The sequence below is a fragment of the Colossoma macropomum genome, unplaced genomic scaffold (genome assembly GCF_904425465.1).
Source record: "Colossoma macropomum unplaced genomic scaffold, Colossoma_macropomum, whole genome shotgun sequence".
Classification (NCBI taxonomy): Eukaryota; Metazoa; Chordata; class Actinopteri; order Characiformes; family Serrasalmidae; genus Colossoma; species Colossoma macropomum.
The window spans coordinates 2,182,926-2,237,420 of record NW_023496020.1 but is presented as its reverse complement, the minus strand read 5'-3'; the positions used below and the strand labels follow the sequence as shown (position 1 = coordinate 2,237,420).

General features: G+C 40.4%; 1 protein-coding gene across 2 annotated transcripts; it reads right to left on the bottom strand.

Annotated features, from left to right (window-relative positions):
* Window positions 1-20,854: 20,854 nt before the first annotated feature.
* On the bottom strand, window positions 20,855-53,003 carry mapk6 (mitogen-activated protein kinase 6). 2 transcript variants are annotated; one of them, XM_036564622.1, is made up of 6 exons: window positions 52,797-53,003; window positions 38,753-40,080; window positions 25,571-25,715; window positions 24,364-24,528; window positions 23,135-23,336; window positions 20,855-22,581 (listed from the first exon to the last, which is right to left on the bottom strand). In XM_036564622.1, the coding sequence occupies exons 2-6, from the start codon at window positions 39,305-39,307 to the stop codon at window positions 21,462-21,464; spliced, it is 2,187 nt and encodes a 728-aa protein (XP_036420515.1). In that variant the 5' UTR covers window positions 39,308-40,080; window positions 52,797-53,003; the 3' UTR covers window positions 20,855-21,461. The 2 variants fall into 2 exon arrangements, with proteins under 2 accessions (XP_036420515.1, XP_036420514.1); XM_036564621.1 differs by lacking the exon at window positions 52,797-53,003 and adding an exon at window positions 42,754-42,865.
* Between the last annotated feature and the right edge of the window lie 1,492 nt (window positions 53,004-54,495).

Genomic DNA, 54,495 nt, shown 5'->3' with positions numbered 1-54,495 from the left:
CTGAAATATAAATTTACTTTTTTTTAATTTTTAGTGTTTTCTGCAACACTATATATTATTAATGTTTCCAACATGTTATTGACAATGTCCATTCCAGTGCATCTTCTGAATGGTAGTCCGAACATTATTGGTATGTTGTTGTTTTCTTGGTCCCCATGACAAAAAGTTTTAGCACCCCGGTTTTAGAGAAAGGCATCAAAATGTTAACTCGAAAAGCGAAACTCTCTCTCTCCCTGTCTCTCTCTCTCTCTCTCTCTCTCTCTCTCTCTCTCTCCTCTCTCTCTCTCCCTCTTCTCTCTTTCTCTCTGTCTCACACTTCCATCTTTTCCCCCTTTCTCTCTCGATTAAATTTTTCCATTTTAAGTAGCTTTATTGGCACAAATTCCATTTAATTGCATTTGATAAATATACATATATATTTATACGATAAATGGGCCAAAAGAAATGGCCCAAAAATCTGATTAATTTGATTTACATTAAAAGTAAAGTATGTTTTAGATAGATAGATAGATAGATAGATAGATAGATAGATAGATAGATAGATAGATAGATAGATAGATAAAACATCACATAAGTGCAGGAAAGAAAACAGAAAATCCTCATAAAATACAAAATAAGCAAACACAGGCTGGAGGTGGAGAGAGGAACACACCACAGAACCTGGAAGCCCAGAGAGGAGAGAACCTGCACACACTGCAGTCTGATACAGACAGAGGAGAAACACAGTTCCTATTTGCCTTCTCTGTCAGACTCTGATAAACTCTATGTTGTTCTGGAGAAGAAGCCGAGACGGCGGCAGCAGCAGCCGCTCTCTCATCAGCCAGTCTCTCTGTTTCTCCTCCTCTCCCTCCTGTGATGTTCAGGTTGGTCCACTAGATGGCGCTTAAACCTAAAGAAAGCTCCAGAATTAAAGCGTTAAATTCAGAGGGCTCTGAGCAGCAGTAGGCGACTCTTCTTTACCTGCTGTAGTTTAGTTGTCGTTTTTGTTGTAGCTCTTTTAAAGAGAAGATTGACCGCTTTCTCAGCGTTACTGAGTCTTTTGTTTAAGGACAGAAGTCCTCAGTGGTCAGAGATCCAGTACCGATACACGCTGAGGCGTTTATACATATTTAAGTTCTATTTTCGCTCAGATGCGAATAAAAGCTCCGTCAGTGGTTGAAGCATTTATCACTTAGCATTAGCATCGGAAAGTGTGAGTGTGAATGAGGGTCAGACTGGACAGACCGGGCACACGACAGGCTTGTGGGGGAGGGGGGTTAATGCAAATGCTGACCAGTATAACCTGCTGCACTGCTGAGGGTTAAATATAGCAGCCTTTAAGCACGTGCCAAATAGTGGTTTAATGACCCCCCCCACCACCACCTCTCTAGCTCTCCCTCTCCCTCAGTCTCTCTCTCTTCTTTATCTTGTCTATTTTTCACTGTTTTTTTTATTCTCCCCTCTTTTTTTATTCACCTCTTTCTGTAATCCTCTCTTTACACTCTCTATCTCTCTTTCTTCCTTCTCTCATTTCTGTCCCCTCTTTCTCTCCTCTCTCTTCTATTTTCTTTTTCTCTCCCTGTCTCCCCCTCTTTCCCTCCATCTCTCCTTTTTCTCTCCCTGTCTCTCTGTTTTTCCCTCCCCCCTCCTCTTTTCTCTTCCTGTCTCCCTCTCTTCTCCCCTGCTCCTTTTTCTCTCCTGGTCTCGCCCTTTTTCTCTCCCCCTCTCCTTTTTCTCTCCCTGTCTCAACCTCTCCTCCCTTGCTCCTTTTTCTCTCCTGGTCTCGCCCTTTTTCTTTCCCCCCTCTGCTTTTTCTCTCCCTGTCTTAACCTCTTTCTCCCCGCTCCTTTTTTCTCCCTGTCTCCCCCTTTTCTCTCCCTCCTCTCCCTTTTCTCTCCCTGTCTCCCCTTGTCTCTCCCCCTCTCCCTTTTCTCTCCCTGTCTCCTCCTTTTCTCTCCCCTCTCCCTTTTCTCTGCATCTTCCACTCTTTTTCCCTGCTTGTTTTTCTCTGTCTCTCCTTTCTTGTATTCACCTCTTTCTGTAATCCTCTTTCTCTTTACCCTCTCTCTTTCTTCCTTCTCTCATTTCTGTCCCCTCTTTCTCTCCTCTCTCTCCTATTTTCTCTCTCTTCTTTTTCTCCCTGTCTCCCCCTCTTTCTCCCTGCTCCTTTTTCTCTCCGTCTCCCCCTCTTTCCCTCCCCCTCTCCTTTTTCTCTCCCTGTCTCCCCTTTTTCTCTCCCTGTCTCCCCTTTTTCTCTCCCCCTCCCTTTTTCTCTCCCTGTCTCCCCTTTTTCTCTCCCCCTCTCCTTTTTCTCTCCCTGTCTCCCCTTTTTCTCTCCCCCTCTCCTTTTCTCTCCCTGTCTCTCTGTCCTTCCCTCCCCCCTTTCCTTTTTCTCTTCCTATCCTCTTCCTCTTCTCTCCTCTCCTTTTTCTCTCCCGGTCTCCCCCTTTTTCTTTTCCCCCTCTCCTTTTCTCTCCCTGTCTCTCCTTTTTCTCCTCCTATCCTCTCCCTTTTCTCTCCATCTCTCACTTTTTCCCCGCTCCTTTTTTCTCCCTATCTCCCCCTTTCTCTCCCCCTCTCCTTTTTCTCTCCGTCTCCCCCATTATTTCCCTCCTCTCCTTTTTCTCTCCCTGTCTCCCCCTTTTCTCTCCCCTCTCCCTTTTCTCTCCATCTCCCTCTTTTCTTTTTCCCTCTCCTTTTTCTCTGCATATTCCACTTTTTCCTCGCTCCTTTTTCTCTCCCCGTCTCCCCGCTTTCTCTCTATCTTTCTGTTCTTTCTCTCTCCTCTTTCTCATTCTTTCTTTCCCTGTCTTTCCCCCACTTTCCCTACTTCCCTCCCTCCCTCTTTCTCTCCCCCTCTTTCTCTCGCTCCCCCACTTCCCCCCTCTCCCCCCTCTTTTTCTCCTCTCCCCCCCTTTTTCTCCTCTCCCCCTCCTCTTTCTCTCCCTCTCCCACTCTTTCTCTCTTTCTTCTGTCTCTCCCTTCTCTCTCTCCCCCTCTTAGCCCTGTCTCTCTCTCTCCTGTTGCTATATCTTCTCTATGGTCTGCCTCACTGCTGAACTCAGGCTGGTTATAAATACTCTGTGTCCTTACATGTTAAGGAAAGCTGGCTGGTTTCCTCTCTGCTGGAGATTCGATCACGAGCAGCAGAGAGTGCGAAGCATTGCCCACCCACACACACCCCCTCTACATGCTGAGCATTGTGGGAAAAAGGGCTCCCACCTCCAGACCTGCAGCACTGCACTGCTCTCCCTGCTCACACGATTTAGTATCGCAAACAACACATTTACACTCCTTCCACACAATGTCTCTGCTTGTTCCTGTGAGCTGAGTCAGAAATAATTGGACACTGAGCTTCTGTGCTCCTTGGCAGTAACTGTGAGCTGTAAGGGTTAAATAGAATCCCTCAAACGCTGCAGTTCTCACAGCTTTATGAAATACAGAGGGTCTTGGTGGGTCCAGGAACCCCCAGTTAATCTCTTGGATCCCCTGAATGTCTCAAAATCAGAATTCTGGGGGGTACTGAAATTATTGTTGGTGTTTTTAACTAACAGAGCTGCAGCACTGCTCTGCCTCAGGATGGCGCTGTAGCAGACTGGTTCACCCAGTTGGTCCCTCAAAACCTAGAACCTGTAACTCTGCCTGGATTCCTCTGAAAAACTTTACAATGTGCTGCAGCAGATCTGTAAATCTGAATCAGTTTCCCAAGAGTTTGGTGTAAAGAGTGACTGTTCCTCATTTCTCACACTGAAGACAGAAGAGGAGATGAGGAAGATCTCAGTTAATGTGAGGAAGAGCGCATCACCACACTAGAACAGAGACTTTACAGAAGAACAAACATTTTGCTGCCACTGAAGCATCAGCACCGCTATGGCAAGTAAGTTAGCAGTTAGCTAATGCAGGAGTAGCCAATCAACATGGGACCCCCAAATACAACGGGGTAACACTGATCTTAACACGTAAGTGTTTAAATATCTAATATCTAGCGAGTGTGTGGACGGCACTGTCCTGTCCAGAGGTCAACAGAGGTCAACAGAGGTCAACTCAGTCTCCAGCCCAAGTGGAATGAATGTGTCTCACCTTTTAACCCCTTAAATGGCCAGGGCCCACCAGCAGGCCCAAAGCTTTATCACACACTTCTGTAATCTAAGAATAGCTCAGCCAGTTTACACTGAAGTCGCTGTAGTTACTAAAGCAAAAAGCCACGAAAGGCTGTGAGTTACTGCAATTTGATCATGGGGAAGGGTGTTCTTAGTCATGACGTGAAGCAAAGTGCCTAAACCTCCCTTCTCCGTGACAAAATCACACTAACGCACAGCCTAAAGTGGCTTATTCCTTTTCTGAAACATGAAACATGATAAAATGCACAATTTTTCAGAAAGTAATTTAAGTTACTATTAATAATGATCAACAAAAACAGATAATCAGCCAAGAAATGTAGTTCCTTTAGAGTGTGGTGTCGTTGCCAAGCCACCATGGACCGCTGAATGAGGAGAATGTTCAGTCGCCCATCACTGTATATTGCAGTCATTTCATGAATTTTTAAACTTTTTGTTGTATAACAATGAACATATGATAACACAGCACTGTTTAATGCAAAAACTTTCGCTTTCTAAGTACTTTTTGATCACCAAATTACCACTGCAAGTCTTATTTAGCACCAATCCAGAGACGCCCCTCTTCTCACGCTGTGGCTAAACCTCAAACGGCTCCCTGCTCCCTACATAGTGCACTACGTAGGAGTTTAAATACTGGATCCTGCAGCCCAACAGTGCAAAATACAGCTAAGAAATATTAATTTTGGATTCAGACACATCCACACTCGATAAATGATGCACTATTTGGCTGTAGAGGCTAGAATTATATATTTCTACACTTTAATAGTTAGCACACTATTTAAGGAGTACAGAGCTGTTTGGGCTTTTGACATCACTTCTGACCGAATATTTGAAGCGTGCAAGACATTTAAGGGACAGTTTTAGACTTTTATACTGCCGTTTTACAGTTAATCATACTGTAAGTACTTTAATTCAAGCCTGTGATATTAATGATGAAGTTGTTTAGGCTGTTAGCTATCTTTTAGCCTGTTAGCTAGCTGACCAGCCCTTCAGTTTAAACAAAAAACAGGTTCTTACTTCATCAATATACTCGGTGGTCGATGTGATCAGCATCAGATTATTCCATCAACAGCACAAGGATATTTCATGCCATAGCGCAGTAATACACAATTCAGTTGCTGTGAGGCGATCATAGGAGTGCATATATCATGGATTATACAACAGCTTCTAACGCAGCTCAGCCAATCAGATTTTAGGACTGGAACTATCCATTTTATAATGAATAATAGTATGAATTAGTATGAAATAAGCCTGGAGTTTTAAGGGGTTAAAGCCTACAGGTTGTGAGTTCTCAATGAAGGCTGAACTGCCCACACAGTTATAGGCGTGTCCTGCGCTAATATGAGCATTAACAGTGCTAATACACCATCACTAACGTGACCTTTAAAGGTGCAAATATAGGACTCAGTGTCTGACTGCGCTGCTGTGAAGCTCTGAATCTTCAAAAAGTTCTTTAAGGGTTCCTTAGTAACGAAAACGGTTCTACATAGAACCATGAGCACTAACAGAATCCTTTGCATGCTTAAATGGCTCTTTGCATGGTAAAATCATTCTTCAGATTGATTGAGAATGTGTTTTATATGGTTCTATCTAGCACCAAAAAGGGTCCTGCTATTGTGACGATGTCAAGCTTTCCAAAAAGGTACTATACAGAACCATATACAACACGTTCTCCATCAACCTGAAGAACCATTTCACCATGCTAAGAACTTAATGCATAAATGGTTCTTTTTATGGTGAAATGGTTCTTTAGATCGAACAATGGTTCTATGTAGAACCTTTTTAAAAAGTGTACCAAAAAGGGTTGTGATATTGTTACGATGTCATGCTTGCTACAATAGAAGAACCCTTTTTGGTGCTATATAGAACCATATACAACACATTCTCCATCAATCTGAAGAATTATTTCACGATGCAAAGAACCCTCAAATGGTTGCAAATGGTTCTTTGAGTGCTCATAGTTCTATATAGAGCCATTTTCTTTACTAAAGAACCCTTGAAGAACTTTTTTTTTAAGTGTGTAGCAATAAATACTACTCTAACTGATGCTGAAGTCTAATTCAAGTCTGGTATCTAGAACTTAAGAACGTTATTTGCATTAAAGGGACCATATCCTACACTGTTAAAAAAGATGGTTCTTCAAGGATTTAGTAAAGACAGTGGTGCTATACAGGACCTTTTTGAAAATGGTCCTGTATAGCACCGAAAAGGGTTCTTCTATTGTTACAAGCTTGACGTCTTAGCAATAGCAGAACCCTTTTTGGTGCTATATAGAACCATTTTCAAATAGGTTCTGTATAGAAACATATACAACACATTCTCCATCAATCAGCATGCAAATTTTGCTGTGTTCATAGTTCAATATAGGAACCACTGTATTTACTAAAGAACCCTTGAAGAACCATCTTTTGTTTTTTAGTTCCACTAATCATATGTTTTTTATGCACACAAACAATCATAATTCATTTTTACACAACCATTTTCAAACCTTGTATTATTCCTTACAAAGAAACAGGCCTTTTTTGTCACTGCGCCTTTCAGACTATGTAAATGAGCTCTGTTCTGATTGGCTGTCTCATTCAAAAAGTAGTCCAGGCTGAAACTCTACTTATCAACTCTCAGCGTGAATTAGCTAAAATGTAGGCCATACAGGTGGATATATAACCTACATATATAGTAAATGTATTGCTTTCAGTGACATCACAAAAACTGAATTTAAAACATCCAGTTTTTGCAGCTTTTTATTTATTTTTTTAATTTTACATAAATGTTTTGAAACTTTAACAATGTCTACATTCTACATTTTTATTTAAAAAATACTACAAAAATAGGAAAATTTGTTTTTTCCATGTTAAGGGCTCTTTAATTCATTAAAGCGCTTTAAAATAACTTGGATATCAAGTTTACTTTAGAAGCATATTTGAAAGTGCTGTAGATTAAATAAACAGTTTACAGATTAAATTGCATATTGCCTCAATTCCAATCATCTACTACAATGTTAGAGTACTGAAAAGATGTGAATTATTAAATTAGAGATGATATTTAGTGGACTGTTTGTACCGGTCACTGTCCAGACCCACTGCTGGGTTTATTGAGATGAAATATGTTTGTGTGGATGATAAAAGCGAAGCTAATCTAGTTAGAACAGGAATAAAACTCTTATCATACAGGCACTTTAATCTCCCGTCACATGCTGGGGTCAGTCAGGATGAGCAAATGTCCACGCTGCAGCTTAGCCTGACTGCAGCACATGAGTTTCACAGGAGTGTTTCACTCAGGAATGCTGTGTTTAAGGATTATACTGATTGATATAGAACTTGATTTGTTACATAATACAGCCGTTAACAGTGCTAATACACCATCACTAACGTGACCTTTAAAGGTGCAAATATAGGACTCAGTGTCCGACTGCGCTGCTGTGAAGTTCTGAAGTCAGAATCCTTCACTTAAAAAATCTTCAAAAAAGTTCTTTAAGGGTTCCTTAGTAACGAAAACGGTTCTACATAGAACCATGAGCACTAACAGAATCCTTTGCATGCTTAAATGGCTCTTTGCATGGTAAAATCATTCTTCAGATTGATTGAGAATGTGTTTTATATGGTTCTATCTAGCACCAAAAAGGGTCCTGCTATTGTGACGATGTCAAGCTTTCCAAAAAGGTACTATACAGAACCATATACAACATATGTATAGTTTAACATATGAACTTGATTTGTTACATAATACAGCTGTTAGGCTGGTACAGCATGCATTCAAATGAAATATGTGAATATTTAAATAGGTAGTTGTAACGAAATGAATGTATAATGAATAAACAAATGTATCTAAATAAATTGTGTATGATAATTAACTAATTAAATATATTGCAATACATAGCACATATTTATAGAAATAAAATAAAGAAATATGGAAAAAATAAATATTATTTAAAAATATGTATAATGAATAAATCATTTTCATATTATTATGCATTTTATATTTATCATTTACACCAAACAAAAACACACTTTCTCAACCATTCTACTGAATAAAATTAATTAAAAAAACAATGAAGCATTCAGAGCTTAGATATTTACAAGCATTCTGGTCTGATCTATTTAAACCCAAGACATTAATAGAGATATTAATAAGCTGAATACATACAAACTCATCATTTATAGGGTACTTTCTGTTGTGAGGTGTGTGTCCCAAACCCTAACCCCCAAATTTACACCTGCATTTTTTGTTTGTTTGTAAATTCCTTTTAAAGTGAAGTTCTTCATAGAGTTCATAGATTTTAGTTTAAAATAAACAAAAAACTTAATAAAAAATTTGCCGTCCAAGGTTTTCATGTCACCACCAGAAAACAATATAATATATATAGTTACATATACCCAACGTTCTGTATGTTGTTGTTTTTTGGCACACCACAAACATTATATATTGGGCCCCATGATAAAAAGTTTGGGCACCTCTTTATTAGAGAAAGGTGTCAAAATGTTAATTCCTCAAAAATGGACACACACTCTCTCTTCTCTTTTCTTTCTTTTCTCTCTGTCTCTCTCTGCCTTTTCCCTGTCTCTCTATCTCTCTCCCTTCCCCTTTTTCCTTTCTCTCTCTCCCCTCTCTCTCTCTCTCTTCTCTTTCTCTCAACCCCCCCTTTCTACCCCTTTCCTCTCACTCTCCCCTCTTACCTTCCCCTTTTTCCTGTCATTCTTCCCTCTTTATCTCCCCCCTTTTTCTCTCACCTCCCCTCTCTCTTTCTCTCTCTCTCTCTCTCTCTCTCTCTCTCTCTCTCATCTTTCTTTCACCTCTTCTCTCCTCTGCCCTCCTCTCCTCTCTCTCTCTCTCTCTCTCTCTACCCCCCTCTCTCTCATTATGTCACTGTGTTCTGCTGGCGGATGGAAAACTGAGAGTCTTTGCGGAGCTGCTCGTCTCTGGAGAATCTCCTGGTAAACAGTGTTCTGCTGAGCTGGTGAAGAGAACACACACCGGTTAGTTCATGATAAACCAGCACTCAGATCTCTGCTGTGGTGAGCAGATGTGCGTCTGTGGACTGCAGTGTACAGCGTGTGTTCACAGTGTTTCTGATTCTCTGCAGCTCTGCAGCTCACGGCCGCCACAGAGCTCATGCTGATGCTGTGCAGAGCTGTTAGAAACCCTGCTGTCGGTGTAGTGAACAGCAGCAGCGCTGATGTTTTGCAGCCCTGCAGCCATTTGTGCTTTAAATGCTTCAATCAGAAACACAAGGACTGTGTGTGTGTGTGTGTGTGTGTGTGTGTGTGTGTGTGTGTGAGGACTTTAGTACTAATTTGCCCAGGACACAGACCATTAACCACTGAACTGCTGAACAACAGTGCTCTCTCCATAGCGCACTAGCATTTTCAGGAATCTATTCCCAGACCATATCTAAACCATAAACTCAACCATTTTCTAACCGTTACCCCAGCCATATTCTCACTATAACCTCAGTCAGCATTTTAACCTCAACTATATCCTACAGTAACTCAAGCCATACCCATAACCTTAATCATATCCTAACTTCAATCATAACCTCAACCATATCCTAACTTCAACCATAACCTCAACCATATCCTAACTTCAACCATAACCTCAACCATTTTCTAACCATTACCCCAACCATATTCTCACTATAATACTATAATCTCAATCAGCGTTTTAACCTCAACACTACAACCACATCTTCACCATAACCTCAACCATATCCAAATTTCAACCCTAAACACAGCCACATTTTCACCATAACCTCAACCATATCCAAATTTCAACCCTAAACACAGCCATATTTTCACCATAACCTCAACCATATCCAAATTTCAACCCTAAACACAGCCACATTTTCACCATAACCTCAACCATATCCAAACTTCAACCCTAAACACAGCCACATCTTCACCATAACCTCAACCATATTCTAACCTCAACCCTCACCAAAACCACATCTTCACCATAACCTCAATCATATTCTAACCTCAACCCTCACCAAAACCACATCTTCGCCATAACCTCAACTATATCCTAACATCATCCATATCCTAACCTCAACTATAATCCCAACCATATCCTCACTATAACATCAACCGTATCCTAACCTCAACCCTAACCACAACCACATCTTCACCATAACCTCAACTATATCCTAACCTCAACCACATCATCACCATAACCTCAGCCATCAGCACAATCACAACCATAACCTAGGCATAGCCTCAACCATAACAATAACACCAGCCATATGCTAAGCACAATCTTACCATAACAATTATTCTACATATATCATAACAATAACCTAATCACTACCCAATTTATTTCATCCATAACCTCAATTACAACTGTAATCCAAACTCTACCCTGACCATCAGCACAATCACAACTATATCCTATCCAAAACAATATCCTCACCTTGAACCGTAACCGAACCATATCCTAAACAAAACTAACACTGACCAACTATAATCCCTCAATCAGCATTTTAACCTCAACTATATCCTACAGTAACTTAAGCCGTACCCATAACCTCAACCATATCCTAACTTCAACCATAACCTCAACCATATCCTAACTTCAACCATAACCTCAACCATATCCTAACTTCAACCATAACCTCAACCATTTTCTATGCTCAACCATTCCTAAACAAAACTAACACTTACCAACTATAATCCCAAAGCATATCCATAACAACTACAACCCCAACCATATCCTAGCCATAACCACAACTATATCCTAAACATAACCACAACTTTACCTATACCCATAACTCCAAACATATCCCCCATCATATTCTAGCCATAACCTCAACCTTGACCATAATCCCAACGATATCCTAACCATATCCCTGACTCCAACCATATTTTAACCATAACTCAACCACAGCCTCACCATAACTCAACCACAGCCTCTATCACATCCTAACCAATAACCACAGCCATAACCACAACCCCAACCACCTAATTATAACCACAACCATATCCTAACCATAACCGTAAGCATAACCTAACCAACTATATTCCCAACCATACCCATAACTATGACTACAACCCCAACTATATCCTAACCATAACTATAACCTCAACCATTTCCAAGCCCCAACCATATCCTTGGTATAATCACAATCATTGACATGTTGTAAACATATCCCAACACCCAGGCATAACAATAACCATAATTGTACCATAACCATAAACCTACCATATCATCATAACCCCAACCATATTCTTATCACAGCCACAGGGCCAACCCCAGCTAAATTATAACTCTAATCTTCACCTGTTACACTTTAACGTTTATCAGCTCGATCAGAAGTTTTAGAGTAAACTGCAGGATGGTGGCTGTGCAGGAGCAGTACTGGACAGTCCAGGGGTTTAGGAATAAATGCATGCCTGTGATAATAATATTTTAGAAGGTGTGCTAATTGCCGAATTGATGTCATCTTTGATTGCCATCTGTCCGCAGGCTGTTTTTTAATCTGAAGTGTTTGGATGGTGTGTTCTCATATCCTGCTAAAGGCCAGTGGGCCACAGTGTTGGAGAGTGCGCTGATTGAGTTCAGGGCTGATTGTTTGTGAGTGTGTTTTACTCCACTCATATCATGTAGCCTAATTGGTGAGTGTGGAAAAGGAACAAACAAAAGATCATATTGCTAACGCTCTCAACCTGCCACTTTACTTCTAATATCTGTTAACAGCGAACAATAGAGCATTAATCATGCACTCCAAAGCACACATACACAGTGCGAGGCGCTCGCTGAGAGGTGGACTGAGTGGTATCATTTGAGGCGCGTGTGAATCATAACTGTAGAGAATGGGGCATTATTCAGATAGGACAAGATGTTCTTTCCCATTCACAGTATGACAGAGAAAAAGTGTGAGAGGGAGAGTTTAGGCAGGAGACTCAGTTGAAAGCTGAACCTCAGTTCGAAGTAGGTTCCTCCCAAGGAACCTGAGCAAGGCCTCTTTACGCAAGTGTTAGGATCATTGCTCTCAACATTTGCAACTTAAGAGAAACCATGCCATGAAAGGGGCCATAGCTTGGCTAATATGGATATAAACGAACAATAAACAGAGAATTTTTGCTAAAAAGCAGTCTGAAGGTTTGGGAATTTCTGCAAAACTGCATAAAACGTGTACTGTACACCTAGCATGCTCTAGCAGTCTTCTACACAAAAAAACACAAAAGCTATCACAGTCTTTCTTGCTAGCTTCATTCTTCCTTTCTTGCTAGCTTGCTAGCTTCGTTTTAGTTAAACTGTTAAGTTTCAGTTGTGTATTTTGTAGATCATTGACTGAAATACTGAATGGGAAGCCTAGTTATATAGGCTAATCAGAGCTAGGCTAAGCTAAGACGTAATGACTTGCAACAAACTGCAGCATTGCTAGGTTAACATGTGAAAAATTGATCTTACCACAATCTTCTGTCAATTTTAAAGTCTTAACGTTTTGCTACACCAGGTTCAGTGAGAAGACTGCTGTTCTTCTTCTCCTTTTAGCTCAGCCATTCTGAGAAACAGAGACATTTTTAGCCTTGAAAGAAGCAACTTACTTTCTTGCTAACTTGCTAGCTAAACGTTCAGTTAATTTGGTTATATACACCTATCAGCCAATTAGGTAATGGACTCACTGTCCATTTTATCAGCTCCACTGACCATATAGGAGCACTTTGTAGTTCTGCAGTTACAGACTGTAGTCCGTCTGTTTGTTAGTGCCCTTTTTTACTCTGTTCTTTAATGGTCAGGAAAATATTGCTCCCCAACACATAAAAAATGTAATAATCAAAAGCGAACAGATAACAGTAACAATTATAACTGATGTACAGATGTATTCAACCATGTATCAGAGGTATGTATGATCTGTATTATGCACATACACTGATCAGGCATAACATTATGACCACCTCCTTGTTTCTACGCTCATTGTCCATTTTATCAGCTCCACTTACTATATAGGTGCACTTTGTAGTTCTACAGTTACAGACTGTAGTCCATCTGTTTCTCTGCATACTTTGTTAGCCCCCTTTTACCCTGTTCTTCAGTGGTCAGGACCCCCATGGACCCTCACAGAGCAGGTACTATTTGGCTGGTGGATCATTCTCAGCACTGCAGTAACACTGACGTGGTGCTGGTACGAGTGGATCAGACACAGCAGTGCTGCTGGAGTTTTAAACACTGTGTCCACTCACTGTCCACTCTGTTAGACACTCCTACCTTGTTAGTCCACCTTGTAGATGTAAAGTCAGAGACGATAGCTCATCTGCTGCTGCACAGTTTTTGCTGGTCATCTTCTAGTCCTTCATCAGTGGTCACAGGACGCTGCCCACAGGACGCTGTTGGCTGGATATTTTTGGTTGGTGGACTATTCTCAGTCCAGCAGTGACACTGAGGTGTTTAAAAACTCCAGCAGCACTGCTGTATCTGATCCACTCAGACCAGCACAACACACACTAACACACCACCACCACGTCAGCGTTACTGCAGTGCTGAGAATGATCCACCACCCAAATAGTACCTGCTCTGTGAGGGTCCATGGGGGTCCTGACCACTGAAGAACAGGGTAAAAGGGGGCTAACAAAGTATGCAGAGAAGCAGATGGACTACAGTCTGTAACTGTAGAACTACAAAGTGCACCTAGATAGTAAATGGAGCTGATAAAATGGACAATGAGTGTAGAAACAAGGAGGTGGTCATAATGTTATGCCTGATCGGTGTATCTGCATTTATACTTATATATATGTACAACATATGTGCACATATATTTCAAAATACATGTCTTACTCTTTATCCATATGTGACCATATATAAGCATACAAAACACTGAGCTGTTACTACTATAATGACCTGCAGCCAACTCTGTGGCCTTGTCTTGCAGCATCGCTAAATTAACGCACAAAAAAATCTTCAACTATTTTTGGTTTAGCTAGAGGAAATGCTATTCTTCCACGCAGCTTTCCTTTTAGCTCCGCTGTAATTGGCCTTCTGAGAAAGAGGAATGTTTATGGCCTTGAAAGACCTGGTGCACTGCTAAGCTGCCATTAGCTGAGCGCCATTGAAAGCAGCTTAGCCCTCTATTACCCTCAGCTGCTGCCACCTGATGCCACCCAACATAGGCTGGCACTGACAGCCAGGCTCAGCATGAGCCCAATGTGTGAACAGATGATATGACATTGGGCTTGGGTTCATGCACAAACCAGGTTTATGGTTTTACTGTTGGCACAGTTGATGTGGTGTCATGGAAACCACAAATGAGATGTGTTTCTGTGTATATATGTGATGTGTGTCAGTGTGCCCTGGATAAGCTGTTATGGATCCAGAGGACACTGAAACTGGCGACGCTGCTCTGCGGACTATGTTTACTCTCTGTTTGTGTTGATCTGGGAAACACGCAGAGAATTAGCGTAGCAGCTCTGAGGCTAACACAGTCAGTGCTTGCTTGTTTAAAGCAAAAATGCTTTAATAACTACAGACAGGATTGATTAGTGTTTAGCATTAGTATCTTTTTACCACAGTATGATGTACTGTTATCTATAAAAGTGGGCAAGGCTTTATGATGGCTACTTCGGTGAACAGTTTTATAGATAACAAGATACGAGCAAGTGTATTACAGGCTATTAAACAGTTTGGCACAGGATTGAGGCAAGTTTATGATCATTTAGACTAGGGCTGAATGATTTTGGCAAAATATCTGATTGTGATTATTCTGACCAATATTGAGATTACGATTTAAATTGCAATTGTTCAGAACTGAGGTATAAATTGAGGTATGGGCCTTTTTTTGGCTAAGAAGAACAGTGTAAACTTTTTCTGGCTTGATACTTCAACACAGTGCCTTAACACAGTGCCCTGGCCTGCCAGTTATTTGTGGCTGTGATGTCACAGCAGTTCTTAGAAAACTTGTGTTTTTCCAGTTTTGAAGTGGCCCACAGTCCACTTTAAACCAATTCCAGCCAATCATAGCCCACCTTAAAGCAAATCCAGCCAGTCACAATCTACTTTTAAACAAACCTAGCTAATCATAGCCCACTTTAAACCAACCCCAGCCAATCAGTCCACTTCAAACCAAACCCAGCCAATCATAGCCCACCTTAAAGCAAATCCAGCCAGTCACAGTCCACTTCAAACCAAACCCAGCCAATCATAGCCCACCTTAAAGCAAATCCAGCCAAAAACAGCCCACTTCAAACCAAACCCAGCCAATCAGTCCACTCCAAACCGAACCCAGCCTATCACAGTCCACTTTAAAGCAAATCCAGCCAATCACAGCCCAATTCAAACCAAACCCAGCCAATCACAGTCCACTTCAAACCAAACCCAGCCATTTACAGCTCTTGCAATTTGAAAATTGCACTCTTTCAAATTGCGATTTCGATATAACGATTCATCTTTCAGCCCTAATTTATACGCTACTGTACGATTGTTTCTACTTGTTAGCCTCACAGCTCCAGTGCAAAACTGAAAAAGACAGCTGGTTTATGCTGGTCTGTTGATGGTTTAGCTGGTCACCCAGCATGGTCATAATCACTGTCCCATGAAAACATCTATCTACATTTTTTGGAGTGTTTATTTTGCTGCATCATTTAAACACAGTAGCTGTTCTTTACATCATGTCATGATAAATAAACCAATAGAAAGGGTCCAAAAATACTTTGAAAGAAAATCATCATACTTTATTTACAATAAAGAATGTTTTTTGTCTTGTCCTGTCCAAAGATCCCATTTTTGAACAGCAACAATATGCTGATGATCAGCCATGCATAGACTATGCATGTTTTTCTAGCAGGGTGAGCAGCTAAGCATTCCTTAAATTAAGATCTTGCTGCTCTATATTTTAGTCAAAGATCAACATTTAAATATTTTCATTTCCACTTCGTTTTCTTTCCCTCGTCCTGAACAGCAGGTCGTCTCTCAGCCTCATCACTCCTTTCCCGGAAGAACGTAAGTGGAAAACTCTCGCATGGTTGCTGTGGTTGCCAAATCCACGCCGCTAATGAGGCCTGGAGTGAATTTGCAGAAACTCGGAGGATCATCCTCTGCTTTTTATTCTGACCTGCTTCCTGTTAAAGGACACTGACCTGGATTCCACCTGGCAGGGTCAGGCCGTCATTAGATTACCTGCTGGTGTAACCGCTTTATATGTGCTCTTTATATATCATCACTTCTATGCCAAAACTTTGTGATTGACTCACTTATTTATTTTTCATTCCTTACATTGTCTGAACATTTTATTAGGAATATTAGACCAATAGAAATTATCCAAAATTACATTACACTAATGTATATTAAAGGTAAAACATTTTATCTGACTTCGTTTCCATTTTTTTTAGAAATATGATTGTGTGACAAACTATTTTTTCACTATTTGAAAATTTTGATGAATAAACCAATAGAAACAGAAATACAAAACTATTCAGAGCACATAATTATTACATATGCTGAATGCATCAAGCAGTGCTTTATGCTTAAAGTAGTTATAGGTAGTATACAGCAGCTATGTGCTAATCCTTTGAGCATACTTCAACACTCGTATTCTTCAAACCCTGCTGAAAAAAACTGATTGGTTTATGCTGGTCCAGTGCTGGTTTAGCTGGTCACCTAGCATGGACATATGGCTGACCAGCATATCAGGAGCCAAAGGACAACATATGCTGGTTTTCCTGGAGACTAGCCATGCTAGCAGACTGGTTTGACTAGCAGGAACGTATCTTCCTTGGTGTGAAGAGGAGGTTTAAATAGTGATATGACAGTTTTCTTCTTCTAACTATTCTTAAAAGCAATTATTGAAACTTTTCTCCTAAAGGCTACGTTAGCCACAGTGAGCTAATCAGCTAACCACACAAGCACTAATGGTAATGAGATGTCTGAACATAATTCGCATACATTTTGTGAATAACTGCTTTGTCTACTGTTTTGAAGTATTATTGCTGTGGTTTATTAATAGCTTTGTCTGTTATTGTTTTCAGGTTTGAAAAGGGAAATGCGTCAGGTTGCAATGATTTCTGCTGCTTGAGTTGACACTTGTGTTAGCTAAAAATGGTACCGGAACGGATGGTAGGCCTTCTTGTTTGTTATTTAAGGGACGAAGGTCATTTGGCTTAGAGGTAAAAATGAAAATGGCCCTGTGTACAGATAACAGTGTGTCATGCAATGTCAGAAACCACATAATCAAGTCAACTGCAGACTACTTAAGCATGCAGGCATGCAGTTAGCCCCATGCTAACTCGTGAAGTATAGACTTTCATTACTTAGTAGCTACATTAGACTCATAGTGCCTGTGCTAAAACTATAATTATAATGTAATTTTGCACATTTTCTGCCAAACTATCACTTTAACAGCTCCATAGAGAGTGACCAGTTTTGCTTTTCATATAATATGAAATATGATGAGTCTCTGGAGTAAATGAGTCATTTGCGTGTGAATAATGAGTCAGATTTGTTCTGTTCTGTTCCACACACGTCTCAATCCCAGCACTGCTGACATTTTTCTTTCTCTTTTCTTCTGTCGCTCTTTTCCTGAAACACAACCCTACTGAGCACACAAAGCGGGGCACAATGGCACTCAGCTTATAGGGACAAAGAGGGATAAAATCAATGGCTCTGAAATAAACACCAGTTCATGTATTTGTGTTCTGCGACAGCACACCTAAAGGACTGGCCATTGTGCAGCTTTGTGCTGACGATGGCCCAGTTTTGAGGTGAATGAGTTTGGTGAGCTGACCTCGTCCACTCTGTTAAAGCACTTCTACTGGCGCTTCAGATAAATTACAGAGAAAATTCCACACTGTTCAGTAGAGGTAGGCGATATGGAAAAATGAAATATTGTGATACTTAAGTATGTTTTTTACGGTACACAGTGCGTCACAGTATTTATTTTTTCTGACATCAGATAAATCAGAAGACAAAATGATGCCCTATTTTAAAAATACTAGCAAAAACTATGAATCCAAGGAGTTCATTTCACACGCTGCGCTAAATCCAGTGCACCACAGTGTTTCTACACTCATTGTCCATTTTATCAGCTCCACTTACTATATAGGTGCACTTTGTAGTTCTGCAGTTACAGACTGTAGTCCATCTGTTTCTCTGCATACTGTGTTAGCCCCCTTTTACCCTGTTCTTCAGTGGTCAGGACCCCCATAGACCCTCACAGAGCAGGTACTATTTGGGTGGTGGATCATTCTCAGCACTGCAGTAACACTGACGTGGTGGTGGTGTGTTAGTGTGTGTTGTGCTGGTACGAGTGGATCAGACACAGCAGTGCTGCTGGAGTTTTTAAACACTGTGTCCACTCACCGTCCACTCTATTGGACACGCCTACCTTGTCAGTCCACCTTGTAGATGTAAAGTCAGAGACGATAGCTCATCTGCTGCTGCACAGTCTGTGTTGGTCGTCCTCTAGACCTTCATCAGTGGTCACAGGACGCTGCCCACAGGACGCTGTTGGCTGGATATTTTTGGTTGGTGGACTATTCTCGGTCCAGCAGTGACACTGAGGTGTTTAAAAACTCCAGCAGCACTGCTGTGTCTGATCCATTCAGACCAGCACAACAGACACTAACACACCACCACCACGTCAGTGTTACTGCAGTGCTGAGAATGATCCACCACCCAAAGGTGAGGGTCTGTGGGGGTCCTGACCACTGAAGAACAGGGTAAAAGGGGGCTAACACAGTATGCAGAGAAACAGATGGACTACAGTCTGTAACTGTAGAACTACAAAGTGCACCTATATAGTAAGTGGAGCTGATAAAATGGACGATGAGTATAGAAACAAGAATGTTATGCCCAATTGGTGTGTCTGTGACCTCACCAACATTGAATGCATCAAGAAAGTTATTTCGGCCAAAAGAATGAACACATGACTTCTCAACATATAATCAATATAATATGTAATATTTCAGAAGAAATGTAGTTGAATCTTCAGTATCATCAGGATACATCTGTGGGTGTGTGCACTTATTAGGAAAACAAGTGGGCTTAAAAGATGTCCACTTAAGCCAAGTCCAGACTTTTCATCTCTTCTGTTATTTTTACTATCTTCAAAATTAAACAGAAACTTCTGGATTAATCTTTCATTAAATCACAAAGAATTGAAAAATTCATATGAAAGTTTGTTCACTTTAGATTTAGGTGGGATTACTGGGTGCTTTCCCCCCAATATAACAGTTTAAATCAACCTAATTTAGTACTGTGAATGAAAAAAAATGCAGACAAAAGTTCAGTTTAGACAAACTAACAAACATTTCTCAAGATATTTTATGGAGCTCAGTTAAGGTAGAAGGGCAAACTTTAGACCAAAATTCACTTCAAGGGTCCATCTCAGCACCTTTAATCAGGGAACATATCTGTACCATAATCTATTGAAATATGTTCTAAGTTGTACTGACTCCACACACCCCGTCTCGTCTCCAGGCTGTTTATTTTACTGTTCTGTTTTAAAACATTTGGTTATGAAAAGGTACAAAAATTCCTTTGAGGGAACATTTACATTGTTTGTACCTTGATGAAGGAAAAATGTACCAGCACAGAACCTTTATTTCTTTATGACCATAGACCCTGATTAAGGCAGCTCTCAGCTGAAAGTGTAACTGAACCAGGCAAACCTGAAATTCAATTAAACTTCAGAAATTCTTCTCATTTTGAAAATGTTAGAACTAGAATTCAACAAAAGGCGATTTCAAAAAAGACAAAAGCAACAAAACAGGTGTATATTTTGCTGGCCATTTTATTAATAGTATCTTACAGGGGAACCAATGATAACAGAACTGAGTAAACTCAAAATAAAAATAAAAATTAAAGGAAGTACTCCTTAGATCTTCTACATGCTGAACCTATTTCAATCATGCTCATTTGGGAAGGGGAAGATAAAACACAATACTAAAAACATACAATTAAAATAAAAATTAATAATGAATAGACTTCACCATACACTTCGTTTTAAATGTACCTTCCATAGTTTTTCTTCCATGCACACAATTCTAATAATACATTTATATAAAAAAGAAAAACAAATTAAGACTTTTAGGTGCATCAGATAAAGCCAAATTTCCTCTCACACAGAGCACCTACAGGAAAAACAAACAGAACGAGAATGATTTCCTCAAAAGTAACTAATGCTGGAAATGGAGAGCATCTTTACAATGTAAAAAGGATGAGTAGCCTCCAGCCGTACACTCACTCACACAGGCGCTCATACAGTCACACGGTCATATATACAGTCACACGAACTCGCACAGTGCTGAAAAACGAAAGGATGGAAGTTCAATGCCTCAGTCGCCAGTCACATTGAAAATTACAATGGTTAAAATAAATATCTCACATCTGCTTAAAAATAAATAAATGATCTTAACACTTCACTATGGCAAATGCAAAATTTATTTTTCTAAAAAAGAAACGAAAGAAAAACGCCCAGTCACTGCGCACTGAATGGTGTTACAGGGTGAATGTCTTGCGTAAAGCACTACAGCTCCAATACGCTCCATCTGCTGTTACCTTTTGAGGTAGATAACACGTTTTTACGAACCTACATTTTAAAACGGCTGCTCTGCTGGCATCGCGATAAACTCAACACAAACGTTTACAGTATGTTCGGGTCACCTCGAGGGGGGCGGTGACCTTGTGGTTTCCGAAAAAGGAGGGAAGAAAAGGAATACTCACATAAATATGTTAGATATGTTAAGCATAAAAAATTAAAAATAACGATAATCAGAAGAGACGGAAAACAGCTTGTTTTGTTTCTGTCCTCTAGGCGGGTCAGCTGGAAGGCCACGTTTTTTCGTTTCTTGGCCAGAAAGACAGAAATGTCAGTGACAACGTCTCCCTCACGTTTAGTGCATTCTTCCTCCCTCACTTTCTCTCTGCTTGCATTAAATACCCCTGTTCTCTCTTTATTGTGTTCCTTATAAGCCTTTCTTGTCTTTTTCCTCTATATATGAATCTACAGTACGCCGTGTGCAAATGGCATGCCAGTTTTTTTTTATTAAGTATAATTATTTCTTTTCCTGTTTGTCTTTATTTAAATAGAACAGTTTTGAAAATTAAGCATGGGAGGGGGCCAAGAAGTGTCAACAGACACAGAGTGCCACTCTTAGGTCATGAGCTTTACTCATAATAATAATAATAATAATAATAATAATAATAATAATCATAATCATCATCATCATCATACATACAATTACCAAAAAAAAAAAAGAGAAATCATAAAAAGTAACCATACAGTAAAAGTTACAAAATAATTCAGGGAAAATAATGCACTAACCATGTAAAAAATAAGAGATCCTGCTTGACTTGCCACAGGTGGCATTTTTGGAAGGGGCGGGAGGGATTTCCGATGACCACTTTATTATTTCAATATTAATATTAATAAAATGGACTTGCTCAATTCAGATGTTTCAAAATGCTGCTGTAGGTTTTGTGGGCGATTTGTGGGGAGCATTTTACATGAGTGGTGGGCGTGAGCGTGGCCTGCAGCGACTTCAGCGGTAGATCGCCAGGGATGGCCAGCGTCTCAAGAACGATTTCTCCGTTTCGGGCGAGAAAACCAGGTGCGGTTTCCTCTTGGGTGCAGGAGAGTGGGATTTCTGCACCGGGGGAGAAATCTTCGGGCGATTCAGGAGGCGTGATCATTGCGCTTTCGTCCCGCTTGCTGAAGAGGCGGTCTAAGTAGCTGGTATATCCACCACCTCCTCCGACATTGCCTTCTTTTTGGGCGTCCCAGCACGCTTCATCGATTAGGCAGTAACTTTCATCCGGCCCTGGACTTCCGTAGCTGTCCCAAGGGCATGGCGGGCGGCCGCCCTGCTGAGCCAGGTTCACCTGGCACTTCTCGTCCTTTTCCTGACTGACGGATTTGGACAGCTGGGACACAGAAGTGTTGAGCTCATTCAAGAGGCCTACCTGACTGGGCTCGGGCTGAAGGCTTAGCCTGATGGTGCCGGCTATGAAGGAGTCGAAATCGAAGCCTTGGTTTTGATGTTTCTCCTGCTCGCGGTCCTTCTCCGGCGGGCTCTGGCTGAGGCCGTGGTTGTGGCTGGCCTCCTGCAGAGCGATCTGAGCTTTGACCAAGCCGTTTTTCTCACACTTACTCTTGCTCTTCTTGTCTCCTTTCTCTTTGCTTTGTTGCTCCTTCCAGTTGGACAGATCTATGATAAGCTTGGGCTCATAATAGTGGTTCACCTCACTCTCCCGCCAGATCAGGTTGTCCAGATAGGATGGAGAGACTGCCTTGTAGTTGCAGGTGTGGCTGCACTCCAGATCGCAGTATTTGTTCTCGTGATGGTCATCGTACTGAGGCCACGAGCGCTCCGGAGGGAAGTCGAAGGCCGCTGGGTCATCCAGGAACTTTTCGCTGTCGGCGTCCGCGTACTTGCGTGGGTCCACCTGCACCTCTTCGTCGTCTGTGACATCCGAGAGGGCGCGGGGGTCGCGCTGGACCTCCTCTGCCTCCACTGTGCTGTGTAGGTGCCAGTCTGGCTCCGATAGCTGGCTGTCATGGTACCTACAGGAGAGGAACAATAGAATGTTAACAATGCTGTGGGAAGATTATCTTCAAGTAGAAGAGTCAAGCCAGTCCAATAGGAGAGGAGGTAAGGTGCGTTCCTATTGGATAACTGTCACTTTCGTCTTAAATTAGCCAGTTTACTGAGAAATCTTTGTAAAATTCAAGTGGTTCCAAATCTTGCAGTACACCAGCAATGAACATTTTACATTACAGCTCAAGAAAGGCTGGTTAATCAGCTGATTAGCTGGAAGACGTGTTGGAAGAACAGGGAAAAAAAACAAAATTTGCCTGACAGAGGTTCTCCAAGACCAGAACTGAGAACCTCGAATGGCTTTAAGATGTAAGCTACCTTTAACGCTGGGAGTTATCAGGTAATTGACAGCCTTGTTCCGATTGCAAAAGAGTGGTGGTTTACATTCATTCACTTCTTCAGCCAGATGACCTCAAATCAATAAGACAGCCATATGCAGGCTAAAACAAATGCTTAATTAATGCGTTCTTATGCAACCAATGAGCTCTGCAGGCAAGGCTGCAGGGCTGAATGTCTGACCTGTCCCAGTTGTAGACGTGGCTGTGGCTCTCGTCCATAAGCAGGATGTCGTCCACCTCGTCCTCAATGTGGAAAGGATGAGAGGACACAGGCTCGTCCAGAGGAAATGAGTAGTCGCTCATGTAAGGGTGTGCCAGGGCCTCCTCTGCCGTCAGCCGATCCATGGGGTTAAAGGTCAGGATCTTCTCCAGGAAATCCAGAGCTGTTAAAATGAGAGGGAAAGGCAGATGATGAGTTTGGGTTCTTCATGGGGGTCCATTTTGCCATCTTTGTGGTGCTACTTTCTACTGGTACTGAACACTGTTGGGTCATTTTCCTGTGTCATCGGAAACATGACCAGAAACTAAGGCAAAGGCATTTTCCTACGTTTAATAGATTTTGTTTAATAGATCAAAAATCTACAAATTTTCTTAGATCAGGGGTGTGCCACCCTGGAGAGTTCAGCTCCAACACACCTGGCTCAGGTATTCTGATATACTCATGAAGGCCTTCACTACCTGGATCAGATGTGTTAAGATGTGTTAAAACTCTGCCAGATCTCTAGGACCAGGATTAGGCAACCCTGTCTTAGATCATGATTTTATGCATCAAAATGAGGCTTATAGTGTTGAGAAATCATGTTATTAAAGGATATTAAACACTTTGTATCAGCATTAAGGGGTTAAAGGAATAGCTGGATCAAACAAGCAAACGTGGGTAACAATGAATGGACATCACCAATTAGCATGATGTCATTTGCACACTGCTAACTGGTGGCTCTTCAGACTTGCACATTAATTTCATAGCTACTCAAAAAAATTGGTTGCATGCATCTCTTTCTTTCTAAAGTTTGGTTACGTGTCCTCCTGCCTTAATAACATCATGAGCCCTATCAGGTTTGGATTTAACTTGAATTCCTGTCATTTCTAGCCACAGAGGTCTGGTGATTCTGCTGGCCAGTCAAATTGCCCAAGTGCTCCATCATGTCTGTCAAACCAGACACCCTACTGTCGTCATCCTGGAGCATTGGAGTGCGAATACTGTGCTCTCCTCAGACATTAAATACAAAGTTTATGGATGAGTGGACTAAAATAGACAGGAAGTCTCTCAAAAGACTGGCGTAATCCTCAGTTTGAGAGAAAGAGATGATGCATGTGACTCATTTTTTTGGCCAGGGAACTTTCCGAAGTTACTGAATGAGGAAAAAAAAAAAAGGTTATAACCAATATGTGCGCATGCATGATACTGACCCTCAGCACTGACCCCTGGCAGCAGTTTGGCCAGCGGTGTGTGGGGTACAGACATGTCATTCTTGATGAATACGGGGATAACGCTCTGCAACTCCTGTCGGTCCTCCTCATGGATCACAGGAATGGACTCCAGGATCAACTGCATCTGTTCCAGCTCATGAGCACCTACACACAAGCACACAAACATTTAAACCTCTTGAACTGCAAGGACCCTTTCAGTTCCTCACACGCATAACTATGTTACAGAGGTTTTTAGTTACCACAGTTACTGAATAATAATGCAATTTAAAGAGGCTTAAAAAACTCTACAAAGGCTAAATGAACCTCATGAACTAATCATTTTCTCTACTTGTGTAGAACATTGCTGTTGCACCCTGGGGCCTATGAAGAATGATCTCAGAGCTTGAGACACTGCTCCAACCATACCACACACAGAAAGCAGATCCTCTTTAACCAGCATTCAAAGTTTACATGCTGGAACGTTTAAGGCAAAAACAGTTCTGACCTACTTTCCATTCAGTCTCAGTTTAGAGTTCACCTTAAAACTTGCATAAGGAAAAAGCTTTCCTTCCAGACAGAGGGGAAAATATCAGCCTGGCCTAGATTACTTTATTTTACTTGAGTATATATGCAGAGAGACAGAGGTAGAGAGAGTGAAGCACCCAGATAAAGATAGGTGTATGTCAGGGAAGCTCAAAATGATGCCCAGGAAGGTCAGAGTCCAGCAGAACTGGCTGCTTTCCCTGTTCAAATACACCTACAGTGGTAATTATCTGAGTTGGACAGGTGGCATTTGAACTGCCTCTAAAGTGGGAATGTCAGAATTGATTAAAATAGTAATCAATAAAGTATGCACTTAGATTGGCATTTAAAAACTCAAATACTGGATTGGCTTTGATAAAAATACACCCCTTTTCAAGTGCTGAAAATGATGTACTGTCTTTACTGACTATATTCCACTACTGTGTAAATATCTCCTCCAGTTACACTGGTGTATTCAATTTTTTTTTAAGTATACTGAAATGACCGAATCAAATCAAATTAGCATGAAATGTGAGGTCAAAATGTCTACGCTGCTAGTGCTGGACTCTGGCCTTCAGGACCAGAATCGCTGTAGAGAAAAACCTAGAAAGAGACACAGCTGGAGATATCAGACTGGGAAACACACAAATAAACAAAAGGCAAACAAACAAACAAAGTGTCTGACCTGCAAAGAGTGTTTTCCCTGTGAGCATTTCAGCAAAGATGCAGCCAGCTGCCCACATGTCAATGGCTTTAGTGTAGTTATTGGGGGAGAGCAGGAGACGAGGGGAACGATACCACTTAGTGACCAGACCTTCTGACAGGTGACCCTGTGAAAGAGAGAAAAAGAGAGAGAGAGGATGAGCACCTGCTGTCATTCCCTGAGCCTTATAAATAAATAAATCACACCACACAGCTTGGGCCAAAAGCACCACTCCTAAAAATGTTACCACAAAATTCAACAGTATCTGAGACTTTCAACAATACAAACAGTACAACCTATAAAATGTGCAGCAGTTTAGATCCTTCATGTTAGCCAGGAACATTTCAGTGCAAAATAATGATGGTACCGAACTCCAGAGGGAGTGACTCATGAATGAGGACATGCAATTTAATCCAAGTCACCATCCTGTAATACTCTATAATGTTCATATAATCCACACAGTCATTCTGACAGACTGTAATACACTACAGGAAGTGTAGGGGCGATATTGTTTCTATTGTTTCATTTAAACAGTGCTCTATAATATTCATATGATCCACACAGTCATTCTGATGTATACAACTGAATATTAAAAATGATAAATTAAAAAAAAAGAAAAAAAAAGGGCAATGCTAATGCAAGCTACATTAGCGCAAGATAAGTTAAATAAGGTAAATAAATTAAATAAGGTAGACAAAATTACAGTTAAAGTAATTGTTTGGCCACGTTTTCTTTCTGTGAGCAGCTTAACGTATTACGCACAGAACTTTATTGGTCACTTCAATGTTTAACTCGAGTAGTCCCTGCAATCTCTGCAACTTATAGATTTCTGATCCAGTGTGAATTGATCATAAATATAACAGACATCCCATGGTAAGATTACATTACCCCACTCACCCATGTAAAGCTGATCCCGTTTGAATAGCACTTAAGTCCAGAGAGCCCAGCTCCACTTTTGCACACTACAGTGTTTTCCTCAATAGACTCACAACACACTTCATTCAGCTCAAGAAGGCTTTGATCCTTAATGAAGCAGGTGAGTTTGAGTTCAGAAGATACTTCAAATCTGCAATGCAGTTATCAAACAGGACTGGAGTCCGGCACCCATTACCACTAGATTCAAACCCTGCTTCTTCAAATCCATCTTAATTAAGATCCATAATTACTACGAAAACAAACAGGCAATTACCATAACGCTAATTATACTGTTCTTAATAACACACTGTTACCTATAACAATGGAAAAAAGCACAGACAGAGTTCAGGCTTTAATTTGGCTGCTAGTGTTTCAGCCATGTGACACATTTTAGTCCATGTTTATAGATGACAGTGAGTCATTCAGTATCAGAAACCACATAGTCAAGACTAGTAGAGATACTGAACAACCCCACACAGTAGGCATGCAGTTAGCACTATGCTAATTAGCGTATAGAGGCTTGTTAGCCTGTAGCTCCAGTGGTAAAACTACAGAAGCAAACCTCAGTCATGTCTTGGTTGTTCAACGATATTTGGGATTAAATTTAAACTAAATTTTTTGCGCAGCTACTGCTTTAATACAATGACACACACAAAGAGTGAGAAAGGAAAGAAAGAAAAAAGGGAAAAAGAGAGTGAGAAAAAGAAGAGTGTAAAATAGAGGGACAGATGAGACAGAAGAAGAAAGAAAGCAAGCATGAAAAAGAGCAGAGGAAGAAAAAGACGGGGGGGGGGAACCCCCACCGCAGTTCCCTAACACCCCCCAACACACACACACAGCTGTTCTTTTATGCTCTTCAAAGACTTCCGAGTCGGCGCTGTGGATGCTGCGGAGGTGATTCAGAGTGAAGGCTATTTCAGTCTCCATCCATGTTCCTTTCCTTTGATGCTCTCGTTAAAAACACCGGACTGTTTCTAGAGCTCTTAGAAAGAACTGCTGCAGACACATCGTCCTCCAACGTCAAACACTGCGTCATTACAATCTAAAATACAATCTAAAATAAACTTCAGCATCCGTAATAAGCAGGGAAAACTAACAGCCTGCAGTTAGCATAATGCAAATTACACTGTTCTTAACAGGGGGGACTATCATCTGACTCATTAGGCGTGTTAATATTAGGGCTCAGCCATTTATATATACACATACATACATATATAGGTTACAGGTATTGTGGTAAATCATGTCACAATACCCTTTTTTTTGAGTATATGATGGGTATAATCAGTATTTCTAGAATACAGGACAACAACAATCGCAATAATATGTATAGCAACTGCATAAACTGCATGGTAACAAAACACTCAGCATAATTAAACAGTTAAGATGTAAACAGTCATTCAGAATAGTTTGGTGTGAAATGCTCTGTTCTAGAGAAACTTACCGAAGGTAGAATAAATACCTGTGTAGGTTCACTGGTGGTTTTGCATAGTAAAGAAAATGGCTATATTTGTGTTGTTGCCATGGCGGCCCCTGGTTCCTATCACCACCAACGTAAAGACATCAGAGTCTCTACAATCAATCATTTCACACCAAACCACTCTAAAGGACTTTGTTTACATCTCAACATCTGAATTGTACTAAAATTCTGAAAATCTGGTGCCATTCCCCTTTAAGCTTTAGACACTCATATATACACAGACTGGACTCATTTTCGCACGGCTAAAATCTGCCTTTTGCCCTCTACAATCTGTTCAGCCAACACATACAGACATACAGAGAAACTAAACCCCCCACTTTGGCAAAACACCAAACAGGACACGGAGAGACTGCTTACTCATTTTTTTTTAAAAAGTATTCCGTAGGTAGGAAGTAAAAGGCTTCGAACGTTGCGTAATGCTGAGAGTTACTCAGAACAGCTCTAAAACAGATTACCTGAGAAAGGGATTTAGCTACATTCCAACCAGGATCTTTTTTTTTCTTTTACAGCAACATTCCTGGGAACTAAGGCACGTTCACAGAGAGAGAGAGAAAGACTCCCGGAACTGCTGCCTAACTGGAGAAACTGCGATCAGATCTAGGACAGTGGTCTGCAAGCACGTTAAGGGGGGAGTTTTTTGCCAGACATGCTGGAATGTGGTCAAAATGAACTCATTTTTAAAAATAAGCAAGTAAAAATGAACAACTATTCGGTTTATATCTTAAAGAAAACCAAAACAGAATTCAGCCGGATATACCACAACAAATTAACACGCCCCTTCACGCACGGTGGCCTTTAAGGCCTTGAGGCTTAAGCTTCAGCATTAGCATAGCTAACTATAGCAGCCTTAACTGAAAGCAAATAGTATAAGTAGCTAATAAAAGAAGCACAAAATTAGGCCATCGCTGATAAACTTTTATTTTGCAGCTTTTTACAGAAATTCAGGCTTATAAACATGAGCAATGCAGATTCATTAAAAACAATGTTTTTAATGACTTAATGCCTTTAAATAGTGATTTTAATAATTTATAGGAATAATTAATAGGAACAGGCAGTTCAAAATAAAACATACTTCTAGCTCCATTTCTGGATGGTCCAAAGCAAATACAGAAGTTAAATTACGTCATGCATAACTTGAAAATCTGCCTCAAAATCAAATATTTGTAACATTGTAAGCTTATATTTAACATTTTAGGCCAGATCCCAATTTGGAGACTGCAATTAAGTCTGAGACTAGGCTTAATCTGCGAAAAGCACACTTGGAACTTGGTCAGTTTTAAACAGTATATGTCCAAATAGAAAATGGGACACTCTGGATCAGCCTAAGGTTTCCATACCCAATGGATGGGTTAGAGAGGTACAAAGCACCCCAGCACTGGGCTGTGGAGCAGTGAAACTGTGCTCTCTGGAGTGATGGAGCTCCATCCAATACCTTTGGGATGAGTTGGAGTGATCCAGAACTGACCATCCAACATCAGTACCTGACCTCACTAATGCTCAATCAAATCCTCACAGCAATGTTCCAACATAAAGCCCTCCCAGGAGAGTAGAGGCTACTCCTACATTAACCCCCTATTATTACCCTTCATTTCAGAAGAAACACTGGTGACTTAAAACCTTTGGACATATAGAGCTACAACAGGGCTCTTTAAGAGTGTTTATAAATATCACCCAAGGCTCTAGCTGATTTCCTGCCAGTCTGAACCCTCATGTTCCTTAAAAGAAGCTCTCAGACTCCAGCTGTGAGTCATTTTTGCATACGAACCACCACGGTCTGGTAATCTGTTTGCCTTGCACCTTGTTTTGGAGAGCAAAAACAAAGCCAGCAAAACAGCAGAACACATTCAAATTCGAATGACTCTTAAGTAGAGTAAGAAGTGCTCGAGTGGGCAGATTCTAGAGTTAAATTTGCCACCTCTCTGTGCGTTTCAGACAGTTTTGAAACTAAACTGTCTGACGGCTGTCTGGCTGTCTGACTGAGGAGATGACAAAACAAAAAACAAAGTGTCTGGTGTTGAGTGTTTTGGGTGGGGGTTGAAAATGTGAAAATAAGACAAGAACCAATCACAAAACAACATTTTCTCATTCAGGAAGTGATCTCAATGAGGTCTCACACCAAGTGTGGCTCAGAGGATGACTCACTAGCCTGCTAATGCTGAAAACCTGTGTGTGCGCATGTATGTATTTAGCTCTTTGCAAGGACCATATTTCTCATGATGGGAAAACAAATTCGCTGTTTCTCCTTTTAAAAAGGAACCCAAACCATTTTTTATTCATTAACCAAAGTTAAGGTTTGAGTCTGGGCATAGCATTACTCAGCTACCCTATGGCAGGCAATGGAAGTCCTCACAAATACTGTAATATCAACAACGTGTGTGTATGTCTAAGTGAAACCACAGTGTGACACATCAAGCAGTTTTCAGAAACCATTTGAGGACAAAGAAATCCACCCTCCTCTGCCAACTTGTGGTGTGTGATGAGACAAACAGGTCACACGTCAGCTGGGTAAACCCGACCGCAATGACCCGACAAAGCGCAAATGTCAAAAAGCTGCACAGAGCGCTGGTTGTGGGCGATATGACGATGTGTTTTCTTTATTGCGTTAAACCACATCACTATGGATTTTCTAAGTACATATGTATTGCCAATTATGATGAGACATTTGCCAAACTGAGGAAAAAACCCCACACAGTTAAAACTACCATGCAAAAAAAAAACACATCATGTAAACAGGATCCAGAAACGCTGCCGCCTTCTCTGGCCCTGACCTCATTTAAGATGAACTGAGGGAAAGTGAACAAGTGTCCCGTAGTCTGACGAATCAAAATTTTAATTCTTTTTGGATATCATGAATGCCACGTCCTCCATCCATCCACCTTGTTATCTGTGCAGAGTTCAAAAGCCAGCATTCGTGATGGCATGGGGGGGCATTAGGGCCCATGGCATGGGTGACTTGCACATCTGAGAAGGCCCCATTAATGATGAACGATATATACAGGTTTTGTAGCAACATATGCTGCCATCCAGATGACATCTTTGCTTATTTCAACAAGACAATATCAAACCACATTCTGCACATATTATGGCTCTCTAGTCAAAGAGTCCACATGCTAAACTGGCCTGCCTGCAGTCCAGACCTGTCACCCACTGAAAACATTTGGCACATTATGAAACGAAATAAGATAAATACAACAAAGGTGCCTCCGAACTGTTGAGCAGCTGAAATCCTATATTTAGCAAGAACGGGAAATCACTCCACTTTCAAAACTACAGCAATTTGTCTCCTCATTTCCCAAACACTGATGGTGTGTTAAAAGAAGAGGTCAGGCAATAGACTGGTAAACATACCCCATCCCAAAGTTTCTGGAATGTGTTGCTAGTATCAAATTTAAAATCGGCATACATTGTTGAAAAAAACAAAAACCATTCAACATTTTAACATTTGATATGTTGTCTGTATTATTTTCAATCAAATATAAGGTTTAAATGATTTGCACATCATTGCATTCTGTTTTTATTTACATATTGCACAGCGCCCCTCCTTTTTTGGAAACAAGTTGTATACATGTGAAGTTACTGAAGAAAAAAATAAACATGACACATAAAATATAAAATGTCATTACTTTTACACAGGCCACATTTCACGTTCATATGATAAAACATTACAGTCCGAATTAAAGATACAAACTAAAACAACATATACTAACAGCATAACCTGCATATAAACAAGTAGCTGAATATATGACCGCCCAATATGACATTTACTTTTATCACTTTTTTCCCTGTCCTTAAGTTTTCAGCTTTTTTAGTTTTAATTTGATTTACTGGTATACTGCATATGTTCCAGCTTGTTAGTAAATCTCAGAAAAACTAAATATGATGCATATTGTGAAAAAAATTGCTACAAGCGCCACGCTGAGCAACACAACACTGAATACATTAACAAGTGGATCAGCTTTCCAAACACACACTGTTCATTCAAACACTAACACAACACGGAATACATCAGCATGCTCTCAGAGCTCATTCTGTCACAAGTGCCAGACAGAGAACAGACAAAAATAGGGCTGAAACAATATGGAAACAATTTTATAACCTCACTTTCACATTTCGGCCTATATCTCCAACTCGCCTACTCACAGTCGGTTTGGCTTCATTACAGCTCTATTAAACAGGTTTATCATATCCTGTCCAATATTTCTCTGAGGTTTACCTAGCAGTAAAAACAACCAATAAGTGCTCACCTGGAATACAAGTACAGTTTTACCTACAAGTCTAATTACATAAGCACAACACAGTGTATACCAATATATATCAAGTTGGAGACTGTGCAGTAAGACTCACCTACATTCCTAAAAAGAGATGGTTCTTTAGGGGTTCTTTAGTAAAGCCAATGGTTCTATATAGAATCAGGAACACTCAAAGAACTATTTGCATGCTTAAATCGTCCTTTGCATGGTGAAATGCATCTTCAGCTTGATGGAGAATGTGTTGAATATGGTTCTATATAGCAACAAAACGGGTTCTTCAATTGTAAATGTCAAGCTTGTAACAACAGCAGAACCCTTTTCCAAAAAGATTCCATATACAACACATTGCACCAATCTGAAGAACCATAAACACTGTAAGCATGCAAGTAGTTCTTTTATGTTGTGTTTATGGCTCTATATAGAACCACTCTCTTGACTAAAGAACCCCAGAAGAGCTCTCTCAAGGTTTAATTAAAGGAACAGTTCCGACAGAAATGCTAACATTGCTAATGGAGGTGGCCATTGGCTTCTATTTAACATTAATCATATTGGAATTATCATATAATCATATTAGAGCAAATCATGAAACTCCACTGCAGCCATTTCACATGAACACTGGAGTTATTTAGTTGACAGACCGACAATAGCCACATTAAATAAATAGCATTTTATGTTGAGTTGCAAACTCTGTAAATGCTCCACTCTATTTAATTGGATAGGAACGTGTAGCATAATTCAATTAGGCCTATATGTCAATGTCAATATATCTAAACAGCTTTTTAACTAAAACAGTCCTCCAGCATCTGATAAAAGAGCAGAAGAATGGAACGTGGAAACTGAATCTAAACACAGACACAGAAATTTTCCCCAGCACAACCCTTCCTGTACTCTCATATGCTCCACAAGGAAGCAGTGGTCAATAATTAGCTTTTCACTCGGTGTGAACAAGGTGTTCATACATCAAGTTATGTTACATATTATTTTCTACAGGTGGGCATGTTCTGCACGTTCTCCACGCTGGTTTGGACCCCAGAGCTCAGGGGGGCGGCAGTAAACATTCGCTATGTGCTGCACGGAGGTGTAATTTTAGCAGGTCAATACTGGTCCCTTTATTACCCAGCACTTAAAACGTAGCGTTATTTCACCTCCTCACAGCCGTCACGAGTTTCCACAAAGGCATTTTGATCGGTTCCACTTTCAATCTGGAATCAATCCCGCCTGACAAGCTGTGTTGAAGGAAGGGAGCCAAGCCCGCCTCCTAGCGTCTCTGTAGTAATTTGATTTGCTAAAAGGAACGTCTGTCTTTTATTTGAAACATGCAGCCTTTCCAAAACTGCTGTGTCACTGCCCTCAGGACTCGTGTTAAAAGTTATACAGTACAGCAAAGCAGTCAGGTTCACCCAGCTACCCACTTCACTGCCACATGTAGGGCACATGTTTGGTGTCTCAAATTTTTGCACCAAAGTGGCTAATAAGTAAAGAAAGCTTACAGGCATCACAAATGAGCAAACTTTTCAAGCCGTGTGTTCTGAAACAGACTTGTTACATACATACAAACAACACTGTTATTAGGGATGCATATTCGTATTCAGCAGATTCAAAACAAATGAATTTGTTTTTTGTTTGCCCATTCTGTGCTGTAGCTTTACAAGGTAAATAAGGCGAGGCATGCACTCGCACTGCATTTGAATGCTGCTGCTACACCTCTACTAAAATGTCACAGTATATTTATATATGACTCATTGTGCTAAATAGCCAGATGCTTCTTACTTTTGATGAAGAACTTTATTTGGTTAAATTATTATTATTTGGATAGACAACTTCAGGGAAAAATGCAGGTTTGGCCCATGAAGAAGCAAAAGTTTTGTGAATAAACAGTACTTTGTGTTCGTTTACCCCACACAGTGTGAGCTTCGAACTTAAAAAGGCTAATAAGCATCAAATGAAAAACTCTCATAATTCGTGACTGGGGCATTGCTAACTGTTCTCTATAAACGAGGACAAAAGTACGAAGCAAAGAAAAAAAAAAAAAACTAAAAATAAATCAGACTTTGAGATAGATACCATTTTTACCTTTGCCAACATCCTTTTGTCCATGTTTACAGGTAACAGTTTGTCAGTGTACAATAACTTGTCGCTTTCTTTATCCTAGCTAGGTTTACCACTATTGCACAATAGCTGGGAGGGGGAAGGCTAGCATGTGCTTCATCAGCCTAACACGCTTGGAGGAGGACACTAACTGCTAATTCTGATACATCAGCTAAAAGCTGGCCAAAATTATGCTCTCTTGCACCCCTCATCATGCATCGTCAGGGATCGATAGGGCCACAGTTTCGCTACTCTGGTGCCCAACGACAAGGGTTGAAGCAAGAAGCAAGAAGCACCAAAGCTTTGTGGCTGACCAAATCTGGGGTATGTTGGAAAAGCAAAAGGTTTTATTTTTGCCAAACTATAACTGATCTGAAATCAGCTTACCTAAGCAGCGAGGAAAAAAAGCAGGAATCCACTAATCTTGCGCAGTCTGGCAATGGAAAGTTTTATCAGGCAGAAGACGACTTCCTGGAGGTGGCTTAGTAGTGCCAGCCAGAACGCAGAAAAGAGGGCGTGTGTGTAGGGGGCGGGGGGAGCTGTGTGCGTAGTCTCTGTGGCTATGAGAGTGGAGACAGACCGGGACTGTGGTTTGGTTCCCACGGAAACCACGGGCAATCGCCGCAGAAGTGCTGAGTGGTGAGAAGGACCGTTTTTAAAGTGGCCTTTCCACGCTCTCTCCGTCTCAGTAGAAAGAAAAGAGCGCTTATCCAGGCCAGCCGACGCAGACAAAGATCTCTGCAGCCGAGACACGAGGAAAGGGAGGGGTATCAGGGGGGTTGATTTGGGGCCATGGAGTACACACAGGGGATTTTTCTCCCCTCCCTCCCTTCAAATACCTCCGTTCACATGAAACCCAACTTCAAAAAGGCCGAGACGTGTAGCAAACCACCAGCAGCAGAGCTGAGCTTTATGAGGAGCAGGAAAAACCATCTGTTGCCTTCACAACATGCTTAAAATCGTAGCTAAGTTGGAAAAAAGAACTGAGAGGTTGCATATGCTAACTAGCATCGTGCAAAACTGCATGCCTATATCATCAGATACTTGCCTTAAACTGTGGCTTCTGACACCATATGACACATTATTATCTGTGAACATGGACAATTAGGTACATTAGCATGGCTAAAAGCAGTGTTAGTAGCCACTGATGCCTGAAGTTTGTCTGGACTTCAGTCTATGCTTAAAGTTAACGTCATACAGAAATCCATCATTTTTAGATTATTTATGTAATATTTGACATTAACTACCTGACATTGATTTAGCTGGGTGGTCTGCACAATGCCTATTAGCACAAGCTTCATTAGCCTCGTAGCTCCAATGCTAAAACTAAAGAGGCAAACTTTAGACACCTAACAGGTCTTGGCTGATCCACTACATTTGAGGTAAAGTTTTCCATATTCAGTTAAAGCAACAAGTATTTAACTGCACATTTGATTTAGCCTGCACGACTCAACAGCAGTCGTGCGCTTGTCTTGTTGGCAGGGCAACTATTCTTAGACGTGCAACATAAATAGCACCTCGCTGCATTCTGTGTCCCTATACATGGCCTCACTGCTCAGTTGGAGAGCGTAAGAAAGCTGCTGGAACAGCCTGAGCAGATCACGTGAGCAAATGAGAGAGCAGAGGCGATGACTAATCTAAGACACGTGTGAGCGTCTCGCAGAAACAGTCGGTGGAATTACCTTCGCTTGTGGCATTGTCAGGAAAAACCTCCAGCAACCTACTTTCCTAAGCTTAGTCACGTCACGCTGAATGAAAAACAGCAGAAAAAAGAAAAAAAAAATTTAATAAACACGCAATGCTGAGAAGCACACACAGATTATAGAGACAGAAGCAGTATTCAAAGAGTGAATGAAGTCTGGGAGGATTTCTGAGCGGACAAACTCCAACATTCTTCAACCTAATCTCTATAGGCTGCATCTGTAGACAGTCATTTCCTTGAACACAGAAGAGAACAGAAAGCTAGCAAACTTAAATCACACTTAAAATGGAAGCCAGTGGGTAGGTGCTGAAATAAATGCAGCTGTGCTAAAGTACTTCTATTATGTTTTTAGTCATTAAGTTTCACAAAACCAACTACATTTTATAAACTGTTGAGAAAACTAATCTAACTCGCACAAATGACATCACATCACATCTCAGGATAAGGAGAAAGGACACCTCATAGACCATGCATACATACGAATATGCATACAGCACAAATATATTCACAGACATTAGCAACCACCTGGGATACCATAGCAACGGCCTAGCATCACCATCACAACCAGCTGGGATAACATAGCACGTCTTATCAGCCATTTAACACTCAACACCTTTGTTTACACATTTTCCCTTCTAGCTATGTTTACTATTCTTTAAGTACAAGGATGCAGCAATACACATCTTAAAGATGCACTAAACCAATTTTTCAAAATTTTCTGCATAATTAATTCATTCAGAGTGGTTTTGTGTGAAATGGTTCAGATTTCTTTACAGTGGTGGTGATAGGAATATTTTATTTACTATCCAAAACCACCAGTGAACCTATACATGTCTTCTAAGTTTTATATGGGATGTTTATGATGGGAAAATAGTGAAAAAGTAAGTTTTCATAGGGAACTATTTTGCTCCACAACGCTCTACACATACTTTTCTGCAATGACTGGATAAAAAAAATGTAAGCCAAAATTTTCTCAAAACTATTTCATATAATAACTTTTTTTTAAGAGGTACCTTTAAAAGCAATGAACTCTGAATGACTTTGTTTGATATTGATATCTGAAGAATTTAATATATAGATATTCTGAATAATCGCCGGAAGATTAGACACTATATCAATTTTGATTCTTTTTCCGATAAAAAAAAAACTTTCAAAAATTAGGACCCCTATAATTTAAGTCACTTAATTCGAGCACAAGTGCGTGTGTGGCATAAGCTCCAACCCCTCTCTGCCTATTTACTCTGACAGGCTGCACCCAGATGATTAGTTTTGAGCACTGACTCATTTTCACAAAAGATAGAAGATTAGATACATCATTACTAAGCACCACCACACATGTCTAAATTGTTGTCCATAACATCTGACCAAATGCCAGCTGGAAAAAAGATGAGGCCATTGGTGTTGCTGGGGGAGTCCTTAACACCAAAAGTCTAAACTGTCCACCAGGACAAGAGCCAAGGACTATTTCTACTGGACAATTTCTCACTTTAGGCTAAAGTTAGTCAGCTAAACTGAATAATCCTGCTTTGTGAAATACCTACTGTGCTCTCATTTCTGATAAGGAGTTACAAAACAAGCTTCCTTTTGCAATAAGCCGTTTCCTTGTGCAGCATCCTTCACCTCCAGCGTAAGGACTGCATGGTCAGAGGGTGGGACTGAGCTCACAGGAAGCAGAGGCATTATTTCAGGAACTTCAACGCTGTTCACAAGCCTTGTTGACTTCCTCTCTCACACCCATTTTCACCCACAAACACAAACCTCCACAAGAGCAAACAGCAGCTTGCAAGACTCGGCTTATGCCAAGTAAAAATTAAAAGTGAAATCAAAAGGTCTCCTCTAGATTTGCTTCACATTTAGTGTTTTTGAGTCAGCATGTCCAGCAAACTGACCCAGCAATCAGAAACTGCATTAATTTAGGCATCTCTGCTTTAAGCTGAGGCTACATAACATGAGTTTTACTGTAAAAAAGGCATAATTCACAACCAGGCTGTGCTGGTCTTAGCCTATAGATTTCAGCTTGCTAATTTTACATTCTATGTTTAATTTTACCTCAACTTATTTTCAAGTCGGTATTTTAAACTTCAGCTGCAACCTGGATATAAACTAGTTGTTTACTGGTGGGAGTCTGGGTAGCTGTTACGTGTTTAAAGGAGTAATTCTGCCAGCACTAAACCAAATCCAGGTTGCAGTTTAGGACACAGTATGACTTACTGTGAGCTATAAAAATGAATAAAACTTCACCGTTACAGGCGGTACTTACAAAGCAGGACTGATCTTGGATCAGATTCATCCATATAATTCATTCTAGATCGGCACTCAGACTCTTGAGGTGGTTTGTGAATACAGACCCTGTTGTCTGCCTGGAGTTTTGTTACTTTAAATTCTAAAAATGAAGTCTTAAACCACATCAACAAGCCCGTGTGACTTTACTGAAGACCTGGATGCAGTTTGAGCTGGTTGACAGAAGTTTTGGGGATGTATTTACAGAAGTGTTTTGGTTGACTACTGAGTTCTAGTGCTTGTTAGCAATATTAGCCTTGTAGGTCAAGTTTCAAGTTGTCTTGAACATGTCTTAAATTTGCTTTTTCCCCGAACCATTCCTAGTCCTAATTCTTTCAGTCATCAAAATACAAAAAAGTAACCAATAACCATTTTTTCCATAATTTATTATAATAAATTCTACGGAAAAACAAAAAATGGTAAAAAATGACAAACTCAAAACAAATGCTTACCTTGTGCGAGTAGTGGGGGTCCATGATGCGGGCCAGGCCGAAATCTCCGATTTTGAGCACCAGGTCCTCCGTGTTGACAAACAGATTGGCGGGTTTGAGGTCTCGGTGCAGGACATTGGCCGAGTGGATGTATTTGAGGCCGCGGAGCAGCTGATACATGAAGAGGCGTGCATGGCCCTCGGAGAGCAGGCCCTGCTCCAGAACCTTGCACAAGTCCGTCTCCATGTACTCCTGCACAATGTAGACGGAGTTGACCTCGGTCAGCGAGGTCACGTCCTCAGTCAGCCGTCGGCCGCTGGGGCCTAGCGTCTCGAACACTTTGACGATGTTGTCATGGTCAAGCCGCCGGATGATCTTGATCTCGCGAAGCGCATGCTTGACGCTCTGAGGGTCCGTCAGGATGATTTTTTTCACGGCCACTCGCTTGTCGCAGTCCGTGTCCACAGCGGAAAACACCAGGCCGTTGCCTCCGTAGCCCAGCGGCTTCAAGTCCATGTAACGAGGGCCGAGGTCAAACCCGTGAATGTTCATGAGGCTTTCGAACTTCTCCGCCATTCTCGATTGGAAATATCTGCTTAGATTCTGTGAAACGGCACCACCACTGGCCACGGTTATAACGGACTAACTGATTTACTTTTTGATATGTTGAGGGCACCGTTTTTTTGCCCTGTTTGTGACTGATGAGCGCTACACAGAGGGATAACCCTTCTGTTCTGCCTTTTGAAAAAAATGAAAAATCCTAATAACTACCTGCAAATTCTTTGTTTGAAAGCAAAGGAGGCACACGCTGTTGAGCGCTTTAGTGCTCCCCCCTCACAGCCTTCTCACAGCAAAGCAGCAAAAGGACTATGATATGTTAACAGAATGTATCACCATTTAAAAAAAAAAACAAAACAAAAAGAATAAAAACTTTTTGGGCCTGTCTTTTCTTCTAAAACAAAGGGGCTTCCTTTTCAAACTTGCTTTCCTTCCTCAAAATGTTAATTTAACAGCCTATATTGGAATGGACTTGAGGGGGCTAAACAATAATCTCTGTGAGTAAATGAAATAATAAAGTGTCGACCAGCACTAGCATCCTTACAGTGCTGATACATTCAGTGTATGACTCGTCCTGAGCAGCAGCATTATCCTAACGTGCTAATTAAGCACAACACGTTTAGTTTAACTAGGCTAGCCTTTTTTGCCTTTCTCGTCTCCTGTTCCAAAGCGGCTGTCCAAAAACAGGAAAGTTAGCCGACTTCAGCAGGATCGCTCTCCGTCAGTGATCAGGTGGCTCAAGCTCACCGCAGTCGCAATCAAAACTATCCTCCATTTTACATCAAGGTTTCCTGCAACACAACAAGCAGAGCAGAAAGAAAATTTGTTCAAGTACCTTTGCAATTCTGTTAGAAAAACTACTAAAATCCCTTTCAAATAACTACCAATACACTCATTTTTATTAATTAATCACTGTAAATATCTTTACAGCAATGATTCAGGGTTGTGAGCAGGCACAATACAATACAGTAGTAGAACCCTTTCTGGTGCTATATAGAACCTATTACTATTACTAATCTATACTAAACTGTTTTTGTTACTGTGCCTTTAAGATACTAGAACGACCTCAGTTCTGATTGGCTGCTCTGTATAACTCATTATTAAGCAGTTAGAGCTGAAACACTCCTTATAACTTCAGCGTGAGTGGGCAGAGCTAAACTGCTGTAGGCTAAATACATGGATGTGCTGTTTTTGTGACAAAAACAATATATTTAAAACAGACAGTTCTTGCAGTTTAGTTTACACACACACACACACACACACACACACATACATATATATATATATATATATATACGGGAGTAAATGGTAAGTTTACATGTGGTTATATGCAGTACCTCAAACTCTTAATTCAAGAAAGCAAGGAAAATTCAGTTTTCCACATTATGAGCCCTTTAACATTTAAGAAAGACAGAAGGATTCACACGGCTGTAAAATAACTCAGATTCCAGGCTGTTTCCATGAGAGTGTGTGTATGTGTATAAATCCCAACCAGCTCTTGCTACTGTGATGAGAATGACCAGAACACAAATACCCCCCCCCAACAGGACGTCATTTCTTGTCTAGACAAATCTAAACTTATAAACTAACTTCAATTCCTGGTTATTTCCATGATGGTTTGTATCCGTGGGTTAATCATAACTATTTCCTAATACAAATCCTCTGGTGGGCTGCACAAGCACTCTCATCCATATGAGGCCATTTTGCCCCAGGTAGCCCTGATTTTGAATAAATATTGCATTTATTTGCAAATATTTTCATCCAATTCCAAGATATGAAAATACATGCTCAATACATGTTGCAAAAACACTACGAGCAGTCAAAGCTTCTGCATGCTTAAATGGTTCTCTGCATGTTGAAATGATTCTTTAGACTGATGGAGAATGTGTTGTACGTTTTGGAACTGGTTCTATATAGCATCAAAAAGGGCTCCGCTACTGTTACAAGCTTGACACCATAACATCCTTAACATAACACCCACATCTCTTAGGTGTTTATCTTTTTAACTGAATCTATGTAATTGTCTTATATGACTAAATTAATATTTTAGTTTCTTCTATTACTGTCTGTAAAGCACCTGGAGCTGCCACCGGTATACAAAGTACTCTATAAACAAAAATAAGTGTACTATTAATATTATTCATTATGTTTTTATAAACCAGGTCCTAACCCAAGCTGGTGCTGGTGAGTAACTCAGCCACGTTGCACCTCTTCAGGACGGAAATAGTAGAGCACCATAGTAGAGACCATTTTGTTGGAGAAAGCGTGAAGATTACGAGCCACATGTCCATTTAATATCACACTGACTGCTGTGAAAGTGGCATATATAACAGGTGGCCGGAGATAACCGTAAGCTTTACAGGTTTACATTAACTCACACAATGAGCCACAGCTTCAGCTCTGCCAAAGCAGCTTAGCCGGCCAAGTCATAAGACCAACCAACATGCCAGCTCAACCATTTAGCCATAGCTGCCTATCTAATAACTCTGCCAGGTTTGGTGCCTCTATAACAGAGCTGGAAACACAAACAGGTTTAAAGGGCTTAGTTAAAACCGGACAATGAGTAAATAATTAAACATATAAGTTCAACTTCGTGATAAAGTAACTACAGCGGTGCCGTTTCGAGGAGGTTCATTAATACTACGCCCAAGTTTAACGTTACTAACAAGGTGAAAAGGGAGAAAGGGTCGGAAAATAAGAAAATGTCTGAAAGAACGTTAGCTAGAAGAGTTAATATGCAGGAAGCCGTTTTACAAGCTATTGCCATTAAGACAGATACGGTTAGCCAGCCGGCTGGACTTGTTTTTTTGTCCAAGAATAAACCATTCCGATATAAAAAACGATTAATAAACAGCAAAAATGAGTTTATGTAAAAAAAACGAACCCAAGTTATTCCCGTTTTAGTCTTTAGTCTGTTTTGTGTCCGCACAGTCGCCATAGTTAGCTAACGATTCGCCAGCTTCTTGTTCGAATTTTCCCGTTCCACCTTAAATAGTGCAGCAGCTATATTCCGGCGCCTCAGTCACCTGAATGTAATTGCTGCTCCATTTAAGGTGGAACGGGAGAATTCGAACGAGAAGCTGGCGAATAAGAAGCCGATTTCAGCCTCGACCGTAGTTACACGGCCAGCGAGAGGAAAAACCGGGGAATTTCGCTAAAACGTCAACTAATAACACAGTTATACGTCGTTACGATTACAAATGGTCGATTTATAGTGAAACACGACAGTCGTTAGTTAGTAATAATGTAATTTTGGGATCGTTTAACCGTACTCTTTGTGTTTGGCTGGGGGAAAAAAAGGAGCCGAACAAAAGAAGCCCGTTGTTAGCAACCTGTGCTAACGGCTAGCTCAGACAACGGATCCTGCCCCTCACATTTATATGCCCAAAAAAGCCACACAAATGGAACACAGGTCGTTAGATAAGACCACGAACATGAAAAATAACGTTTATATGCTAACTTACTATTCTCGTCCGTGTCATTTGTGATTTTCTGCGAACCGAACCTGTCCGCGCTCCTCCGCTCAGCGAGGCTCTTGATAGACTATTCAAATTCAAATCGCCATTCACATTATTGTAGCTATGCGGTGTGGGCGGGGCATGCCGATGAGAAGCCATTGGAGGCGGGGCGTTCGTCTCGTTGCAGCCTGAGCAAGTATTCATATTAGTTTAGCTGTGGGCGGGGAGTTCTCGCTGTAAAACTGAATACCTACTTGGAATATTCATACGGTTTTAGCTGCGGAGGGCGGGGCGTTCTAAAGCTAGCAGTGGAAATGTAGGCGGGGCATGCAAATCGCCGGTAGTCATGCCAACGTGGACTGAGCAGTTGCGTCAGTCATTCACGAACTGGAAGGGCTGCCGTGACGAAGGGATTATGGCGGCAAATTCAAAACATTCCACCATAAATCAATATTATTAATGTAGTGAAAATTAATTTAAATAGTTTGGACTAGAATTTAAAAGGCAGATGGGCGTCTTTGATTTAAACTTACGCAAATGAGTAATTAATTTGAGTAATTAATGAAGTAATAAGTGATTAATTGCTATAGTATTAATCAATAATAGTTAACATTATTAGAGGTGTCTTTTTTTTATCCAGGATATAATTCTTCAGTATAATATTCACAATGAATAAATTATCAGTGTTCTGTTTATAAAATCTATTGCTGAAAAAAAAAAAACAGTTTTGTGGGCAAAAAAAAGATTCCAGTAAAAAGGCTGCAAGGTGCCGACCTGCCTTTAGGGGCAGAGAGCAACTACAACTGGACACAGTGTTCCCCATAATATTCAGACCAACAGCTCTTGTAAAGTAATAATAAGAAAATCAAATAAACAATACAATTATTATTAATGGTAGCTAATTTTCTAATAAGTCATATTGCTGAGTGTTTGATGTATTAATTTTTCCATACAACAATGCAATTCAATAAACTCATGTCTTTTTGTCATGTCTAACATACCTGGCAAGCATTAACTGATGTATTCTCATCACTGCAAAGCCTTTCATACAAATATGTCTGAGTCTGCAATAGATAAACAGCCTATGTATTAAGCAGTACTATTCAAATAGAATAGGCTCTTATTTATTTATTAGGTAGCTACTCACTGCAGTTGTGCTGAGCAGTGCTTCCTCTCCTCACAGGCTGCACAGCACATTTGTGAGCATTTATGAAAGTCACAAGACGTACAGGGATGAAAAATGCCAATTTCTGTAATATTCCACTCCTCAGGAAAGCTCCATCAGTGCTGCTTGTCCTGCATGCGCATAGTCCCTCCTCTGCATCAGGACTGCATGCAATTAAATGTGACGACGTTGCATAGAAACAAAATGACAAAAAATAATCCACCACCAGTCAGACAGTGTTTATAGAAGCCCTTGATGAAATGCAACACAAACATGAGAGTGAAAAATGTCCAGACACGGCCGCACAGCCTTCCTGCGGGCAGGCACAGCCGCAGCTAATCTGATGAATGAACAGCAGTGCAGCAGCAGCGGCGGTGCAGGAGGATCATGCTAATGCCCATGTGCTTCAGTGGGCTCTGCAGCAATGCGCCTGCGCTAATGCGTGCTGGCCTGTGTGTGCTGTTTTCATAATCTTCTGTAACCTCAGCAAGCAAAAGATCAACTTTGGCCTCTTTTAGTTTTTCTCTTTTTCTAAATGCTGCAGTTTTGTAGGGGGAATAATGCATTTTTCCCTGTGGAGAGGCCCCCACAACCACACAACATTCAAGTTTTCATCATTCTAGTCCCCACAAAGATATAAAAACAAGGCCACATACATTATAGATTAACTCTAAGATAGATAGATTATCTGACACTAAGTGAAAGAGGGAATATAATATGTGCTTAAAACAGTATAACACACACACACACACACACACACATATATACACACACACACACACACACACAGGTGTACAGCCATGCAGCTAAATGGTGCATGCGCTCTCACAGATACCGCTGCTGCTGCTAGACGCCCCCTACAATACCCCAGAGATTACAAGCTACAGAGTGAAAATGTGGATCTGAAAGGATGTGTAGCTGACAAGAAGAACCTCACTGAGTAAAGGAGACGGACACATCAAAGAAGCCGAACAATGGACTGACCAGCCCAGAGTCCAGACCTCAACACCACTGAATGTGTTTGATTACTTCAGAAAATAATCAACCAACTTCTAAGACTGAACTTTGGAGGTGTGTCTGCAGATTCTTTGAGAAACTGAAAGTGAGTCTTCTGAAAAGAATGGAAGCTGGAATAAAGGTGAAGAGTGACACACTGAATGCTGACACATCTCATATTATATTTAGTTATTTATGCTACTGTATAATTTTCTGTTAAATATATGCTTTCCGCTTTTTTCCTGACACTGAAAAATTAATATTTTGTACTTAATGGCTCTGACCGTAGCTCATCTGTTGCTGTGTATCAGCCCCTTCTGCACCATTCACCACTGGTCAGTTTCTGACCACAGGCCCATTGATGTCCAGATATAGTTTGAGTGGTATACAGGAGGGACAACACAAACTGTGGTGAGCTACACTCTGTAACTGTACAGCAGCAAGATGGAGCTCACGAGAGGGGTTTCTGATAAAGTGGCCGGGGAGTGGAGCAGGGAGGCATTTCTGGAGGCCCAGACACACATGCTAATCTGCACAGGAATAATCTGGCTGAGCCTGTGGTCACCTGCCTCTGTCTGTCTGTCTGTGTCTCTCTATATCCTTCTGTATGTCTTTCTATCTTTTTCAGCCCCGTCCGTCTGCGTCTTATACTCACCATGTATACATTTTTTTTGCTTTAACCCAAAAGTAGTCAGCTCAGGCATGTTTGCTTTAACCCAAAAGTAATCAGCTCAGGCATGTTTGGTGTCTGAAAATTTGCTTTTTCAATTTTAGCACTGAAGCTATAACTGTAGCTAACAAGTAAGGGAAGCTTGTTAGCAATTAGCATGGCACTAACTGCTTTCTTTGCCTTAAAATCTTGTCAAATTGTTAAGTAGTCACTTAGATTTACATACACTACGCTAAAATGGACAAAATCTAAACAAAACCTAGCCGTCAAAATGCTAAGATGCTAGCTGCTGCTACTGATTTTAGCTATGCAATGTACTTTTGTCCATTTTTTGATATACTTAAAAATTGTCTCTTCAAGGGTTCTTTAGTAAAGGTAATGGTTCTATTTAGAACCCTGAGTTCAACACTGACCCAATTGTTAAGTAGTCGTTTAGATACTAAGCCATCAAGATGCTAAGATGCTAGCTGCTTCTACTGATTTTAGCTATGCTATATACATTTGTCCATTTTTGTACACTCTTAAAAAAAATGGTTCTTCAAGGGTTCTTTAGTAAAGCGAATGTTCTGAATGAATTCTATTTACAACCCTGAGGTCTATATAGACCCATTGCATTATTCAGTGGTTAAATGGTTCTTAAGATTGATGGAGAATGTGTTGTACATGGTTCAAACTTTTTGACATTGAAACAATAGCAACAGAATAACCCTTTTTGGTGCTACACTATGGTGCAGAACTATTGCACCATGCAAAGAACCATTTAAGCATGAAATAGTTCTATAGAGAACCATTCCCTTTACTAATGAACACTTGAGGAACCATCCTTTTTAAAAGTGTCTGTCACACTGTCAGAAACGACATAAGGAAGTTTAGTAAGTCTAAGTGGGGGAAAATGATGTAAATTTAATTTTTCCCTGAACTATTGCTGCAATAATGAAATTTTTGTGAAATAATGATCTCATCCCTGTGAAAGAATGACACAAGGATGACTAGATGAGCCCATTTCTTCTTTCCTTTTTACTGTGTATGTTTTGCTCCTAAGGTGTGAAAGGCGACCTCACTCGTAACCCTTCAGAGGTGACACCCGTGTTGTGCAATTCCGAGACCGGCTTGCATTACGCTTCATTAAGATTTCAGCAGTGCAGGACTATCAGCGGGTCAGTCATACTCCAGTTATCCAACGGCCTCTATTCAGAACCACCCGTCATACAAAATACATGGCCAGCTGACACTGGGGAACCTCAGTGGAGAAGGTAACAGTGGATCCTGACCAAGCAAGGCTAACATAAAGTCAGTGTCACAGTTTGTTTTCCTGATTTACTCGAGTTGAATGAACTCTTAGGCAGGCTTACAGGGTGAAGTTGCGACATTTCAGTCTAACTGGAGAGTCAAATGAGGCAATTCTAAAAGAATTACGTCACATTTGGGTATTCAGCACTAGTTAGCACGATTGTTTCATTTATTGCACTATTCAGGCTGTATAAAAAGTCCTGCGATGTGTTTTGTAGCCCTCATTTGTAATGTTTTCATGTCATTAGGACAGAAATATTAGCTTTACTTATGAAGATAGACTGTGGCTGACAGTAGGCTAGCAAACATAGCATGCTAGCACAAGCAGCTGTTCTAACACCTGTCATGTTAAGCTTGCTAAGCTAACTGGTTACCAGCTAAATAAGCAATGTTATACGATAAGCTTCACTTTGTTTGTTGTTTATTGAAATCCATTTAACGAAATTATCTTGTTTGACTTCTAAAAAACATGAAAAATATAGTCCATGGTTGTTCAAGGGAATGGCCCTATTCAGTTCTATATAGAACCATTTCATGCTTAATTGTTTCTTTGCATGGTGAAATGGATTGACTGATTCAGATTGATGGAGAATATGTTGCATATGGTTCTATATAGAATCTTTTTGAAAATAGCACTGAAAAGGGTTCTTTTATTTTTACAAGCTTGACATCATAACAACAGCAGAACCCTTTTTGGTCCTATACTGAACAAACCAACACATTCTCCTTCAATCTGAAGAACCATTTCACCATGCAAATAACACTTTAATCATTTTGAGCGTGCAAGGTTCCAAACAGAACCATTGTCTTTACTAAGGACCCCTTGAAAAACCGTCTTATTTAAGTGTGTATGATTCCTTTAACTGAGCATTCTGCTTTGTTCCTTTAGAGTGAACTTGACTGGGTGCCCACTTCTACTTACATAAAACAAGATGGTTCTTCAAGGGTTCTTTAGGCAAGGCACTGTAAATGCAAAGAACCATTTAAGCATGAAATGGTTCCCTTTACTAAAGAACCCTTGAAGAACTCTCTTATTTAAATGTGCAATTTATCTGTGCTTTGATTGGCTGTTTCATGTCCTATTCGTTGCGGTTTTGGTTGAGTAATTAAGTCTAAAGTGAATTGGAAGAGTTTTTATATTACACAATGCAACTGAAATGTAGTTTTATATACAGTTGAAGCCACTAAAGTGGTGTAAAAGTTTGGCCTTGTGAGGTCAGTCTGTTTACTGTCAGTTTACTGTCTGTTTACTGTCTGTTTATTGGAGTCTATGTTGTCTGTACAACTGTAAATGAACATTGTGAGTCTTTACTCTGTAATCTAGGTAATGCATTTTTCTGAGAAATAAGACACAGGTCAAAAGTTGATGTCATCAACCTCTATTTACTCTTTTTATAATTTCCTGTGAGTGATGAGTTGGCTTTTAGTAATCTTTACAGGCTGTAGTGATTCTGAAGGCCACTAAAATCCAGTTTAGTATAAGCTGTGAAATATGGCGGCACAATGTAATGTTTAATGTGCTTCTCGTAGATTGTAACTTTATATTTGTAATCACTAATATAACTTGAGCCTTGCCATCTTTGTTTAAACCATCTTATAGTCACCTTTTACAATGGGAAAGATAAGTATGAAGCATTTTTTAGCACTTTTTATATTAAAAATGGACAAAATACAAACAAATTTCAGGCTTCAAGATGTCATCTCCTGTTTTTAGCTATGTAAAAGTACTTTTGTTTATATTTACAGATAACAGTGAGTCACATGGTGTTAGAAACCACATAATCAAGTCTGTTAGAGATACTGAACAATTGCACACGGTTCAAGATGAGTGTGTGATGTATTAGGTATGCTGTTAGCAAAATGCTAATTGCTGTACATTACTTGTTAGCTATGTTAGCCTTGTAGCTCCAGTGCTAAAACTAAAGAAGCAAACTTCAGACAAGAAACATGACTTGGTTGACTGACTACATTTGGGCTAAGGCTGAAAATGTATACAAATTTGTTTTTAAACTGTAACTTTCAGCAGTCAAAATAAGAATGACGCTACATACGTGCTACAAGTAAGCTAACCCTCCTGCTCACTGAAATGCCGTTGCTAAAAATGAATTGAATTAAATTTCAACACTGTTATGCACCAACTACTCAAACTGCAGCCTAAACCTGCCAAAGATTCTAAACTACACTCTTAAAAAATGGTTCTTCAAGGGATCTTTAGCAGACAATGGTTCTATATAGCACCTTTTTGAAAACAGTTATACAGCACCAAAAAGGGATCTGCTATTGTTACAACGTTGAGCTTGTAACAATAGAAGAACCCTTTTTGGTGCTGTATAAAACCATATATAACACGTGAAGTTATGCTACACACTTTCATACATATGGTTCTTTAAGGGTTCTTTAGTAAAGGGAATAGTTCTATTTAGAACCATGACTTCTACATAGAACCATTTCACGCTAAATAATTCTTCTTATGGTGAAATGATTCTTCAGATTGATGGAGAATGTGTTGTGCATGGTTCTATGTAGAACCTTTTTGAAAAGGGTTCTATATAATATTAAAAAGGGTTCCGGAATTGTTATGATGTCAAGCTTGTAACAATAGAAGAACCCTTTTTAGAGATATATAGAACCAAGCACAATGCAATTCTTCATTAAGCTGAGCTACACACTTTTGTCCTCCATATTTATACACTCATGTGGTTCTTAAAGGGTCCTTTAGTAAAAGTTTTAGTAAATGGTTCTAAATAAAACCTTCTACATAGAACCATTTCATGCTTAAATGTTTCTTTGTATGGTGAAATCGTTCTTCAGATTGATGGAGAACGTGTTGTACATTGTTCTATGTGGAGCCTTTTTGAAAAGGGTTCTATATAGCCCCAAAAGGGTTCTGGTATTGTTATGATGTCATGCTTGCAACAATAGAAGAACCCTTTTTGGTGCTATGTAGAATCTTATAAAGCACATTCTCTATCAATCTGAAGAACTATTTCACCATGCAAAGAACCATTTAAGCATGCAAATAGTTTTTTTGAGTGTTCTTGGTTCTGTATATAACCATTGTCTTTACTAAAGAACCCAATATGGGCATGACACCAACTTCAGCGTGACAAGGCAACTTCAGAAGTTTGTTACTTCAGCTGGTAAATAAACAGCTCTGAGGGCGCCCTTATCAAATGGTTAGCAGTAGTTGTCTCTCTCTCTCTCTCTCTCTCTCTCTCTCCCTCTCTGTCTCTTTCTCTGCCGTCAGGCTCTGGTTCCCCTGCAGGTCAGTGCAGGTCAGTAGAAGTGAAGGTGAATTATATAATTTTCTGAATCTCTGATATACACAAAACAACAGCACTGCATAATCTATACTTTGCATTATCTACAGAGCCGGTCAGTACTGTCCAGTGGGGTGCTCACTCACACACGCACCAGTGTTTACGGTGCAGCTCTCAGCAGTCATATGTGTTTACCTTATGCTTTCTCATGTTACTGTAATCGCGCTGTAACAATAAGTCTTATTGGAACACATTCATATGAATTGTATTCTCTTACTGTACACATATTTACTGTTGTTTGACCTAATATTGCTAGAACAGCAGTAAATTAGGAATGTTACTGTGCCGTTCACTCTCCAGCATATACCAGTGTAATCTCTATGGCTTTTATTGGTTATTCGATTATTTAAATAATTCAATTCCTTAATAAAATTCTTTGATTTGACTTATTATTCAGTAAGCTAGAACTAAAATGTAAGCTCTGTAGTTATAAGAGTGAGGGTGAACGATAACACAACAACAACAACAACAACAACAGCAACAAAATGCAAAGTTTTGGTCAAATTCCATGTTGTTGATTTTCTAAGTGTAAATAATTTCTCCTCTACAGAGACACACTTCTGCACATTTTAATAGACAATTACTGCTTATTTGCTGAGTTTAACATGTTTGAAAAAATTTAATATATATAACGTGCCTTTTGCAAAAGATATGGCACATTTTCCATTTTATATTTTAAGTAAATAGATGGAAGTAAATAGACATTGTGACATTAAAATTGGCTGAGAAAAATGGCATATATGTAGAGGATGTGTTTATTTTCACTTAGAAAGTCAAAAAACATGCAGTTTAAAGATTATCACTGTTATTATAATTATTATTATTATTATTATTATTAGTAGCAGTAGTAGTAGCAGTAGTAGTAGTATTGCCCAATCTAACATATATACATTTATTATTAATATAATTATAATTATTATTTAAGTAATAACATATACTAAATATGTTGCAAATAGATATATATTACATATTACATAATTTGCATATGATTGATAATGGTAAGGATATATACAATATGCTATATGAAATGTTATGCTATTTAGTGTAGTGTGTACAGTGTCTCATACATCAGGCCAGAGGCACTTTTCCATTTTTGTGTCGGTGTAATGGTCAGTACAGAATCCTGCTCTCTGATTTCCACCACAGCGTCATCATCCTCAGCACACTTTCACTGAGTCAGACACTCTGAGTCTCCTCCAGCTCTCAGTAACCCCTCTAACCCTGAACAGGGGGATTTAAACTGTCAGACTGGAGTCAGACGGTGTGGCGCAGGAGGAGATACATGCAGAGCTTAATCCTGCTGCTGTGTCTGTGAGTACAGGCTGTCCTACACACTATGGTCTATCTGCTCTGTTCTGTCTGCTCTGTCTGCACTGCTCTATCTGCTCTGTTCTGTCTGCTCTGTTCTATCTGCACTGCTCTATCTGCTCTGTTCTGTCTGCTCTGTTCTATCTGCACTGCTCTATCTGCTCTGCCATGTTCTGTCTGCACTGCTCTGTTCTGTCTGCACTGCTCTATCTGCTCTGTTCTGTCTTCTCTGTTCTGTCTGCTCTGTTCTATCTGCACTGCTCTATCTGCACTACTCTATCTGCTCTGTTCTGTCTGCTCTGTTCTATCTGCACTGCTCTATCTGCTCTGCCCTGCTCTGTTCTGTCTGCACTGCTCTATCTGCTCTGTTCCGTCTGCTCTGTTCTATCTGCACTGCTCTATCTGCTCTGTTCTGTCTGCTCTGTTCTATCTGCACTGCTCTATCTGCTCTGCCCTGTTCTGTCTACACTGCTCTGTTCTGTCTGCACTGCTCTATCTGCTCTGCTCTGTTCTGTCTGCTCTGTCTGCACTGCTGTCTGATCTGTTCTGTCTGCACTGCCTGCACTGCTCTGTTCTGTCTGCACTGCTCTGTCTGCTTTATCTGCTCTATCTGCCTTGTTCTCTCACTGTTAATCAAGTTATAACTTATGTAATAACACGAGTGCAGTTATTTCTCTTATTCAGGTCTATTGTTCATTGTTTTGGCAATAATGTAACCTGTAACCATTTATTCAAATAAATCACTCATCAACCACAATGTGTGTGTGTGTGTGTGTGTGTGTGTGAGAGAGAGAGAGAGAGAGAGACTATATGTTAAGAGAGGGACTATGTGTTTTTGAGAGGGACTGTTTTAAAGAGAGAGACAGAGATAATGATATTCAACTGATGTGCAAGTGTGTGTGTGTGTGCATGATTACATATATCTGTGTATAAACAAATATATTCATATTTGTATTGTTTGTATTAATGTTACAATAACTATCAATATCACAGTTATAATAAAGCATTAATTGAATTGCTTTGGCAACAGTTGCTAATAACAGCTGAGTTGAATGCAGTTAAATCTGAGACTGACTGTGCATGTGTGTATGTGCGTGTGTGTGTGTATGTGCGTGTGTGTGTGTATGTGCGTGTGTGTGTGTATGTGCGTGCGTGTGTGTGTGTGTGTATGTGGTTCCTGAGGGCTGTTCTTCTTCTGTGCTCTCTTATGAAACACTCAGATCTTCCTTTTCATCATCATCAGCGAGAGAGAGAGAGAGAGGGAGAGAGAGAGAGAGAGTCATATGAGCTGCTCACTTACCATGAAGAGAAGAGCCTGGTGAGTTTAGGAGCGACATTATTAATACTTTCAGTTATTAATCCATACAAAAGTGCAAAAAAAGGGTCCAAAGTGAAAAAGTAATATCCAGTGTGGTCAGTTGGAGTGTCTGGCAGCAGCAGGGTTTAGGGGTCAGTTAGAGTCCAGTGTGAGTGTCTGACCATGTGCAGTAAACTGCAGAAACTGAGCTCCATGCTGGGTTAAATATAGGCCAGGGACAAAAGGGGCGGAGCTTCGCCTCTGTTTGGGCCGACCTGCAGCAGACCGACCTATTACAGACCTCTCTCTCTCTCTCTCTCTCTCTCTCTCTCTCTCTCACACACACACACACACACACACACATACAACAGAGTTTACCTCTATGTCTCTCACGCACACACAGGCTCTAACTCTCTCTCTCTCTCTTAGACTATAACTGTCTCTCACTCACTCTCTCTCAGACTCTAACTTTATGTCCCTCACTCTCTATCTCTCTGTCTCACACAGACTCTGTGTCTCTCTCTCACCTTTTCTCTCTCAGACTGTCACTCTCTCTCTCTCTCTCTCTCTCTCTCTCTCTGTCTCACACAGACTCTATGTCTCTCTCTCTCTCTCTCTCTCTCTCTCTCTCTCTCTCTCTCTCAGACTCTAACTCTGTCTCTCTCTCTTTCTCTCTCCCAGACTCTAACTCTATGTCCCTCACTCTCTCTCTGTCTCACACAGACTCCAACTCTGTCTCTCTCTCACGCTCTCTCTCTCCGACTCTATCTGTATGTCTCTTTCTCAGTCTCTCACACAAACTCTCTCTCTCGCTTTCTCTCTCTCTCACAGGCTCTAGGTCTCTCGTTCCTACTCCCTCTTTCTCCGACTCTTAACTCTATATCTCTCTCTCTCACACAGCCCACAGACTCTAAGCCTCTCTCTCTCGCCCTGTCTTGCTCTCTCTCGGTCTGATTAGAGCTCATTAAGCTGTTCTTTTGCAGTAAATCTTACAGCATAATCTCGAACTCTCTAAGTGGCAGATTATATTCTCCTGTTTAACACTCTCAGCACTCTAACTACCGCACACACACACACCCTCACCGGCCACTCTGTCAGCTCCACTCAACACACAGCTGCAAGAAAAAGTATGTGAACCCTTTGAATTACTTGCATTTACAGACAGAGTTGTCTTAAAATACAATCTACACTTCAAATAAGTTACAATAAAAACAAGCATAGTCTACTTGAAAAAGACATTTCCTCAAGGGTTCTTTAGTCAAGGCAAAGGTTCTATTTAGTACATTGAGTTCTGTATATCCATTTCATGCTTAAATGGTTCTTTGCATGATGAAATGGTTCTTCAGATTGATGGAGAATGAAGCTTGATGTCAAAACAATAGCAAGGTCTTTTTGGTGTTATGTAGAACCAATTTAAAAAAGTTTCCATATAGAAATATATACAATCTGAAGAGCATGAAATCATTCTATATAGAACTCTATATATTAATATAGAGCCATTGCCTTGCCTAAAGGGCCCATGAAGAACCATGGTTTCTTAGTGTGTAAATGTGGGCACCCAGTCAAGATCACTCCAAAGGCACAAAGCAGAAAGCTCAATGCAGTTAAAAGAAACCCTTACAGGAACCATGCACACTTAAATAAGATGGTTCTTCAAGGGTTCCTTAGTAAAGACAAAGGTTCCAAATAGAACCATGAACAT

What these genes read in the sequence shown, in the direction of transcription:
- mapk6 (XM_036564622.1), bottom strand. Translation starts at nt 39,307, where the DNA reads ATGGCGGAGAAGTTCGAAAGCCTCATGAACATTCACGGGTTTGACCTC. An exon ending in ACCCCCACTACTCGCACAAG is followed by an intron (nt 25,716 to 38,752) that starts GTAAGCATTTGT and finishes TCTCTTTCACAG; the next exon opens with GGTCACCTGTCAGAAGGTCT. An exon ending in AGGGAAAACACTCTTTGCAG is followed by an intron (nt 24,529 to 25,570) that starts GTCAGACACTTT and finishes GCTTGTGTGTAG; the next exon opens with GTGCTCATGAGCTGGAACAG.